The following is a 72,089-nucleotide window of genomic DNA, read 5'->3' as shown; positions in this document are numbered from 1 at the left end:
CGGATTTTAAACATGAATATATTTCAACTCTAACTTTATAAGAATTCTGAGGTGATGTTCAAGATAGTGAAAACACTATTGCATGAGCTTCTATCAAGTAAGACAGCCACTGAAAGTTGACATCAAGATAACTGCATGTTTTAAGATAAAATTTTATTTTCTGTAGTTAATAGTTTATTTTCTATCAGACATAGCTGTTAATCTTTTCCTCAGTTTGCTCATGGCATTCTTCACTTCCTTATTCCTGAATGTATAAATTATAGGATTCAGGAGAGGAGTTACCATAGTGTAGAAGATCTCCACCATTTTATCAAAGGAGAAAACAATTGGAGGTCGTGCATACTCATATATACATGGGACAAATAACATAACTACAACAGCAACATGTGATCCACAGGTGGAGAGGGCTTTCTTCTGTCCTTCACTGCTGTGACTTCTCAGAGAGAATAGGATGACCCCGTAAGACACAAGCAACATGGAAAAGATTAAGATGCAAAGGAATCCACTGTTGGTCACCACCAAAAGGCCCACGACATAAGTATCAGTGCAGGCAAGTCTCAGTAATGGGAACAAGTCACATGTGAAATGATCAATGACATTGGGACCACAGAAGGACAGCCTGGAAGTAAAGGCAATTTGGATAATGGAATGAAGAATTCCCCCCATCCAGGCTACACCAATCAAAGTGCAGCAGAGTCTTGAGTTCATGATGGTAGAATAGTGCAAGGGCTTGCAGATGGCCACATACCTGTCATAGGCCATGGCTGAGAGAATGATCATCTCTGTCCCAACAAAAACATGTCCAACAAAGACCTGTGTCAGACAGCCTGCAAAGGAGATGGTTTTCTTTTCACGGAGAAGGTCAAAAATCATCTTTGGGGCAATGGCAGAGGAGACACACACATCCATAAAGGATAGAAAAGCCAGGAAGAAGTACATGGGGCAGCCCAGGAGCGCTGGACTGCTCACGATGGTCACCACAATCAGCAGGTTCCCACTGACTGTTGCAAGGTAGATTATCAGAAATACAACAAATATTATTTTCTGAAGATTTGGATTCTGTGAAAGTCCCAGAAGGACAAATTCAGTTACAAAACTTTGGTTTTGCATGATTTCCGAGGAGCAGCTCAAAACCACCAGCACGTGCATGTAATATCTGCAACAGAACAATAAGATATGCAAAATTTGCTTTTTTATTAACACATGTATCAATAATACATTTTATTTATAGGATACATTATCCTCATGCTCTAATACTTGAGATACAAAATTAGACATTTCTTACATGTGGCAGTATAGAAAAGCAGTCAAAAGTGTGATGGAAATATGTCATTAAACACCATAAGACAGTCTTACCTTCCACGAATTTATAGGTGATAATGTTAACAAAATAATTTTACATCAATAGTCAATTTGAATTCTTAAGAGTAATTTACTTGAATGAATTGTAAAGAAGGATGCTATTAATTTTTAGATACTTGCGTTTATTTTTTAATGTGATTGTTGAATGGGTTTGTTTCTTTTTATTTCCTTATCGCTAACATTTTTGTTTACATATAAGCAAACAACTTATGTAAGCATTCATTGTATGGCCTGACACTGTATTGAATAAATTTTATACTTGTAGGGTTTTTTTTAATAAAACATTTCAATTTTCTGCCTATGATATTACATTCCTTCTGAATATCTATTTATAAAAATTTCACATTTTGAATTCATTTTATTTTTTTTCTTCTTCCTCTAGGTAAACTTGAATACAATCTTAAGTAATACTGCTAAATTGGACACATTTCTATTGTGCATGATCTTACAGAAAAGTCTTTATGTTTTTTTCCCGTTAAGTCTAATGTTGCTGTGGGTTTGTTGTATAAATCTACTACACTGAGGTATTCAATTGCACTTTGTTGAGAATTTTTATAAGATATGAATTTTTTAACCCTGTCAAAGGCTTTCTCTTCAAGGGCCTAAGGAAGAAGGTATAGTGGAACAGTCATGGAGGGTTATTAATACCATGATGGTGGGGGTGTAGAAGTAGCATTATCAAAAGAAAACACTAATATAGAAATTATTGAAACACTTACAAACTCAATAGATTATTTTTAATAAGAGATTTATAACCCACATACTGATTCTTGGTTTGAAGTATAACTATACTTTAGCTAGACATTAGTCTAGAGTATGAAAAGTCATTATTCTTATCACATCTCTGATAAGAATGACTGACCTACAAATAAAATGGAAAAAATCCAGTTTCTGTATTGCTTTAAAAAATTCATAGTTCTGCCTCATTAATTTTGTGAAAGTTGAGTTATGTAGAATTTTTAAGATGAATTGTTTATGTATTGTAACATAGCACATCGATGGAAAATGCCAAGCCAAGTATTTATATAATGAATATGAATGTGTTGATATTTATGATTTAAAATTAGAAATGAAATTAAAAAGCCTGTCATTGCAAAGCAAATTTTAAGTTCAATTATGACACTGAAAGTAATTATTCTAGCAATATAACCTTATAAACAACCACTGTTATATCTTTTATTATCCCCATCATACCTGTAGGAAACTCATTCTTTTTTTTTTTTTTTTGGTTTTTTTTTGGGTCACACCCGGTGATGCACAGGGGTTACTCCTGGCTCTTCACTCAGGAATTACCCCTGGCGGTGCTCAGGGGACCATATGGGGATGCTGGGATTAGAACCCGGGTCGGCCCGCATGCAAGGCAAACACCCTACCCGCTGTGCTATTGCTCCAGCCCCAGGAAACTCATTCTTTAAAAGAAAAGACTGGGGTCAGAGACATAGTGTAACAAGGTAGGGCACCTACACGGTAGCATGAAACTGAAGCCCTAAATTCCATCATATAAGAAACTAAAGAAAAAATGATAGGTAAATTAGAATGAAGTAAGAACTCTACCCAAATGCAGTCTGATGCCTGGTGTGGCAATTTACCACAACCAAGCACAACGGATTTGCACTTTCAACCTCCATCCAGTCTGGGTCATAGCAGAAAAGGAGACAAAAAAATACACAAAGCAACATAGGAGGAATGTCTAAGCTTTAAGGTCCTCTGGGTGGCTGTGAGTGAACTGACAGGAGCATTTTTGCAATACCACATTCCTCCCCACTCTGGCTCTCAAGTTCACAGAGACATTAAGGACAGTTTAAGCACATCCAAATTCAGTAAGAACATGAAGAGCAGAGTCTGTGGAATTTTATATAGCCAATCAGCTGGCATCCTCTGTTAGCTGGAGGCAGATTATGGATGGTTTTGGAACTCATTGTGCAGGAACTATTTAGGAATTCTGCATTCCTGGGAATCATAATGGATGTGACTAATCATGTTTTTCAAGACAATGAGAAGCAGTTATCATTGTCTTTGTCAGCATGGTTTATTTGACTCTTTCATTTGGTATGCATAGGGCTATCTTGACCTTGTTTTTGTTAGAGGGGTGATTTTCCACACTTGGTTTTGAGTTCTAGAACAGGAATGAGGTAGTAGTGGAAAAGTGAATTTTGGAAAAGATGCTCAGATTGAAGTATAGTTTTGGGGAATAAAATAGGATGTATTTTGAGTAAAAAAAATGTAAGGTTCATATCAGTTTAACAAATACACTGGAAGTAATATTAAAAGAAACTAATTAGGAATATACATAGATTTTCCATATGTTGTTAGTAACAATATTATTAATCAATAATACATTAAAGATAGTTAATTAAATCGATTCAATAATTGATCTTTTTTTTGGTATCAATCCTAGTTTATTTTGCTAACATTATCTGTCATGGAATAATAAACCACTTCAGCTCTGTGCATAACTTTTTGAACAACCTGGCCCACAAGAATAAGCTAACATAATTATTGACACAATGCATCTAAATTAAAGCTATTTTAATGTTAGCATTCATTAAAATCTACATTCAGAAGGTTCTGAGAAATTTGAATACCTTATAAGCATGGTATATTGTTAATCACATTATTAACTGATAATTTATATTTCTCACCACCCAGAAATTCAGGAGAAAGTGCATAGATTTAAGTACAACTTTTTTCTTTTTTTTTGGTTTTTGGGCCAAACCCAGTGGTGATCAGGACTTCCTGAGTGCACCCTTGCTGTGTGCAAGGACCATCCCTGGCAGGACTCAGGGGATCACATATAATGCTGTGGATCAAACCCAGATCTGAAAAGAACAAAAGAAACACCCTCCCTGCTATCCTACCACTCCAGCCCTATTCTAATTTTCTATACAGTATAATTAGGTTACAGACTCAGAACAAACATGATAACATACTGGACAATTTTAAACTAAAAACTTTATTAATTCTAAACTTCATAGAAGGCAATACATCTCTTGCCCATTTTCCTAGCCTCTAAACTAATATTTATATCAATTTAGCTCTACATACTCTTAAAGGAAGAAATACATTCTGCACATGTTGGCCCTAGAAAATTCCACAACCTTTCCTTCTAGACAGTCACACTCTTGAAAGCGCCGTGTTTGCCGAGAAGGCTCGGTGCTTCTCCTGGCCGTATCTCTATGCTCAGGCTTCTCTTGAGTCTCTACCTGATCACTGTCCACCCTGGTATCCCCATAGCCGAAAGTTTCTTTCCTATCTCTTTTGGCAACAAATTGCATTCTGATAGCATAATCATTCTGAAAATAAGAGAAAATCCAGTTTTCACCTTGAAGTGGGGACAATTTTCAAGATTATATGAAAATTTGAAGCAGATTACCTTTAAAATTAGTGTGGGTGGAGCAGAGAGACATCTCAACAGATTGGCTTACAGGTAGGAAACCGGGTTCGAGGCACCATGTGGCCCCAGCATTAGGAGTGATCCCTGTGCAGAGAAGCTCCTGAGAAACACCAGATATGATTAAAAAATAAAGTAATAAAGAGGCTTTATATAATTTTTTTAAATATATAAAAATCAGTCCTTCGGGGTAGTTTTACATGTATGGAATAACATTGGTTTGCCCTTTCTGCCTTGCCACAGGGAGTTTAGGTTTATTGGGTTACTCCCATCATAGTGCTCCCACTCCTCTGTATTTATGTGTAACCTCTTTGTGCTCTGTTTCCCCAACCAGTCAATCACCTTTATCTCCTAATCAGACTCTGTAAACTTATAAATATTGCTTTTCTCTTTTCCTTATGATCTTCGCATAGTTAATTCAGAGCAAAGTCCTTTTTTGTATAGACACAGGGAGACAGTTAATGCTATGCTTTTGTAACTTGGGAGTTAGTTGACTCCAAATAATATTCACTCCTGGGCATCTGTTCTCTTGACTTAAGCCTCAGTTGCCCTTACTTCCTAGATCTCCAAAAGCAGTTTCCTGACTAGGGACAGGATGGACCCTGGGCTAGCTGTGAACTACCCTGGCATCGAAATGGGTCAGATCTAAGTACTATAGTACTTAACTTCAAATTAAGAACATGATCATGGACAAATTCTGTCATGATCCTAACAAATAACAACTGGATTAGGATCCTCCTAGGTTTAGGAAAGATTAATCTGGCCTGAGCACTGTAGTCTGAGATCTGAAGCGAGATGCCCCCAGAAGAGCCACCCTACAAGCTTCATGTATCTCTACTGTGTCCATACAAAATAACTAATATTAAGGTGTTAATTCAGTTATTGGACTAAGGAAAAAAGAAAAACCCCTAGGTGGTATTATGCCCTTGAGCCTGATCAGTGATCAGGGAAGGCTTTGTTATGTTGATTGTGCTACCCCCAATGCTGGGAGTTGGTGAGCGACTAGAGAGAGACCAGGGCAAGTTGGAGTGTGGAGAGACAAGAGAGGGAGACAGAAGAAGACAGGAATGAGGGGCTTAGTGAGATTGGAACAGGTGCATGGGGAGAATGGAATAAATGGCAACTGATGACCAACCATCCTGGCCCTCGTTTCCTCCTTTATCTGTCCATGGCATTGGCTGTCCTAGGTGGGGAAGTGACCCAAGACCACCAAACACAGGCGGCAAGAGAGCCGAGGGGTTTCCCAGTTGCCTGGTGTCTACACACCCATGTAGGAACATCTCTATATTAGTCAGATTAGATCAGTCATTCTATAAGAATAGAATAAAACTCCATTATAATTCTCTTCCCCGTCAAATGCCTTAAATCCATTTTAAGTACCAGTACCACTTAAATACCTTTTAGATACCTTAAATCCAGTACCACTATTTAAAACAATGTTTTGTTTTGTTTTTTTTACTATCTATGCAACATATTCCTTTACATGATAATCTGGGAATTATATTTTATTCTCAACCACTTTTTTTCACTCAAATTAGAGTTCTGATGGCTTATGTAAGTATTTAGAATTTTATGTACTAATATGGATGGAATTTTTACAAATCTCTTCTATTATCTATATTTTTATGATGGCATTTTAAAATTTGATGAATTCATGCTGAGTTCATTTGAAGAGTGAGGCAATACTACTACAGCAAATATAAAAGCATCCCAGATTTCCTACATTTAAATGCATTTTATCTTTTTGAAGTAGAAGTAACAAAACTATTTGCAGTAACAATACAGTTATAAAAATTAAGTGGGGTGGTTTTTAATGAAGGACTCTGTTTTGTTAGGTATGTCACACTTTTAAGTCAATATGACAGTTAGTGAAATACTAAAAATGGTGTTTTATAACAATACTCTATAAACTTGACTCAATGCCCCTAAATTTGTATTCTTTATACAGCCTCTCTTATGTTAAAAACCTGAGTGAAAAGACTTTGATTCCTAATTTTTTTTTAAAAGGCATTATAAAGAATAAATGAAGTATTAATAGGAAGCTAAGACAAAATTAGTTATATATTTTATTTCTAACAATAGTAACTACAAACACAATCCCAAAATACTTGCTTTCATAAGCCAAATTTTGAGTGTTTATACTATAATAAATGCTATTCTAATGACATGACTATATTATTTAATCTGTGATTATAAATGTTCTGAACTTATAAATATAATATTAAATTTTTAAATATAATCTAGACAGAGAAGTTATATAGTCTTTGTGTACACAGTTAAATGATAGGCCAGTGATTCTATTTAATTTAGAAGCATGAAATACAACATATATAGACATAAGTGCTATATTACAACTTTTTAACCATTCCTAAAAACGAAAATATACAAATTATAGAGCTCACCATTTTCAGTGTCTGGGAAATTTAGTTGATTCAAAAATCCTGCTCTCTGTGGATAAATACCCATTCAGAGACTGATCAATGAGTGAAGTTTGTTCCCGAGTCCTACTGCTACTTCTATAAGGACAACAAAGAGCATCTCTGACTTGATAAAGTAGAGAGTGTTCCCTATTGCGTGTGCAGCACTGCCTTTAATGTAGGGTGAGTGGGATAAAGAAACCCAAATTAACTCCCATTTTTCTAAATGTAATTTAAAGAGGTTTCGCTGCAAAATTAGGAACCTATAGACTTGTCTCTTATTCCCCTGGGAATGTGGACATTTCCAAACAATAAGGTTTTCTAGTGCTGTTACCTTACTAAACTTTGATGTACTTGGCTAGCTAATTAGATTTTTTTTTCCTTTTGGACTTTTTTTTTTAATTGCTCCTAGATTTCTATTTGAAGTTTTTATTCTCATCAGGGATAAAACAAAGATGTTTATGAGTGAAATATATTGTAATTGCAGAATAAGACTAAAATTTCTAATATAATATTACTTTTGAGTCATTGCTCTGAATCTCACGATTTTTAACTTTGAAAGATCTTACTGTGAATTGTATCTCTGGTATTATTTATGTCTGTCATTGAGATATATATTTACCAAAAATTAACAATAAATAATAAGATATATTTGTAAAGATTTTACCATGTGCTTGCTGTTTTCCAAGCAGTTTTCTAAGCATTTAAGAAAATATTATTTTTATAGTACCTGTTTATGACAAAGAAAGCTAAGACTTTCAGAAACTGTATAACTAGGAAATGGGAAAATTAGAATTTAAGGTCAAAACACCTCTTTTCTGAAGTTTTATCTTGTGAACTATGCTTAGACTACTAATGGTATAAACTGACCATAATGTCAAGCACCCAGCTCCCTCATTTCTCAGACATGGCATTCTATATTCATACTTAACCATGATTGCCCTCTCCCACAAAATATTAATAGCTAAGCATATTTTAAATGTCAAGAGTAACATGAAAATTATATATGTGGGCATAAATTTACTCTTTCCAGTCATTGAACAATACAGGGAAGAACAATTACCTTACAGAATTTGCTTACAGAATTTAATAGGGTCGAATTTGACCAACAGTTCTTATTATCTCTACAAACTTAAGTGATCAAATATGAAACATTCTTCTCTTTTTAAGAGAAAATATGATGGTGAGAAAAGTCAGGATTTTCACACTGGCTATTAAATATATTTCTGTATTTATACTGTGACTAATAGCTCATAAAAATTTATGTGATATACTTTGATATTTCTAAGTTGCATATCTCACTTTTCAAAATTTCTGTTCCTGTTCACTTGAGACTTGTTCATGTGATTCCATGATCATGCCCTGGTGTTTCACATCTCACCTTGTCCTAAGGGTCCCTTTGTTTACCCTTCCTGAATCCCTACTTCCTTCACTTTAGTCTTCCCTACCTGAGGGTTTCCGCACAAGTTTTTTGAATAAGAACTTTTTTTTAAATGTTTCTTCACTACCTTTCATGTTTATTTACCTTTAATGTTTATTCCCCGGATTGGATCAGGATGTTTCTATCTTATTTTTCAGCTCTCTAGTTAGATGTCATCACTCTGCACAAAGTTTTTTATATTTCCCCATTGGTATTTCCAAAAGTGTACTTCAAAGGATTTCACATGGGTTTGAGAATGTTAAAGGACACAGTCAGGCGTCTCTGTGCAATTCAGAAATGCCCTGTCATCTCATTCCAGTTGTCATTTTCCTTCCACAATTCTTTTTCCTTCCTCCTAAATCTTCCTTCCTGCATCCCTTTAAAGTTGTTCCAAGTCAACTGGCTTACTGAGAGCTTGTTTGGAGGTTCTAGCAGGGGAGCACAGCTACTCGTATACCCTCGACCGAAGACCGGTCCGTCTCTATTCGGGGAAGGCCGTCCTCTTCCACCGAGCGCGCAGCTTCGGGAGGGACGCACATGGAGCTGTGAAGGAGGAAGGGGACACCCGCCTAGCCAGCCAGATCAGCCGAATCAACCCTGGCGATCAATGGGGTGACAGATGTCGCAGCCAGATCGCCCTCACATCCATCAACTGGCTTACTGAGATGTAAGACACAACCTGGATATTTTTGCTTCCTCATGTACTTTAGTAGACATTTTGTCAAGATTTATACTTTTGCCACACCCCCTCAAATGGGGTGTTGTATCAGGTTTTCTGAGTTTGGCAGCAGTTTTTAATATGGCAGAAAATGTTCATCATGTCAGTTTTTGATGTCGGTGGGCCCTACTGGTGGCTTATGGTGAGGTGGAGAGGGAAGAGATGGTCACTTTCTCCTAATCTACCTCTGCCACTCGAGACCCAGAGTTTTGTAGTTCTTATCTTGCCTGGCAAAAAAAAGAGAGAAGAATTTCAGGAGTATGCAAGCAGTGAAGTAGAACAGATTTTATTTGGAGGTTTTTGAAGGTGAGGAGATAGAGAAAGAGAGAGAGAGAGAGAGAGAGAGAGAGAGAGAGAGAGAGAGAGAGAGAGAGAGAGAGAGAGACAGAGACAGAGACAGAGACAGAGACAGAGACAGAGACAGAGAGAAAGAGAGAGAGAGAGAGTAGTTCACTCAAGGGAGAATTTGGTTTTCTCCAAGGGCAGAGACCCCCTACATACACGCAAGCATTAGATAGGAAAGTTCATGTCTCAGGAGAGGAGATATGGGTGCCAATTGTGCTCAGCCACGTGGGCACAAGCAGCACATGGGCTCCAGCAACATATATGCACCCTCCCTTTATTCAAGGTGGCGTTTATAAGGTTTCTCCAAGCTGCTCCCAGTTGGGGCTTTCTAGCTAGATAAGAGTCCATAGCCAGGGTTGTTTCCAAGTGGGTGGAGTTGGGAGCGGTCTTTGAAATTCCTTTTCTTGACCTTTGTTCCTGCTAGAGCTTCTCTCAAGGTGGGTCCAGTCTTCTCTAGTCTGGACTAACTGAGGATTAGTCAGATTAAAGGAAGAAAATGAGGGCTCTCCAGTAATTTCCTTCAGGCTCTTTCTGTATAGGAAGGGATCCAGTCTCCTCAGGGTCTGGGTCATCATATTCAGTATAGACTAAGATTTCTCTGCAAGAAGACTTTTTTTAATGGATATCTTTCAAGTAAATATGCCATCTGCCAGTTCCCAGATTGAAAAGCATTGCCATGTTCTATCTTATAGATACATTATTAAGTCTGTGGATATTACATATGCACCACAATTATTGAAAAATAGCAGCATCAAATAATTTTAAAAAGATATTGATCTTTTGGGGCTGGAGCGATAGCACAGCAGGTAGGGCATTTGCCTTGCACGCGGCTGACCCGGGTTCGATTCCCAGCATCCCATATGGTCCCCTGAGCATCACCAGGAGTAATTCCTGAGTGCAGAGCCAGGAGTAACACCTGTGCATCATCAGGTGTGACCCAAAAAGCAAAAAAAGAAAAGATATTGATCTTTTTTGAAGTAAAATAAGTTTGCTTTCAGAAATTTATTTGTAGATTAATTTAGGAAGGAAAATAGAGATATGTGCTCAAGAGAGAATATGAGCTTCTCGCAGGAGAAAAAAACAGACTAGAATGACTTTGGGGAGGAGGTTATATAGTTTTTTCCAAGTTGTCTTGCCCTGAGTTCTCTGCACATGTAAAAATCTAATCTGAGTATTGTCACAGGGTAAAAGTCTTGGACTCCTGATGGGGCTTTCAGATTCATATCATGATTTTTACATTTTCCTATAGCCACCCCCCCCCCCGCCCCAAGAAAAGAGCTCAGTGTTTTTTTGTATTTTTTTTTTAAATCAGTGAATCACTGTGAGGGTACAGTTACAGATTTGCACATTTTCATGCTTGTGTTTCCCTCACACAATGTTCGAGAACCCATCCCTCCACCAGTGTCCATTCTCCACTACCAATGAACCCAGTATCCCTTCCAACAACTGATCCCATCCCCCCAACCCCACTCTGTGCCGGGGTATTCCCTTTTGTTATCTTGCTCTCCTTTTGAGTGCTGTGATTTGCAATAGGGGTATTGAGTGGCCATCATGTTTAGTCTCTAGTCTACTTTCAGCACGCATCTCTCTTCCCGCGCGGAATCTCCATCCACATTTTACTTGGTGTTTTCTTCTCTATCTGAGCTGCCTTTTCCCCAGCATGTGAGGCCAGCTTCCCAGTCATGAAGCCAACATCCTGGTACTTATTTCTACTGTTCTTGGGTGTTAGTCTCCTACTCTGTTATTTTATATTCCACAGATGAATGCAATCTTTCTATGTCTGTCTCTCTTTTCTGACTCATTTCACTTAGCATGATGCTTTCCATGTTGATCCACTTATATGCAAAGTTCATGATTTCATCTTTTCTAACAGCTGCATAGTATTCCATTGTATAGATGTACCAAAGTTTCTTTAACCAGTCGTCTGTTTTCAAACACTCAGGTTTTTTCCAGATTCTGGCTATTGTAAACAGTGCTGCAATGAACATATAAGTGCAGATATCATTTCGACTATACTTTTTTGCTTCTCTAGGATATATTCCTAGCAGTGGTATTGCTGGGTCAAATGGGAGCTCAATTTCTAATTTTTTTGAGAAGAGTCCATATTGTTTTCCAAAAGGGCTGAACCAGTTGGCATTCTCACCAGCAATGCAGAAGGGTCCCTTTCCCCCGACATCCTCACCAACAGAGGTTGCTTTTGATCTTTTGAATGTGTGTCTGTGGTGTGAGGTGGTATGTCATGGTTGTTTTGATCTGCATCTCCCTGATGAAGAGCTCAGTGTTTGCAACTCAATGGGATGTGATCCTTAGGCCTTTGAGCTACTACAGGGCTAAGCAGTTTCTTCTTAATTTATTATTTCTCTATAGGGGCCCCTATTTTCCAGAAACTAGGCAGTCACACTCAGAAACTGCCCTTCCACCCCCCACGTCCTGTAATCCCATCAACGGCCAACATCCAGAAACTATAAAACCAAGCTCCCAGAAGCGCACGTTCTCACTCTTGGAGAACCTGGCAAGCTACCGAGAGTTTCCTGCCCACATGTGAGAGCCTGGCAAACTCCCCGTAGTATATTCATATGCCCAAACCAGTAACAATGATGGGTCTCATTCCCCTGACCCTGAAAGAGCCTCCAGTGCAGCACCGTTGGGAAGGACAAGTAAAGAGAAGGTGCTAAAATCTCAGGTCTAGGATGAAGATTTACTGAGACCGCTCGGGAAAATCAATGATCAATGGGATGATGATGGGATGATGATGATGATGATGATGATGATGATGATGATGATGATGATGATGATGATGAGATGACGGGCCCCTTATCTGCCTGCGGCATTCTTTCTTAGAGATCAAACCTTTATATCAGTTTTCTTTTGTCATGCATTTATTTATTCATTTAAATTGTGTTATATTACCATGATTTACAAAGTTGCTCCTAGATGAGTTTTAGACAGACTATGTTCCAGCTCTAATCTCACGACCAGGGTATTCCCTCCCCTAACTCTTCCCCCGAGCCTGCCCACTTGATAGGCACCTTTCTAAGTATGGACCTCTTGTTTTCAGTGTTGTTTTCTCTGCGGTTAAAATATTTAGCTATACTGACGTACTAAACTGAAGTCAGTTGGCTCCCACTGGTGGCTTACGTGAAGTGGGAAGAGGAGAAAGAGAGATGGTCAATTTCTCTCCTGCCCACCTCTGTCACCCCGGGACCCAGAATTACTGAGATTGGAGCCCTCCCTCCCGAAGGAAATTTCTCAAATACCCTCAGACCTCTCTCTTAATCCAATCATCTTTAGTGATTCAGCCCAGAGAAGACTCCAGAACATTCCAGACCACGACATCTAGAGAAGATACCCTATAAAAGCCATCTTGAACAAAGAAAGGGTACTCATATGCAGCCCAAGCCCATGTGCTGCTTGTGTCCACGTGGCTGAGCACGTGGTGCCTGAGCACATGTGGCACCTGCATCTCCCCTCTTGAGATGTGTACTTTCATGCTTTCCTATCTAACGCTGGGATGTGTGTAGGGGCTCTCTCCGCCCTTGGAGAAACCAGAGTTCTCCCTTGAGTGCGTTACTTCCTCTCTCTCTCTCTCTTTCTCTCCCCTCCACACCTTCAAAATACTCCAAATAAAATCTGTTCTGCTTCATTGCTTATCTACTCCTGAAATGCTTTTCATTGAGGTGAGACAAGAACCCAGTAACCATGGGTCCCGGTTGGCAGAGGCAGATCGGGACAAAGTGACTGTCTCTCTCTCTGCCTCACATAAGCCACCCATGGGCCCACCGGCATATAAAGGGCTTCTCCAACCCACCCCTCCTCACTCCCATTGGACTTTCTGGCTAGGTCATAGTCCTTTGCTAGAGTTGTTTCCAAGCAGCTAGAGTTGGAAGTGGTCTTCTCTGACACTCCTTTTCTTTTTTTTTTTCTTATCAATTTTTTAAAGTTTATTGAATGACCATGAGATAGTTACAAGCTTTCATGTTTGGGTTACAATTTCACAATGATCAAACACCCATCCCTCCACCAGTGCACATTCCCCACCACCAATATCCCGGATATACTGCTCCTTTTCCACCCTCTCCCTGCCTCCATGGTAGACAATATTCCCCACACTCTCTCTCTACTTTGGGTCATTATAGCTTGCAACACAGACACTGAGAGGTCATCATGTTTGGCCCATTATCTACTTTCAGCATGCATCTCCCATCCCAACTGGTTCCTCCAGCCATCATTTTCTTAATGATCCCTTCTTTATTCCATTTGCCTTCTCCCCTCTGCTCATGAAGCAGTCTTCCAGCTATGGGGCAATCCTCCTGGCACTTGTATCTACTGTCCTTGGGTGTCAGCCTCATGTGATGTTATTTTATACTCCACAAATGAGTCCAGTCCCTCTATGTCTGTCCCTCTCTTTCTGACTCATTTCACTTAACATGATACTCTCCATGTTTATCCATTTATAAGCAAATTTCATGACTTCATCTCTCCTAACAGCTGCATAGTATTCCATTGTGTAGATGTACCAAAGTTTCTTTAACCAGTCATCTGTTAAAGTTTCTTTAACCAGTCATCTGGCACTTGGTTTTTTTCTAGATTTTGGCTATTGAAAATAGTGCTACAATGGACATATAGATACAGATGTCATTTCTACTGTGCTTTTTTGCATCCTCAGGATATATTCCAGAAGTGGTATTGCGGGGTCATAGGGAAGCTCACTTTCTAGTTTTTGAAGGACTGTCCATATTGTTTTCCAGAAAGTCGGCATTCCCACCAGCAGAGAAGGAGCGTCCCTTTTTCCCCACATCCATGCCAACACTGGTTGCTTTTGTTCTTTTGAATGTGTGCCAGTCTCTGCGGTCTGACACTCCTTTTCTTGTGCTGGATTTTCCCTTGGATGGGTGTGTCCAGCCTCCTCTGGTCTGGGCCAGCTGAGTTAATCAGATTAAAGAAAGGAATTGAGAGTTCTTAAGTAAATACCTCCAGGCTCTTTCTGTAAGGAGGGATCCAGTTTCCCTGGGGTCAGATGCTGGAGAAGGTCTTATCAGGTCTTGCTTTCTGTATGCACAAGTGGGTCATACTTAGGACTGGTGACCCAGAAATTTCATTGCTATGATGTCTGGGGCGGGGGAGGCGGAGGAAGGGGGCAGCAGTTCACTAATCTGCTTGCCTGCCTACGTCAATAACACTTCTTTAGAGCACCCATGGACTAGGATTTCCTTGAACCCTGCTCCATGCTGCTTCCTGTCTATCACACTTATAAGGAACATTTTATTTATCTTGAACAATTTCAATCAAAAATTACTGGAATTACTTACAAAAAATAAGAATATTTCAAACAGTTTACAAATGTAGTCAAATACCTTCCAATTGCTTGGAAAAGATTTAATGCATAATGAATTTCATTAATTCTATAAATACCCAAAGTTTGTATAGATTTCAGGGTATAAAATATACCAATATTTGTTTTTAACTATCCCAAAGTGAGAGTGGACAATTCTGTCCACAATTGCTAGCTTTGCCATGTTTATGCATGTATAAAATGTATATGGGTATTATGTGATTTTATGTATACAGTAGCATTGTAGCACTGTCATCCCATTGTTCATCGATTTGCTCAAGCAGGCACCAGTAACATCTCTATTGTGAGACTTGTTGTTACTTTTTTTTGGCATATCGAATATGCCACGGGTAGCTTGCCAGGCTCTGCTGTGCAGGAGGGATACTCTTGGTAGCTTGCTGGGCTCTCCGAGAGGGACAGAGGAATTGAACTCAGGTTGGTCTCATGCAAGGCAAACGCCCTACACTCTGTGCCATTGGTCCAGCCCATAGTAATGATACAATAAAAATTATGTATTATTACTAATATAATTTAAATGCATACAATTAAGTAATTATAATTTTTATTTAATTATGTATATCCATTGTTTCAAAAATTATAGCATGATATTTATTTCTTATAAACTCCTATGTTGTAAAGTTATAGGTTTTTCATAATAGAATTAAAATTATGATATATATCATTTTGGTTACTGTTAAACTATATTTTTGTACAATTTTATATATTATTTTATATTCCAAAGTAAATATGTCAATTATTTTTTATGTAACGTTCAACAAATAAATCCCCCAAAATTTGAAGGTGACTCACTCTAAGTGTCTTTTAATTCGCTCACTTAAAGAGTGAAACAAATCTACTACAACTAATACAAAAGCATCTCAGGTATCCTGCATTGAAATAAATCTGATCAATTGGAGGTAGGGTAGAAATCTCAAACTATTTGCAATATCAATTAGAATTATAAAATTAAGTGGAGATTATTTTTTATGAAGGACTCTGTTTTGTAACACATGTCACGTTTTTCAGTCAATAAGACATTTAGTGAAATATTAAATGTAAGTTGTATACCAATATGCTATAACCTATGGAAGGCACTTGACTCTCAATGACCTTAAATTAGTATTATTTATAGAGCTTCTTTATCTAAAACATGTGAGAAGAAACTATGATTCCTGATAAATTAAAGCATTGTCACTGTCACTGTCATCCGGTTGCTAACCTATTTGCTCAAGCAGGCACCAGTAATGTCTCCACTTTGAGACTTGTTGTTACTGTTTTTGGCATATTGAATATGCCACAGGAAGCTTGCAAGGCTCTGCCGTGAGGGCGAGATACTGTCGGTAGCTTGCTGGGCTCTCCGAGAGGCGCAAGGGAATCAAACTCGGGTCGGCCACGTGCAAGGCAAACACCTTACCGCTGTGCTATCACTCCAGCTCCATTAGAAAGAATAAAGTGCTGGTGGAGAGCCAAGACAGAGGAAGACATAGATTTTATTTCTAACATCTCTTAACTCCAAGAGATGCCAGAGATCTCTTTTATTTCGTCTCCAATTAAGCAACTGCATATAAAGAGGGTGAGTGGTGCAGGGGGGCTCTGACCCTCAGGAACATGATGTTGGTGGGCCCCACGGGTGGCTCATGTGAAGTGGGGAGAAAAAAGACAGTCACCTACTCCCGATCCACCTCTGCCACCGGAGACCCAGGGTTACTGGGTTCTTGTCTTGCCTCGCCCAAAGGAATTTCAGGAGTAGATGAGCAGTGAAATGACACAGTTTTTATTCATTCAGAGGTTTTGAAGTGAAGAAGAGAGAGAAGGTGAGAGAGAGAGGGGAGTAGTGCTCAGGAGAGAACCCGGGCTTCTCCAAGGGCGGAGAGAACCCCTACACGCATCCCAGCATTAGACATGAAAGCATGAAAGTCCACGTCTCAAGAGGGGAGATGCGGGCGACACATGTGCTTGGGTGACACATGTGCTCAGGCACCACCTGTGCTCGGCCACTGGGTGCAAGCAGCACAGGGGCTGAGGCAGCATATGGGAGCCCTTCCTTTGTTCAAGGTGGCCTTGATAGGGTTTCTCCAACCTGCCCCCATGTGGGGCTTCTACTGAGGTCAAAGTCCGTTGTTAAGGAGGTTACCATTACCAGGCTTTAGTTCCTGTTTTCTCCAAGGTTGGCCTTTGCAACTTCAAAGCTATTAATTTCCCGGGAATTTATTGCCATGGCCTTGAGAGGGGCCTTTCCCATCGGCCTGCCAGCCTCCGTCAAACACACTGCCCCTAAAAAGTGGTAGCTGGGCTGGGATCCGAGGACGTCTAATGCCAACCCTGAAGGATGCAAAGGACACAGACCCCACGCAGAGGTGCCTTGGGCTGAGCTCTGGCCCAGGAAGGCCACAGCCCTGACCCTGCGCTGGCAGAGGCGGCAGTGAAAGGAGCAGCCAGAGGCCCCTTTCTCCTGTGCCCACACTGGGTGGGTGGGTTGGCTGGTTTCCAGGAGCTGGCCCCGTGTCCCCTCAGCACTGTCACAGGACTCGGGTTGGTGGGAAGGGATGATGGAAGATGCAGTGGCCACTCCTGCTGACCACAATCTCATGGGGGCTCCATCATGGCCCTTGAGCCCCGGTGTCCTTTTGCCTGTCTTGTCCAGGGCTCCCCGTGGCAGCGGCTTCATAGAGCTGACTGCGAGCTGCAGCGAGGTCAGGCAGCAAACTTCCTGTCTCATGAGATACCACTCAGGGATGAGCCCCTCCAGGGCCAGGGCGGGACACTCGGATACCCACTGGGGGAGGCCACTTCCCAGCCCCGCAAGGAGAGGATGGGGAGCAAGTTGTTGGCACCACACTCCCAAAGTACTCGTCTTCTTACACCAAGCAATCATGAGTGTGTATAATATCCAGATGCTATTATAGTGACATAGATATATTATTTAATTTGTGCTTACAGAGCCTCTGGACTTGCAAATATCATACACATTGTAAAAGTATAATCTAAAACCAGAAAAGTTATGTGAGCAGTTCCTTTACACAGTTGAATGACAGGCCTGTGATTCTATTCAATTCAGAAGCATGGAGTACAACATCTACAGTTTGAAGTGCTAGATCATAATGTTTAGTCCTTTCTGAACACATGCGCACACCACACAGACACACACACACACACACACATTCACACAATTATAGAACTCACCTGTTTGCCTTGCATGCGGCTGACCCGGGTTTGATTCCTCTGTTCCTCTCAGAGAGTCTGGCAAGCTACTGAGAGTGTCCTGCTCTCACGGAAGAGTCCGGCAAGCTACCATGGCATGTTTGATATACCAAAAACAGTAACAATAAGTCTCACGATGGAGACATTACTGGTGCCCACTCGAACAAATTGATAAACAATGAACAATGGAATAATAGTGACAGTGACAGTGATGATTTTCTAGTGCTCTTACCTTACTCAACTTAGATGTACCTAACTAGGTTTCATTTTTCTTTCTTCTTTAGATCTTTTATTTTTATTTTAATTGCTCCTAGATTTCTATTTGAAGTTGCTTTCATTCCCTTAAGGAATAAAACATTGGATATTTATGAGTGTAATATATGTATTTGCAGAGTAAGACTGAAATTTCTAATACATAACCACAGTTTTGTTTTTTTTTATTGCTCTGAATCTCACATTTTTCAGCATTGAAAGAATTTCCTCTGGCACTGTATCTCTAGAACTATTTTCTGTTTGTCACTGAAATGTATAGTTACCAAAACTTAATAATACATAACAGACTAAATTTATAAAGAAGTTACGAGCTTGATATTTTTATGCAGTACTTTATTTAATCTTAAGAAAAGTATTATTTTATAGTACCCATTTATAATTAGGAAAACTAAGACTTAAAGAAGCTTCCTGCTAGGAAATAGGAAAATTACAATTTAAGCTCTGAACATCTACTTCCTGAAGCTTTATCTCCTAAGCTATACATAAATCTTAGATTCCAAGAGGTTAGAAATTGACCATAATATCAAGCACACATGTTTCCTCTTTCTCAGACTTGGGTTTCTATATTAGTGAGAGAGCTTAGTTTACTTTCAAGTTAACAGTTGAAAGGAAAATGAGGTTCCTACATTCTAATTTATTTTCTTCCATTTGCACTGTATGATTTTCCATTCAGTTTAGCTGTACTTTCCCCTCCAATATCGAACAGAAGTGCTAATAGGAACATTTCTCAAAACAACTTCAGAAATTGGAAGGTTCTATGACTAGAGAGATAGAAAAGCAGGTAGGGAGCTTGCTTGCCTGAAGCAGACCCTGTTTCAATCCCCAACATCCTATATGGTCTCCAAGAGCAATTCCTCGATACAGAATCAGGAGTAAGCCCTGAGCATCACCAAGTGTGGCTCCAAAATAAAAACAAAACAAGCAAAAAGGTGTTCAAAATTTCTTTGTAGGCCAAATACCTGGCATGGTTAGTTGGCAAGTACTAGGCCCCCACAAAATAAGACTATTTTTTAGACTATTATTATTTTAGTATTTTTTTTGCTAAGATAATAATAGAGACTCTCTGCTTAGGAATTTTATACTTAAACCTCATTTGTTCTGTGATCATCTCTTTGATGCATGTTTAAGGTTTTGTTTTGTGTGTGTTTTCTTTTTAATTTTGACACTAATTTAGACTTGTGGACAATATGATATTCCTGACTCCAATTCCACCACCACACTCACATCTGTCCTTTCCAGTCTTAACATACCTATTGCTAGGCAATTATTTTTTTAATTTAACTTTTGTAGTTTGGGTCCCATTCTTAAAAGTAGTATTGGGTCTAGTAATTTGTATGTACAGATATATACATATCTATATGTATTGCTTTTTTTTTGGACCACACCTGGCAATGCACAGGGGTTACTCCCGGCTCATGCACTCAGGAATTACCCCTGGCAGTGCTCAGGGGAACATATGGGATGCTGGGAATCGAACCCAGGTCAGCTGCATGCAAGGAAAATGCCCTACCCACAGTGCTAACACTCCAGCCCCTTTTAATATATATTAATAGGGACTGAACCAGAAAACATTTCCACCAACAGTGCACAGATCTTTTCTCTCAGATCTATTCCAATTTAGGTTGTTTCTACCCTTTAGATGGTAGCCATTACAGTGACTGTGAGGGGATCTCTTAATGATGTTTTAGTTTGGATAACCCTGAGTAAAAGAGATCATGAATACTTTTTTATGTGACTATTGATTTTCTTCAGTGAAGTGTCTATTTATTTAATCTTTCCTGTGTTTATGGTATTGTTAGATTTATCATTGTTGATCTTTACAAGAATACTTGTAGCCTACTTCTTTGGTGTGTTGGTTTATGATTTCCAAACTTCTTAAAATGAATCCTTAGTAACCTCTTTTATCATATCACTTGTAAATAGAGCAATTTGACCTTCTTCCACAAATGGTCACACTGACTAATTTTTCTTGCCTGATTCCTGTATTTAGGAATTTCAGTATTATATTGAGCAATAGTGAAGGAAAAGAACATCATGGACATATGCCTTATCTCAAAGAGAAATAAATCCTTTAGTCTTTCATTGTTGAGTGTCATTGTATATATGTGTTTGTTGTAAGTGGCCATTTCTAACTCAACGTTTCCTTCTATTCATATTTTGTTGAGGATTTTTTCATGAGTGACTTAGATTTTATCAAAATATTTCTCTACATAGATTGATATAATCATATAATTTTATCTTTTATTTATGCATGTATTAATTTATTTATGTATAACTGTCTTTACCTTTCTGGTGAATCCTAATTGGTCACCATGTATAACCTTTTAATTTGCTATTTTTCATTTTGCTAAGATTTTTTGTTTAAGATTGTTTGATTCAATGTTCATTATTGAAAGTGGTCTAGCTTTCTTTTGGTAATGTTTCTATCTTCTTTGTGTATTTTTGGATGTTGGTTTTATAGAAGCTTTAGAGAAATTCCTGTTCTTTAACATTTTGGAAGACTTGAGAGGTATAACTAGTAAATATACTTAAAGATTTAATAGAACTCACCATTGAATCTCTCTAGACCAGGGCATTTGTTCTTGAAGAGATTTTTAATTAAGTTATGCAAATAGAAAAACCAAAGGTAAGAAAATAAAAGGAGACCAAAGCCATGCACTAATATATTAATGAAATAACACATAATCTCTCCATTCCATTTTATGGGATTTTGCTAAGAATTACGCTATTTAAAAATTAAAATAATCAGTAGCAGAGAAACTGTATAGCAGATAAGGCACTTGCCTTGCATGTGGCTGACCTAGGTTCTGACCCATGCACACCATATGGTTCCTTAAACCTGCCTGGGTTAAGCCCTGAGCACTGCTGGGTATGACCCCAACCCCCGAATAATTTTAAATTAAGTAAAATTAACATATCTTTATATATATAAAATAAACACTTGGATCCTGTTTTCCACATATTTTTGCATATTTCCTCACCATTCTTAATATTAATCACACAATTTTTTTAAATTATTTTATTCTTTTATTGAATCACCATGTGGAAAGTTACAAAGCTTTCAGGTTTAAGTCTCAGTTATACAATGCTCAAATACCCATCCCTTCACCAGTGCACATATTCCACCACCAAGAATCATGGTATACCTCCCCCCTTCCTCCCACCTCCCCAGCCCCCCAACCCGCATAATCACACAAAATTTTATGTGATAGCACTGCATGAATTTTGATTTTAGAAGTCAAGGATTTCTAGAAAATGAACTAGAGATTGGCCATGGAATTTCAAAAATGACAAAGAAATATGTTTATATATTTAACAGTTAAACAGGTCATTCTAACATGACTCTGTGAAAAAGAAGTCTTTAAAAAAACATATTGGATTTTTCCTATGGAGTAATATTGCAGAGATGGTTGTGCAAAATATTCATTTGCCTTAAAACAATTATACACAAAATGAATCCCTTAATTCTCTTTTTTTTTACTTCCTCTTCATCAATGCTGTGCCAAACCCAAATCCCTCTATATAGAAATGTCTCAGTAAAAATACCAGGTTTAGCAGCACGAAGCCAAGAAACCAACAGACACTGGATTTCTGTTGCACTGTCCTTGAACACCCAGAATCCCTTCATTTTCTTTAGAGACAGGATAAAATAGTATTTGTACAGAAAGAGTTAGAGATGCTCTAATAAATACAAACTTCAGTTAGCAACCCAAGTGACGCTAAAATTTGCAAAGATAAAATTATTTCATAATTATATACATTCAAGGCATTAGGTATTTATAGAGAAGTAAGACCAAATGGAAGAAATTCTGATCCTAGAGAAGAGAAGCAGCAGGGAATAAATGATCCTAAGAACTGACTTTCAGTAAGAAGCATACCACTTGGGGAAAAGGAGGGATAAGACAGCCAAGGGAATGCAACAATGGTACACAGCTATTTTATTGGGCCAGGAGGGGAAGCTGAAAGGCAGTCAAGTGTTGTGCATGAAACCTGATCAATAAGAATACTATAAACCACAGGGGCAAAAGTTGTAAAAAGCACCTCTCATAGAGGCAGACTGGTGAGTGTGAGCCCAAACTGAGGGTGGTGGGGAGGGGCATTGGTGGAGGGTAGTGCACACAAGTGAAGATATTGGTTGTGAAACATAATATACTTTAAACTAATCATGTGTATCTTTGTCATTCACTGCAACTAAATAAAATAAAAGTAAAGATGATCTAAAGCATCATTGTGTTCAATCTTTGTTGTACCTTGGTCAATTTACAGCCATGATGTCTTCCCGTGTTCTCAGCCCCCATCCCTCCAGCTGGCCCTCTAGCCTCAAGCTGTCACCCCCTTTACATGACTTTCCACTGTAGCCCCAGGAACTTCCTCAGAGCCTATAAGAGGCCTTTTCCCCATTTGAGAAACTCACCTAAACAATCTTTTTTTTTCTCACCTAAACAATCTTAAGAAGAGGAGTAGCATGCATCATTTCAGAAAAACAAAGTTGTGATCTCCATAAAAATCTACATTCATGTCAAAATACAAACTTCTGATTTGAATGTACAGGCAGACAATGGAAAACCATGAGTTGGATCCTGTGAACATAATTATTTACTAATCAAAGAGAAAGTTGAGGCCATAAACACAGGCAGGCAGCCCTTGAAAATAAATAATCAGATGCCATAAATCATAAATGATGTCTCAGCTCAGATGAATGCTGCCTTAGAGATCTATCTATAAATTCAGCCATTATTCTTTCATCCTTTTGGACTGGTCACTCCACACTGATTTGAGGATGGGTTATAATAATAATTATAATAATAATTTATATATGTACTTTCCACTATTATTTATATGTGTCATTTTATCTTTGAGTTTGTAGTTATTTTAAAGAAGTTAAAATTATATCTGATTATCAATAAAACTGAGCACCAAAGTCTTCACAAAACGTTTCCATTCCTTCTAGTTCTACAACTGCATCAGAACCTGCATACTCATAAAACCAAGACAGGCACTTCTTGCTTGAAAAACGTTCCTCTCCACTTATTAGTCTAGCAGGGGGTTGGGATCTGCAAAAATTGGAGATTTTACACTTTTTGAGAACCTGTCGTCTCTCTCTTCTTCTTCACCAGAATCTTCCACCCTCCCATGCCAGGAGGGTGGTGGCGCTGGCGCTGGGGCAAGGGCACTATCCTCAGGTGGCTCTGCAGGGCTGGTTCCTGCTGAACGCTGAGCAAGGGGGCAGAGAGGCCAGCACCCGTCCTCCTCTGGCCAGAGCTGTGGGCAGGAGCGACCTCCTGGTGGAAGGTGTGGTAGCCTCGATCATGCTGGTGTGGGGACGAGTACACTTCGAGGTGGGACTCCATTTCACAGGTGGCCCAGAGCAGGTGGGGGATGAGAGCACTCCCACCCCGAAGGGTCCCAGCCCCAGCAGCCGACCTCTACTACCCAACTGCCGCCACATACCAGGCCACTTTCCACACACTGAGGCTGAGTCTCACACATGAGTGAACATAATCCTGGACCACTCGCGGACATCCTCATAAAGGGAAATATATACATATATATGTATATGTATATATATACATATATATATATATATATGCCTCTCGGAGAGCATGGCAAGCTACCAAGAGTATCCTGCCCAAATGGAAGAGCCTGGCAAGCTCCCTGTGGCATATTCAATATGCCAAATACAGTAACAATAACAGGTCTCACTCCCCTGACCCTGAAAAGAGCCTCCAATTGTTGGGGAAAATGAGTAAGTAGAAGCTGTTAAAATCTCAGGGCTAGGACGAATGGAGATGTTACTGGCACCTGCTCGAGTAAATTGATGAATGGGATGACAGTGATACAGTGATCAATAAAACTGTTTTTGAACACTACTATATTAATACGTGATTTATAATAAATATACATTATATATACCACAGTTTCTGTATTTCTAAATTTTATTTATTGTTACTTAGGCAATAATTATAGAAATTGTAGGGCTGTCATGTACAAACTTGAGTTACTAAGGGTCTTAGTACCCTAGGATATGGAAAATAAATCCTATTTTATATATTCTTCAGAAATATCAAGGAACAACTTTTTCAAAAACACACCTCCAAGATGAAAATTTTTGCAAAGTGAACTTTATATCATAGTGCCTTACTTAATTCATTATATAAGAATAAATCCATTTTAGAGATAATTGAGATTTTTTTTGAGTCTAGGAAGATTTATCAATCTGACTCACCATAAATATTAGGTGAATGCTGTCCCCAATCATTTAAAAAACACATTGAGTGTAAAAGTCTTTGTAAAGTTGACATTGAGTGTAAACATCTTAAATAGCTTAATTTAAGAATTACAGTGTGAATTACACAAAATGTAAGCACTTTGAAGAGACAACATGAAGAAAAATTTCAGTCACACTGAAAAACTACCTAAAATATTATTTAAAAACATCTTCCTGGAAAAAGACAAAAGAAAATAAGGGGAGAAGAAAAGAATGAAATGTAATGGATTAAGATGAATTAGGCCTTCATTATATTGGTGATAGGAGAGAGTGGTATAGCCATATATCCAAAACACACTGTAGCACTGTCATTCCATCGTTCATCATTTTGCTTAAGTGGGCACCAGTAATGTCTCCATCATGAGACTTGTTGTTACTGATTCTGGTATATCAAATAAGCCACGGGTAGCTTGCTATGTTCTGCCGTGCGGGTGGGATACTTTTGGTAGCTTGCCGGGCTCTCTGAGAGGGACAGAGGAATTGAACCCGGGTCAGCCCTGTGCAAGGCAAATGCCCTACCTGCTGTGCTAGCGCTCCAGTTTTTAAATTCAAATTTTCACCTCCAACATCTTGAATGGATCTGTCATTATGTTTCTGGAGCCTCATTAAACCCAGGTGAAGTCCTTATTATTGTACAGAAAGGGCAGTTAATGGCCATTAAAAGATATTACCTGGCCAGAGACAAAGTGCAGGCCTCTGCTTGTCCTGCGGCTGACCCAGGTTCTAGTCCCAGAACCTCAGGTCCGCAAGAATTGCCAGAGGCTTGAGCCCTGAGCACCACTAGGCATGTCTCTGGAAGTCCCCTAACATCTCTGGGGTAACCTAGAGGCTATCCCCAGCACCACAGCCATCATATCCTTGGGCCCTCACATTGAACCACTGGCTTAGAGGGCCACAGCCTGCTGGGAATATCCCTGTGTCCCACCCTCATCTTCCCCTCCCCCAGGCAAATAAAGGAAAAGAAGTCAATGCTAAAACAGAGATGAAAATCCCTATGAATGTGAACGTGAACTAAGTCTCATTCTTGGCCCATTCTTGGCCAAGGCTCTCTCTCTCTCTCTCTCTTTTCTCTCTCTATCCCCTTTCCTCTCTCTCCTCTTCCCTCTCCCCTCCTCTTCTCTCTCTCTTTCTCTCTCTTCCTCCTTCTCTCTATTTCTCTGAAATCCCAGTGAACTGAAATCCCCCCCTTATAATGAATTCCCAGGAATGTGTCTGTAAATATCCAAAAGGACAAAGGGAGTTGCTGACCGAGCTGATAGAATTCCCCCAAACAGAGGGGCCCCGTCTTCCCAAACAGCTACTGGCAAAAGCATTGGCAGGGGAATGTCGGGGTCTAGGGTGACCTGGCATTCTGACACCGCCCTTGTGATGCAGTGCACAGGTACTTTTGATGTTGTGGGATTTCCTTCTTGCACCTGCTCATTCCCTGTCAAAAATTGTTCAATACCATCCACAAACACCCCTGAGTGTCTTTGGAAGGTGCTGCAGGGGCTCAAGACCAAGCCATGAACGTGAACTAAGTCTCCTCTTTCTTGGCCAAGGCTCTCTCTCTCTCTCGCTCTCTCTTTCCTCTCTCCTCCCCTCTTCTCTCTCTCCTCTTCCCCCTCTCCCAATCTCTCTCTCTCTCTCTCTCTCTCTCTCTCTCTCTCTCTCTCGCTCCCTCTCTCTCCTCTCCTTGCTTTCCTCTTCCCTCTTCCTACCCCCCTCTCTCTCTTCCTCTCTTTTCTCTCTTTATCTGAAATCCCATTGAACTGAAGTCCTTTAGCATTCATTGGCTGTGCCTTAGGCATTTTCTAGCATGAATGGTGAACAGGTTTAATATGCAGGGCTCCACTCTTGTTCCCTCAAGCCCTAATTTATCTGCTAGGAAGTGGGGAAATTCCAGAGTAACTAAAGACACAGCTTTCAAACAGTGCAACAGAACTCTGGAATTCCAATGATCTGAACTTGTGGGAAAGCTTCAACTATAACTCTGAGGCTGAACTTTCTATGTCTACCCAACATTAACCTGTTAGAGAAAGAACTGTGTAATTAGGGACATTCTCCCCAAAATGCCCAGAAATTTAACTCCCCTTTGAAGCCTCTAGACTTCGGAGGTGGATGGGGATGGAGCTGTTGGAGGCTGTGATGGTGTCATGTGCATTAATGTCACCCCGCCCCCTACCCCATTATATACTCCCTGGGATGATCACAGGACGCACTTTCTTTCATATTCTCAGTCCTTAGTTGAAGACGGGGTACACAAGGAACTACTGCTATTTATCATGTACAGGGGCAGCTACAGGCTCCGGGAGGCCAGCTGGGCATGTTCTCCATTCTGGGCTGTCCCTTGAGTCGCCCCTCGTCCCAGTGCTGCCCTCTGCATTAGTCTCCGGGTCTTCTAGCAGCACCCAGAACACTACCATGCTTTGATGGCTGCAGTTGCGGAAGTTGGCATCTCTGGCTCACCACACCCCATATCCGCTCACAGCCTTGGCATCCGCACAGACAGAGCTTTCAAGTTCTGCATCATGAAGCCTCAGACTGCTTCACATGGGCTCTGTCCAGCAGTTTGCACAGGTACTGTCCAGATTGGAAGCTTCAACCCCGGTATATCCCAAACGCAGACTCAACAAAACTACAAAAGTGAGATCTACAGTGTAACTACTGAAACTGTGTAATGTTGACCAACAGAGACGGGCTGGGGGCTGGGGGGGGCATGAGTATGGAAACACTGGTGGAGGGTTGTTGACAGTGGAAATTGGTACTGGTTTTCAAATATTTTATGCCTAAGATTCAACTATCAATAACTTTGTAAATAATAGTTCTTTAATAATAATTTTTTAAATATGAACTCTTCCTCTGGAAAAAGAGTTTAGCAGATTTGACTTACCTATTTGTAACAATTTTTACTTATCCTCATAATTCTGGAAAATTTAATTGAGTGAGAAGAATTTGTGCATTTTTTCAATTCACCATGTTCTTTTTGATATTGAATTCTAATTGTGGATCAAATTTAACTCAATTTACATGTAAGGATTTGAAGATGTATATTGGCTGGAGTGATAGCAGAGTGGAGGGCATTTGCCTTGCACACAGCCGACCTACATTTGAATCCTCAGCCCCTCTAAGAGAGCCTGGAAAGCTACTGAGAGTATCCGGCCCACACAGCAGAGAATGGCAAGCTACCTGTGGCGTATTCAATATGCCAAAAACAGCAACAACAAGTCTCAAATGGAGACATTACTGGTGCCTGCATGAGCAAATTGATGAACAATGGGATGACAGTGACAGTGATACAGAAGATGTTTATTAGGATACCTAAGTAATAGAGGAGTTAAAAAAAAATAACCAGGTCTCCTATATATGTTATTTAATGAATTTTCGTCTTCCTTCGAATAATCATTCAAAAATACTTTTAAGCCTTGAGGACCTGAAGTGTGTATACTTAAATGTTGAAATTGTAAACCTCAGTGTTCTACTTTGTACAAAGTTTTGCCATCGAGGCATTCCAAAATTTTCTTATGGCATTCTTGAATTCCTTATTTCTGAAGGTATAAATTACAGGATTCAGCAGAGGAGTTAGCACAGTGTAGAATATGCCCAGCATTTTGTCAAAGCTGAAGACAATTGGAGGCCGTGCATATTCAAATATACATGGACCAAAGAATAAAACCACCACAACAATGTGGGATCCACAGGTGGAGAGCGCTTTCCTCTTTCCTTCAGTGCTGTGTCCTCTTAGTGAGAACAGGATGATGCCATAGGACACAAGCAACATGGAGAAGATCAGGATGCAAAAGAGTCCACTGTTGGCTGCCACCATCATGCCAAATTCATAAGTGTCAGCACAGGAAAGCTCCATTAATGGGTACAAGTCACACATGAAATGATTGATGATGTTGGGGCCACACAGAGGTAGTTGGGAAGCAAAGGCATTTTGTATACTGGAATGCAGAAAGCCCCCTGCCCAGGCTACCCCAATCAGAATGTTACAGAGCCTTGAGTTCATGATTGTAGTATAATGCAGAGGCTTGCAGATGGCCACATACCTGTCAAAGGCCATGGCTGTGAGGATAATCACCTCTGCCACAGCAAGAAAATGAAAACAAAAGATCTGTATCATACAGCCTGCGAATGAGATGGTTTTCTTCTCAGAGACAAAGTCAACAATAATCTTAGGGGCAATGACAGAGGAGACACACACATCCAGGGAGGACAGGGAGGCCAGGAAGAAGTACATTGGGGAGCCCAGGAGTTGCGGGCTATTAAGAATGGTCGCCACAATTAGCAGGTTGCCACTGATCGTTGCAAGGTAGACGAATAGAAATAAAACAAATAATACTTTCTGAACATCAGGGTCTTGTGAAATCCCCAGGAGAACAAATTCACTTACAAAACTTTGGTTTTGCATGATTCCCCAGGAAAATCTCAGAGCTACCACAGTGGGTATATTGATCTGCAAATATAAGCATGCAAAGCTCATATCAGACAGTTTTATTACCACAGGGTTCATAAGATGACTCATCTATGTGAAGATTATCTTTGCTATTTTTGCAATAAACGTGATGCAAGATGAGATTGTTTTATACGTCATAGTGTATATTATCAAGTAAAAACGTAAAGAGAACTTATTATTAAACAGCAAAATTTAGCTATGATTTCTGAGTAGGTGCAAAGCCAGAAGTGAAAGGTTTGCAAGATAACTCTAATTGTATTGCAAGATCTGATCATTTAAATCATTTGGTAGAATCTTCTACAAAGGGATATCTGCTCATTTCTGGTTTGGTTCTTACATGGTTGTGAATGAAAATGTTCATTTTTATTTCTCCTCTACGTCATATTTTTCACACAAGAATGAAAAACCATATCTCTGTGTTTCTTTTGAATTTTAATGTTCTACTATATAGATTTTTTTTCTAAAAGGTTTAAATGATATCTGTGTGGTTTTTTATGTGTAGTATCACATTATTTGTGAATAGTGAGAGTTTAACATCTTTACCCATTTGAATGTTTCTAATTTCTCTGTATTACCGTATTGCTCTGGCTAAGACTTCTTCAATACAATGCCTAACAATAGTGTTAAGGGTAGACAATTTCCTGATGCATAGTCTCATAGGAAAGCATTGAAGTTTTTCTCCACTAAGTCTAATGTTCCCTGTGGATTTGTCAAATATAATCTTTACAATCTTGAATTAAGTTCCTTCAAACTTCATTTTGTTGAGCTTTTATCAAAAATTAGTTTCAAATTGTATCCTAAGACATTCTCTGCAAGACTGGGGGAAGGAGAGAGACATTGGTTTCATGGTTGGGTGTTACTGACACTGTGATGCTAGTCTAGTGAAGAATTTGCGAGTATCAGAAAATGACAGAAAATTTTAAACTACATTACCACAATAAAAGAAGTTAGAGAATCTACCTGCTGGCTCTCAGTATAGAAGGATAATTATTTATTTTTATGTCAATCATAATCTTAGAGTAAGAATAGGGATAACTTTCTCATCAAGACAATAACTTACCTACAAGTAAAATGAGGGAAAACAAAGGTTCAGTGGTGCTTAAAAATCATGTCTATCAGTAGAGTGTCTGAATTGTTATGACATTAGAGATGAATTATCCATTTACCATAAAAATGACTCTATACAAAAAACAAAACTCTAGACATATACACATCACATCATAAATATGCAGGTTTGGGTATCAATTTTTTCCTAGTATCTATCCATTCTATTATCAGAGCAGGTTGGGTTCCTGGACAATGCCTACACAAATGAACGCCACTGGCAACAATAAGCTTCCATCAGACAAGATTCTAAATAAATTCTGTCTGGGCATTGTATTAATCAAGAATATTAAATAGCACTGTAACACAGTCGCACTGTTGTCCTGTTGTTCATCAATCTGCTCGAGCGGGCACCAGTAATGTTTCCATTGTGAGATTACTTTTACTGTTTGTGGCATATAGAATATGCCAAGTTAGCTTGCCATGCTGTACAATGTGGGCGGGATACTGTCAGTAGCTTGCCAGTTTCTCCAAGACAGACAGAGGAATTCAACCCGGGTTGGCCGTATGCAAGTCAAATGCCCTACCTGCTGTGCTATTGCTCCAACCCAATAATATTAAATAGTAAAGAATATCAATGTATGGGTCATTGGTGATGAGATATCTTACTATTAGAACAGTTGGCATAAGTGTATTTATTCTCCTTCAATAAATGAGAATCAGATTCAGCACAACTAGTTTCTAAGCAGTCATGTGTCATTGGAAAAACCACTTAACCACTCTTCTTGGAGTAATTAAGTGGTAAGACTATACGGTAACTATATGAACTCCCTAAGCTACAAGAGTCAAGTAATATAATTACAGACACTCTCACTGTGTATAAATCAAGAGATATTATAAAATATTAATTCAAGCATTATATTTAAGCAGTGTTCACATGCAGAAGGTAGCTAGAAATATCAATACTTTCAGGAATAATATGCACTGAATTATATTATTAACCCATAATTTCAATTTCTCAACATGTAAAAGTTCAGAGAAAGTAAACCTGAAAGAAATTGAGTATAATCTTATTTCTATCCAGTATTGTGTAAAAACACACAAAAAAGAGAGGGTCCAGCAGGGCTCTATCTCTCCCGCTGCTCCTGTTTGGTAGTCTCACGCAGCTTCCCCACCCTGGGGGAGGTTGATGGCGATGATGAGGCAGGTGAAGGAAGGAAGAAGGCCAAACTGGTTGCTCGATCAGTTTATTTTGTTCTCTCTCCTAGAAGACCACTATGGTCTTTCCTTTCCAGACAGCCACCTTTTGGGGGTGCCCCAGATATCATTCAGGGTTCCTTGTGACTAAGCTCACTAAGCTCTGAACATCTTTGTAGCTTATTACCTTGGAATTGGCTGACCCTGTACCAACGTGATCTAAAATTTCTTTGTCTATTTTGGCAGAAAAATCATTTTAAGACCTTATTCCTTCTACAAATAGTAAGTTAACTTTTGAGTGTATACAATATTAGGACTTCTGTTAAAAAAAGTGCTAGGTTAACTTTAAGAGAGTTTTAAGAGTGGAGAGGAGGGTAGTTTCAAGGGCTGGAGTGCAAGCCCATTGTATGGTTCTCTGAGCTCTTATGGGAGTGACTCCCAAGCAGAAAATCAGAAAAAGTTCTGGGGCTGGAGTGATAGCACAGCGGATAGAGTGTTTGCCTTGCACGCGGCCGAGCAAGGTTCGAATCCCAGCATCCCATATGGTCCCCTGAGCACCGCCAGGAGTAATTCCTGAGTGCAGAGGCAGGAGTAACCCCTGTGCATTGCCAGGTGTGGCCCAAAAAGAAAAAAAAATCAGAAAAAGTTCCAGTTGTGGCCAAAAATGCAAAATGTCAGCTTTACTGTAATGATATCTAAAGCAGTAACTTTTAGGTGAATTTATATTGGCCTATATTAGTAATATATCATATTCAATCAGCCTTTAAAAGCATAGACAAAACATCCATTTCTAATTTTCTTTCCTGTGAATTGCCAGCAATCCATTGTAAATGAGATCCAGAATGATTATTTCCCACAATGAGTTATTAATTCCTTATCTGTCTTCCTAGACTGACAACATGGGTATTATAGTTTCCTCTGATATCAGATTCATTTCCTACTAACAATACAGCTCTGCTGGTATATTGAATATTTCAACTTTTAAAATCAGTGGAATATTATATTGAATGTTGGTGGAGTTTATATATTACTATAATTTTATTTATAAAAATATATAGCGTGTAGGATGTTTGCCTTGCATGTGACCGACCCGGGTTTGATTCCTTCGTCCCTCTCGGAGAGCCCAGCAAGCTACCGAGAGTATCCCGCCCACATGGCAGAGACTGGCAGGCTACTATAGCGTATTCCATATGCCAAAAACAGAAACAACAAGTCTCACAATGAGATGTTACTGGTGACTGCTTTGAGCAAATCGATGAACAATAGGACAATAGTGTTACAGTGCTACTATAATTTATATTTATATTACTTATAATTTATTATAATTATAATATAATATTAAATGTTAAATATTATTTTAAAATAAATAATTTTAAATTTTAAATATTATAAAATTTATATTATTTATATTTTATATTACTATAATATATCACTGTCACTGTCAACCCATTGCTCATCGATTGACTCGGGAGGGCACCAGTAACATATCCATTTTAAGACTTTTTGTTACTGCTTTTGGCATGTCAAATACGCCACGGGTAGCTTGGCAGGCTCTGCCGTGCAGGCGAGATACTGTCTGTAGCTTGCCAGCTTCTCCGGGAGAGGCAGATAATCGAACTCAGGTCGGCTGCATGCAAGGTAAATGCACTACCTGCTATGCTATGCTCCAGCCCACTATAATATATAGTACTATAATTTAACTATAATATAAATAATTTAGTATTTATATATTACTCGTCCAATATTAATGAAATATATCTACACCATTATCATTTTGATGAATTTCTTGCTTTTATTTGTTTTCTTGATGATTAGATTCATTTAAAGAAGGAGATAAAACTACAACTATGAACATGAAAACATTTCAGATTTTCTGCATTTTACTACATCTAACTAATGTGAGGAAAAAACATAAGGCTACTTGCAATATTAAGTGCACTGATATAATTAAGTGGGATTTTAAAATTGAATGATTCTGCCCAAGACTTGTATCAATTCTTTAAAACTAGATAGGACTTTTCATAAAATACTAAGTGATGTATTTTACATCAATGCTCAAAATTATGAAAGACAGCTGAATTACAATGCCCCTACATTATTATTATTTATACAGCCTATAAATCTAAAGCATCAGGATGAGAGACTTTGTGATGCCTCATAAATGAAACTCTTAGAAAACATAAATTAATTGCTAATGTAATGCTCAATTTATTCTTAAAACAAACAGGCATATGTTTCATTTCTTATAGTACTCCAATCATGATCCCAAGTTCTTTTACCAAGTACCTGAGTGTTTATTATATCAGAAGTGCTGTTCTATATACATGGATATATGAAAATACAATCTAATTTAAAAAGTGAAATCCAAGGCAAGAAGAGTGTGTTACTAGCTCAAGTCTATGCAGTTAAAGGGTTCTCTTAACCTCAGAAGCATGGACTGCATCATCCAAAGTTTTAAATGCAATACAATAATTTGAAATTATTCTTGAAAAAACAAAAAATACAAATTATAGATCTCACCAGTTGCTATGGTCTTGAAAATTCAGTGACGGCAACCTTAAACTGTTTGTGGACAAAACTCCTCCAGTGGCTGGCCATAAAGTGAATGTTGTTCTCAAGTTCTGTTTCTACATCTGAAAAGAATATGAAGCATATCTTAGGTTAGTGAGGTAGAGAATATTCTCTATTGCTTATGAAGCATTGCCCTTAACATGATGTGTGTATGTGAGGGGAATAAAGAATCAATATTTCTAATGTGACTTCCAAATATATATGTATATATTCCAAATATAATTGAAAGAGTTTTCTCTGAGAAACCATGAACCAATACACTTGTTCTCCGTTCCCTTGGTGAATTGGACTTTGTCCAGCAGTATGATTTGTTAATGCTGTTACCTGTGGTTTCTTGTGTTTGCAAATCCTTGATGTCCCTGACTAATTAGAACTTTTATCTTATTTATACTTTTAGTTACCTGCCCTCATTTGTACTTGAATATTATTTCATTCCCTTAAGGAATAGATCAATAAGTTTGTGGGATAAGGTGAGCTGAAATTTCAATTTACTTAGGAAAATGCTGAGTTCTGAGATAAGGTTCAATATCAGTGTGTAAAAAAAATATGGGAATCAGAGTTCTAACTTGTGTGTATTAAATTAATTTTATGAATACAATTGCAAAAGTGAATAGCTTAATCATACATACTCTAATATTCTCACCTCCAGATCTTGACATCTCTTGATTTTAAATCTTATATATGAATTCTAAAGATGGGATATTTTCTTTTTCTAATTCTTCAGAAGAAGAAAGCCAGATCTGATTTACTCTGATGGAGTTTGCAATGAGATTGAAGCAGTAAGGAAAACTCAGTTTCCTTCAGTAAATGGTAGTTATAAGGACTTTAATGACCTTTATATTTTTATATCACTATTTTATGTTATTCCCCATAAAGATAAAAAAAATCACAATGACTCATCAGAAAGTGGATGCGGAAACCACTTTATAGCCATGACCTATGCAAGAGGGAAAATTTATTTCAATTAAAATTTCTCATGTTTTAACATAGAAGAACCACCTGACATGGTCATTTTCCCGGGAGGGTGATATTTCACAAATATGTCTAAGCAACAGACTTCTGCCATGGTTCCTACTTGGATATACATCGTGCATTTTCTACATTTTCCAAATACCTGCATTGCAAGATACTTTACTTTTTTTTTCTTATAAAACTTTAATAGAATCATGTAATAATATTGATTGATAATTGTGCAAGGAAAATAATATAACAAGACTATTTTTCCACAAAAGAGAGGATTTTTTGTGATTTTTATACTTTTCATTTTCATAAAGTAGTTCATAATAGTTCATTACAATTATATTCTAACACTCACCCCACTACAGTAAGAGAGAAGTGTGTGAAGGTTGTTGTGTTTCATTCTGGAGTCATTTAAGCCCGTATATAAGCGAAGACAAGCAAGTATGTTAAAAACAAACAAATGTGTTCTACTTTAGGTAGACCAGTGGGCTAGAGTATAAGAGGTGGCAAGGCCACATGCTCCAGGAAATATTGCATCACTTTCTTCCATGAAATTTTCTTTATAGTCTTTGGATGTTGGCCATCGATGAAATTACATGGCACGGGGGAAGTTTGAGGTGTCACTGCCATGTTACTGGAAAATTGGAGATCTGAGTGGAGGAGATCCAATATGAGGAGGCCCAATCCCAATCCGAGCAGGTTTGGAGATCTCAGCCACAGGTCCTGCATACCTGGGTTCCTCTGCTGCTTCCTTCATGTGTGAGGTCCATCCGAGTGTGTGGAGAGTGGCCTTGAGCATGACTGTGGCTGGGTCTGGATGTTTTTGGCTGTCGGGGTTCTGCTTAGGGTGGGGAAGGACTCCCTTCAAGGTGGCCCATTGAAGACAGCCTGGGACTGGGGTCAGGACATTCTGCCAACAAAAGTGGTTTAAGAGATAAATATGGCAGTGGTGTTTAAGTATAGTGGTCAGGCATTATCCAGGCATGCAATAAACCATATTCAGACTTATGCAACCCATAGGATCTCCGGAGCACTCCCAGGAGTAACCCGTGAGCACCAAGTAAGGAGTAAGCCCTTAGGCACCACTGTATGTGACCCCAAAACAACAAGAAAAAAAAAGAGTTCAATGAAAGATTAAATACAAGGTTTTCCTATACTAAAATACTATAAGTTTTTAAGCTTCTAAAGAACTTGAATGGTTTATTATCCTAATTGAATTTAAAATTTGTTATCATTGTTCATTTGACACTTGAAAAAAAAACGTTCTGTGATCATGCATCTGAATTTCACATCACCTTGTCCTTGAGGTCCTATTGTTTACCCTTCTCTGGAACCTGACTTCCCTCACATAGGCTTTCGCTACATGTGGGTTTCTGCACAAGCTTTTTTTTTTTACTTATAATGTTCATCCCCAAATTGGTTCAGGATACTTCTGTCTCATCCATCAGCTCTCTCTTTAGATACCACCTCTCTAGAAGTTTTCTCCAATAACTTTCCCTTCTGCATTTTTAAAGCTGTACTTTAAAGCATTTCAAATGTGTTCAAGAATGTTAAATACACAACCAGGCCTACTCTATGCAACTCAGAAATCCCAGTGTCATTTGATGTCTGTTACCACTTCTTCCCACAATTCGTTCTTCCTCCCTGAATTGTGGATACAATTCAACTCGGCGTACATATGAGATTTTTTAGATGCTTATTAGAACACTGTAATAGAGCCACTGTCATCACTTCCTTTTGCTTGAGCCGGCACCAGTAACGTCTTCATTGTGAGACTTGTTGTTATTGTGTTTGGCATATTGAATACACCACTGGGAGCTTGCCAGGCTCTGCCTGCCATGCGGGCGAGATACTCTTGTTAGCTTGTCCGGTTCTCCCAGAGGGATGGAGGAATCAAACCCGGGTCGGCGGTGTGCAAGGTGAACGCCCTACCCACTGTGCTATCTCTCGAGTCCACACAAAAGAGGTTGCCAAGGAAAAATACGCACAGTCCATCTTAGCTGTATGAACATTTTCAAGCAAGGAAAGGGGCTTCAGAGAGGTAGCAAGCAGGTGCATTCCGTGCCGGCCCCTCGCGGGAAGGAGCAGCATGTCCTCCACAGCTCACTCTACCATGCGCTCGGCCAGTGTCCAGGCCCCTAGGCCACAGCACCTTCTGAAACTTGTCCACTCAGGACAGTTCCTTCCAGGACTACAGGTTGGAGCATTTTAAACTCGGCCTTCAGGGACTGGAGCGATAGCACAGCGGGTAGGGCGTTTGCCTTGCACACAACCAACCTGGGTTTGATTCCCAGCATCCCATATATTCCTCCGAGCACCGACAGGGTGATTCCTGAGTGCATGAGCCAGGAGTGACCCCTGTGCATCTCCGGATGTGACCCAAAAAGCAAAAAAAAAAAAAAAAACTAAATAAATTCGGCCTTCAGCTCTGAAAGGGAATATAAGCTCAAGGACTAATTGAGCAGCTCTTGTACCCAGACACCGTTTCCAGCTCAAGCGCCAAGCTCAAATCTGTTTCTCAGGAGTGAAGATAGATGACTGTGTTTCTTCTTTTTTTTCTTTTTCTTTTTAAATTTTATTGAATCACTGTGAGACAGTTACGAGCTTTCACGTTTGGGTTACAGTCTCACAATGATCAAACACTCATCCCTCCACCCGTGCATATTCCCCACCACCAGTATCCCCAGTATACCTTTCCCACCCTCCCCCTGCCTCCATGGCAGACAATATTCCCTATGCTTACTCTCTCTACTGGGGGTTCCTGGGGAGAGGGAACACCTGGATCTGAAGATCAGAAGGACTTGCCCTCGGTGTAACCATAGTGTTTCGTAGAGCTGGAGCTCAGAAACGCGGAATGGAGGACAAACAGGGGAACCGGCTCCAACACCAGCGTGAAGGAAGGGACGAGGGGCCACAGGAGCTGCTGGAAACCATAGCACACCCCTCAGGCCCTCTCTCCACAGCCCCCTCCATCCTGACCGTGCTCCCGGGCAGGGTGCCCTCCCAGGGGCCTGCTCCTCTCAGGCCAAACAGAGCCTCGCTGTCTGGCCGGCTTCGATGGATGCACTCCTCCAGGCAGCCCGGCTGGAGACCACCTCGGTGGCAGCCTCAGCTGTCCACCCAGAGGCCTGCTCACTCATCTCCCACCCTGAAAACGTCCCCTGTGCAGTGGGCTGCAGAGCATGCCCTGGGGGTAGCCTGAGGACACGCCAGGGAGCCCAATAGTCAAACAATCAAATCTGAAAATAAGTCAGAGGGGGAAGTAAACAGCAAATAAAGAAAGTGTAGATATTCAAGGTATTTTCCCCAAATGCCAGTGGGAATCAGCCAGTTCCTTGCTGTGGCTGGAGAGATGGGGACAGGGGCAGGGCTCTCTCCCTCCTTGCTGGCAGTCCTGGGGAAATCCCAGGCACGGAACACAGCCCCCCTCCCCCAATTCTGCCTTGAGTGACCTTTGAGCACAGAGGCAAGAGTCAGCCCTGAGCACTGCCGGGTGGTCCAAAAACAACAAAGAGGAAGTGCAAACAATCAGACCACAAGATAGGTGATTTGTCCGATTCTCTTGAAGACAGATTACATCCTTCCACAAAAAATTAAAAGAATTTCGTTTTTATTGGCTCATAAATACTGGCAAAAATACTATAAAGATTATTAACAGAAAGGAAGAAAGCAAATCCCGCATGTTTTTCTTTTCCCAAAAGAGAAAAAGAAAAAAAGGAATACTCCAATACAAAGCATGGGGGTAAAAACTCTATTTAATTTCATTTCACTGGCGGTTGTGTACATTTAAACACAGCGATTTACACAGTAATAGAGGAGTAAAAAACATTTTCCCCAGGTCTCGTATATATGTTACTAAATGAATTTTATTCTTCAATCAAATAGTCAATCAAAAAAAGTTTTACACCAGGAGAACTTGAAGTTTGTATACTTAAATGTTGAAATTTTAAAATTCAGAGATCTACTTTTTTACAAAGTTTTGCCATCGAGGTATTCCAGAATTTGCTTATGGCATTCTTGACTTCCTTATTTCTGAAGGTATAAATTACAGGATTCAGCAGAGGAGTTAGCATGCTGTAGAATATCTCCACAAATTTGTCAAAGCTGTAAACAAGTGGAGGCCGTGCATATTCAAATATACATGGACCAAAGAATAAAACCACCACAGCAATGTGGGATCCACAGGTGGAGAGCGCTTTCCTCTGACCTTCAGTGCTGTGTCCTCTTAGGGAGAACAGGATGACACCATAGGACACAAGTAACATGGAGAAGATCAGGATGCAAAAGAGTCCACTGCTGGCTGCCACCATCGGGCCAAAATCATAAGTGCTAACACAGGAAAGCATCATTAGTGGGTACAAGTCACACATGAAATGATTGATGATGTTGGGGCCACACAGAAGCAGTTGGGAAGCAAAGGCATTTTGTATACTGGAATGCAGAAAGCCCCCTGCCCAGGCTACCCCCATCAGAATGTTACAGAGCCTTGAGTTCATGATTGTAGTATAATGCAGAGGCTTGCAGATGGCCACATACCTGTCAAAGGCCATGGCTGTGAGGATAATCACCTCTGCACCAGCAAAGAGATGAAAACAAAAGATCTGTATCATACAGCCTGCGAATGAGATGGTTTTCTTCTCAGAGACAAGGTCAACAATAATCTTAGGGGCAACAACAGAGGAGACACACACATCCAGGGAGGACAGGAAAGCCAGGAAAAAGTACATTGGGGAGCCCACGAGTGCTGGACTATTAAAGATGGTCGCCACAATTAGCAGGTTGCCACTGACCGTTGCAAGGTAGACCAATAGAAATAAAACAAACAATACTTTCTGAACATCAGGGTTTTGTGAAATCCCCAGGAGAACAAATTCACTTACAAAACTTTGGTTTTGCATGATGCCCCAGGAAAATCTCAGAGCTACCACAACGGTTATATTGATCTGCAAATGTAAGCAAGAGAAACTCATATCAGACAGTTTTATTACCACAGGGTTCATAATATGACTCATCTATGTGAAGATTATCTTTGCTATTTCTGCAATCAATGTGATGCAAAATGAGATTGTTTCATAAGTGGTAGTGTGTATTCTCAAGTAAAAATGTAGACAGAACTTATTATTAAACAGCAAAACTTAGCTATAATTTCTGAGTGGGTGCAAAGCCACAAGTGAAAAGTTTGCAAGATAGCTCTCATTGTATTGCAAGATCTGATCATTTAAATCATTTGCTAAAATCTTCTACAAAGGGATATGTGCTCATTTCTGGTTTTGTTCTTACATGGTTGTGAATGAAATTGTTCATTTTTATTTCTCCTCTATATCATATTTTTCACACAAGAATGAAAAACCATATCTGTGTGTTTGTTTTGAACTTTAATGTTTTACTGTATAGATTTTTTCTTTCCAAAAGTTTTAAATGATATCTGCTTGGTTTTTTATGTGTAGTATCACGTTATCTGTGAATAATGAGAGTTGAGTATCTTTATCCATTTAAATGCTTCTAATTTCTCTGTATTGCCTTATTGCTCTGGCTAGGACTTCTTCAATACAATGCCTAACAATAGTGTTAAGGGTAGACAATTTCCTGATGCGTAGTCTCATAAGAAAGCATTGAAGTTTTTCTCCACTAAGTCTAATGTTCCCTGTGGATTTGTCAAGTGTAATCTTTACAATATTGAATTAAGTTCCTTCAAACTTCATTTTGTTGAGCTTTTATCAAAAATTAGTTTCGAATTGGATCCTAAGACATTCTCTGCTAGCTTGGGGGAAGAAGAGGGACATTGGTTCCATGGTGGGGAGTTATTGAGACTGTGATGGTAGCCTGGTGAAGAAGCTTTGCGAGTATCAGAAAAGGACAAGAAAATTTTAAACTACATTACCACAACAAAAGATGTTAGAGAATCTACCTGGTAGCTCTCAGTATAGCAGGATAATTATTTATTTTCATGTCAATCATAATCTTAGAGTAAGAATAGGGATAACTTTCTCATCAAGACAATAACTTACCTACAAGAAAAATGAGGGAAAAGAAAGGTTCAGTGGTGCTTAAAAATCATGTCTATCAGTAGAGTGTCTAAATTCTTATGACATTAGAGATGAATTATCCATTTACCATAAAAATGAATCTGTAGAAAAAACAAAACTCTAGACATATACACATCACATCACAAATATGCAGGTTTGGGTATCAATATTTTCCTAGTAACTATCTATTCTATTATCAGAGCATGTTGGGTTCCTGGACAATGCCTACACAAATGAATGCCACTGGCAACAATAAGCTTCCATCAGACAAGATTCTAAATAAATTCTGTCTGGGCATTGTATTAATCAACACTATTAAATAGCACTGTTACACAGTCGCACTGTAGTCCTATTGTTCATCGATCTGCTCGAGCGGGCAAAAGCAATGTTTCCATTGTGAGATCATTTTTCCTGTTTTTGGCATATAGAATATGCCACATTAGCTTGCTAATGTCTACCATGCTGGCAGGATACTCTCAGTAGCTTGCCAGGCTCTCCGAGATGAACAGAGGAATTGAACCTGGGTCGGCCATATGCAAGGCAAAGGCCCGACCTGCTGTGCTATTGCTCAAACCCAATAATATTAATAATGTAAAGAATATCAATGTATGAGTCATTGGTGATGAGATATCTTAGTATTAGAACAGTCGGCATAAGTGTATTTATTCTCCTTCAATAAATGAGAATCAGATTCAGGCACACCTAGTTTCAAAGCAGTCATGTGTCATTGGAAAAACCATTTAACCACTCTTCTTGGAGTGATTAAGTGGTAAGACTATATGGTAAGATTATATGAACTCCCTAAGCTACAAGAGTCAAGTAATATAATTACAGACACTCTTACTGTGTATAAATCAAGAGATATTATAAAATATTAATTCCAGCATTATTTTTAAGCAGTGTTCACATGCAGAAGGTAGCTAGAAATATTAATACTTTCAGGAATAATATGCTGCTTAAAAATCATGTCTATCAGTAGAGTATTTGTGCACCAGTAACATATCCATTTTAAGACTTGTTGCTACTGTTTTTGGCATATCAAATACGCCACGGGTAGCTTCGCAGGCTCTGCCGTGCGCAAGATACTCTCAGTAGCTTGCCGGACTTTCCAAGAGAGGTGGACAATTGAACTCACGTTGGGTGCAAGCAAGCCAAATGCCTTACCTGCTATGCTATCGCTTCAGCCCACTATAATATATTACTATAATTTAACTATAATATTAATATTTAATATTTATATATTAATAGTCTTATCATAATAAAATATATCTACACCATTATCATTTTGATGAATGTCTTGCTTTTATTTCTGTTTTCTTGATGATAAGATTTATTTAAAGAAGGAGATAAAACTACAACTGTGAACATGAAAACATTTCAGATTTTCTGCATTTAACTACATCTGATTAATGTGAGGAAAAAACATAAGGCTATTTGCAATATTAAGTGCACTGATATAATTAAGTGGGATTTTAAAATTGAATGATTCTGCTCAGTGACTTGTATCACATTTTTAAAACTAGATAGGACTTTTCATAAAATACTAAGTGATGTATTTTGCATCAATGCATAAAATTATGAAAGACACCTGAATTACAATGCCCCTACATTATTAGTATTTATACAGCCTATAAATCTAAAATATCAGGATGAGAGACTTTGTGATGCCTCATAAATGAAACCATTAGAAAACATAAATTAATTGCTAATGGAAAGCTCAATTTATTCTTAAAACAAACAAGCACATGTTTCATTTCTGAAAGCTACTCAAATCATGATCCCATGTTCTTTTACCAAGCATCTGAGTGTTTATTATATCAGAAGTGCTATTCTATATACATGGATATATGAAAATACAATCTAATTTAAAAAGTTAAATCTAAGGCAAGAAAGGTATGTTACTAGCTCAAGTCTACACAGCTAAAAGACTGTCTTAACCTCAGAAGCATGGACAGCATCCTCCAGAATTTTAAATGCTATACAATAATTTGAAATTATTCTTGAAAGCAAAAAAATACAAATTATAGATCTCACCAGATGCTATTCTCTTGAAAATTCAGTGATGGCAAACTTTAACTGTTTGTGGACAAAACTCCTCCAGTGGCTGGCCAAAAAGTGAATGTTGTTCTCAGGTCCTGTTTCTACATTTGAAAAGAATATGAAGCACATCTTTGGTTAGTGAGGTAGAGAATATTCTCTATTGCTTATGTAGCATTGCCCTCAACATGAAGTGTGTATGTGAGGGGAATAAAGAATCAATATTTCTAATGTGACTTCCAAATATATATATGTATGTATATATTCCAAATAAATTGAAAGAGTTTTCTCTGTGAAACCATGAACCAATACACTTGTTCTCAGTTCCCTTGGTGAATTGGACTTTTTCCAGCAGTATGATTTTCTAATTCTGTTACCTGTGGCTTGGTTTCTTGTGTTTGTAAACTTCTTTGATGTCCCTGACTAATTAGAGCTTTTATATTATTTATAACTTTTTGTTAATTGCCCTCATTTGTGCTTGAATATTATTTCATTCCCTTAAGGAATAGATCAATGAGTTTGTGAAATAAGGCTGAGCTGAAATTTCAGTTTACTTAGGAAAATGCTGAGTTCTGAGATAAGGTTCAATCTCAGTGTGTAAGAAAAAGTATGGGAATCATAGTTCTAACTTGTGCGTATTAAATTAATTTTATGAATACAATTGCAAAAGTGAATAGTTTAATCATACATACTCTAATATTGTCACCTTCAGATCTTGACATCTCTTGATTTTAAATCTAATATATGAATTCTAAAAATGGGAAATTTTCTTTTTCTAATTCTTCAGAAGAAGAAAGCCAGATCTGATTTACTCTGATGGAGTTTGCAATGAGAGTGAAGCAGTAGGGAAAACTCAATTTCCTTCAGTAAATTGTAGTATAAGGAGTTTAATGACCTTTATATTTTTATACCACCTATTTTATATTACTCCCCATAAAGATGAAAAAATCACAATGACTCATCCAAAAGTGGATGCAGAAACCACTTTACAGCCATGACCTATGCAAGAGGGAAAATTCATTTCAAATAAAATTTCTCATGCTTTGACATAGAAGAACCACGTGACATGGTCATTTTCCCAGGAGGGTGCTATTTCACAAATATGTCTATGCAACAGACTTCTGCCATGGTTTCTACTTGGACATATATCATGCGTTTTCTATATTTTCCAAATCCCTGCATTGCACGATAGTTTACTTTTTTGTTTCTTATAGGACTTTAATAGAATCATATAATAATATTGTTTGATAATTGTGCAAGAAAAATAATATAACAAGACTATTTTTCCACAAATGTGAGAATTTTTTGTAATTTATATAATTTTCATTTTCATAAAGTTGTTCTTAGTAGTTCATTTCAATTATCTTCTAACACCCACCCCACCACAATAAGAGAGAAGGTTGTGAAGGTTGTTGTGTTTCATTCTAGAGTCATTTAAGCCCATATATAAGCGAAGACAAGCAAGTATGTTAAAAACAAACAAATGTGTTCTACTTTAGGTATACCAGTGGGCTAGAGTATAAGAGGTGGCAAGGCCGCATACTCCAGGAAATATTGCATCACTTTCTTCCATGAAATTTTCTTTATATTCTTTGGATGTTGGCCATCGATGAAATTACATGGCATTGGGGGCAGTTTGAGGTGTCACTGCCAAGTTACTGGAAAACTGGGGATCTGGGTGGAGGAGGTCCAATAAGAGGAAGCCCAATCCCAATCCGAGCAGGTTTGGAGATCTCAGCCACAGGTCCTGCATACCTGGGTTCCTCTGCTGCTTCCTTCATGTGTAGGTCCATCCGAGTGTGTGGAGAGTGGCCTTGAGCATGACTGCGACTGAGTCTGGATGTTTTTGGTTGCCGGGGTTCTGCTTAGGGTGGGGAAGGACTTTCTTCAAGGTGCCCCATTGAAGACAGCCTGGCACTGGGGTCAGGACATTCTGCCCACAAAAGTGGTTTAAGAGATAAATATGGCAGTGGTGTTTAAGGATAGTGGTCAGGGCATTATCCAGGCATGCAATAAGCCACATTCAGTCTTATGCAACCCATAGCGTCTCCAGAGCACTGCCAGGAGTATCCCGTGAGCACCAAGTCAGGAGTAAGCCCTTAGGCACCACTGGATGTGACCCCAAAACAACAAGAAAAAAAAGAGTTCAATGAAAGATTAAATACAAGATTTTCCAATACTAAAATACTATAAGTTTTCAAGCTCCTAAAGACTTGAATTGTTTATTATCCTAATTGAATTTAAAATTTGTGTTCCTTGTTCATTTGACACTTGAAAAAAAAGTCTTCTATGATCATACATCTGAATTTCACATCACCTTGTCCTTGAGGTCCCATTGTTTACCCTTCTCTGGAACCTGACTTCCTTCACATTAGTCTTTCAGTACATGAGGGTTTCTGTACAAGCTTTTTCTTTTACTTTTTATGTTCATCCCCCAGATTGGTTTAGGATATTTCTGTCTATTTAACTCTCTATTTAGATATCACCTCTCTGAAAAGTTTTCTCCATTTTTTCTCTAATAACGTTCCCTTCTGCATTTGGAAGGCTGTACCTTAAAGGATTTCAAATGTGTTCAAGAATGTTAAATACACAACCAAGCCTACTCTATGCAACTCAGAAATCCCAGGGTCATTTGATGTCTGTTACCACTTCTTCCCACAATTCGTTCTTCCTCAGTCCTGACCCCCCTTCCGCAGCTCCACTGCATACAGTCACCTTTAAATTTGTTCCAAGTTAATGAGTAAACTGAGACATTGATGTAGGTGGCCCCCTTGGTGACTTACATGAGATGGAGAGGAGAGAGTCGGCCACTTTCTCCACATCCATCTCTGTCATCCAGGGACCAGCTGGGAAGGCGAGGACTGATAATGTCTGCAATGGGCAGACTTTTAGAGATAATTGATTTTTTTTTGAATTTTTTTTATTAGTTTATTTTTAATTAGAGAGTCATCGTGAGGGTACAGTTACAGATCCATACATCTTTGTGGTCATGTTTCCCCCATACAAAGTTCGATAACCCATCCCTTCACCAGTGCCCATTCTCCACCACCAGTAAACCCAACATCCCTCCCCCCCTCCCCAGTCCTGTCTCCCCCACCCTACCCTGCCACTATGGCAGGGAATTCCCTTTTGTTCTCTCTCTCTGATTAGGTGTTGTGGTTTGCAATAAAGGTGTTGAGTGGCCATTGTGTTCAGTCTCTAGTCTGTATTCGGCCCGCATCACCCTTCCCCCACATGACCTCCAACCACATTTTACTTGGTGGTCCCTTCCCTGAGTTACCCAGAATGAGAGACCAGCCTCCAACCCATGGAAACAATCTCCTGGTACTTATTTCTACTATTCTTGGGTGTTAGTCTTATAGTCTATTATTCTGTATTCCACAGATGAGTGTAATCTTTCTATGTCTGTCTCTCTCTTTCTGACTCATTTCACTTAGCATGATACTTTCCATGTTGATCCACTTATATGCAAACGTCATGACCTCATTTTTTCTAACAGCTGCATAGTATTCCATTGTATAGATGTACCAGAGTTTCTTCAACCAGTCATCTGTTCTAGGGCACTCGGGTTTTTTCCAGATTCTGGCTATTGTAAACAGTGGTGCGGTGAACATATAAGTGCATATGTCACTTCGACTATACTTTTAGTCTTTTCTGGGATATATTCCCAGCAGTGGTATTGCTGGGTCAAATGGGAGCTCAACCTCTAGTCTTTTGAGAATCGTCCATACTGTTTTCCAAAAGGGCTGAACTAGCCGGCATTCCCACCAGCAGTGTAGAAGGGTCCCTTTCTCCCCACATCCTCTCCAACAGCGGTTGCTTTTGTTCTTTTGGATGTGTGCTAGTCTCTGTGGTGTGAGGTGGTATCTCATGGTTGTTTTGATCTGCAATAATTGAGATATTTTTGAGTCTAGGAAATTTCATGAATCTGACTCACCATAACTATTAGGTGAATGCTTTCCACAATCATTTAAAAAACACATTGAGTGTAAAAATCTTTATAAAGTTGACATTGAGTGTAAACATCTTGAACAACTTAATTTAAGAATTACAGTGTGAATTACACAAAATGTAAGCACTTTGAAGAAACAAACTGAAGAAAAATTTCAGTTACACTGAAAAAATTCCTAAAATATTATTAAAAAAATAATCTTCCTGGAAGAAGACAAAAGAAAATAAGGGGAGAAGAAAAGAATGAAATATTATGGATTAAGATGAATTAGAGCTTTATTATATTGGTGATATGAGCGAGTGGTATAGCCATATATCCAAAACACACTGTAGCACTGTCATCCCATCGTTCATCGTTTTGCTCCAGTGGGCACCAGTCATGTCTCCATCATGAGACTTGTTTTTACTGTTTCTGGTATATCAAATATGCCACGGGTAGCTTGCTATGTTCTGCCGTGCAGGTGGGATACTTTTGGTAGCTTGCCGGACTCTCTGAGAGGGACAGAGGAATTGAAACCGGGTCAGCCCTGTGCAAGGCAAATGCCCTACCTGCTGTGCTATGGCTCCCGTTTTTAAATTTAAATTTTCACCTCCAGCATCTTGAATGGATCTGTCATTATGTTTCTGGAGGCCTCATTAAACCCTGTTGAAGTCCTTATTTTAGTATAGAAAGGGCAGTTAATGGCCATTAAAAGATATTACCTGGCCAGAGACAAAGTGCAGGCCTCTGTTTGTCCTGCGACTGACCCAGGTTCTAGTCCCAGAACCTCAGGTCCCCAAGAATTGCCAGAGGCTTGAGCCCTGAGCATACTAGGCATGTCTCTGGAAGTCCCCTAACATATCTGGGGTGACCTAGAGGCTATCCCTAGCACCACAGCCATCATATCCTTGGGCCCTCACATTGAACCACTGGCTTAGAGGGCCACAGCCTGCTGGGAATATCCCTGTGTCCCACCCTCATCTTCCCCTCCCCCAGGCAAATAAAGGAAAAGAAGTCAATGCTATAACAGAGATGAAAATCCCTATGAATGTGAACGTGAACTAAGTCTCATTCTTGGCCATGGCTCTCTCTCTCTCTTTTCTCTCTCTATCCCCTTTCCTCTCTCTCCTCTCCCCCCTCTCCTTCTCCCTCTCTCTCTCTTTTCTCTCTCTCCCCTTTCCTCTCTCTCCTCTTCCCTCTCCCACTCCTCTTATCTCTCTCTTTCTCTCTCTTCCTCCTTCTCTCTATTTCTCTGAAATCCCAGTGAACTGAAATCCCCCCCTTATAATAAATTCCCAGGAATGTGTCTGGAAATATCCAAAAGGACAAAGGGAGTTGCTGACCGAGCTGATAGAATTCCCCCAAACAGAGGGGCCCCCATCTTCCCAAACAGCTACTGGCAAAACCATTGGCAGGGGAATGTCGGGGTCTAGGGTGACCTGGTATTCTGACACCACCCTCGTGCTGCAGTGCACAGGTACTTTTGATGTTCTGGGATTTCCTTCTTGCACCTGCTCATTCCCTGTCAAAAATGGTTCAATACCATCCACAAACACCCCTGAGTGTCTTTGGAAGGTGCTGCAGGGGCTGAAGACCCAGCCATGAACTTGAACTAAGTCTCCTCATTCTTGGCCAAGGCTCTCTCTCTCTCTCTCTGTCTCTCTCTCTCTCTTTCTCGCTCTCTCTTTTATCTCTCTCCCTCTTCTCTCTCTCATCTTCCCGCTCTCCCTCTCTCTCTCACTCGCTCTCTCTCCTCTCCTTGCTCTCCTCTTCCCTCTTCCTACCCCTTTTCTCTCTCTTCCTCTCTCTTCCTCCTTCTCTCTCTTTCTGTGAATCCCAGTGAACTGAAGTCCTTTAGCATTCATTGGCTGTGCCTTAGGCATTTTCTAGGTTTAATATGCAGGGCTCCACTCTTGTTCTCTCAAGCCCTACATTTTCTGCTAGGAAGAGGGGAATTTCCAGAGTAACTAAAGACACAGCTATCAACCAGTTCAACAGAACCCTGGAATTCCAATGATCTGAATTTGTGGGAAAGCTTCAACTATAACTCTGAGGCTGAACTTTCTATGTCTACCCAACATTAACCTGTTAGAGAAAGAACTGTGTAATTAGGGACATTCTCCCCCAAATGCCCAGAAATTTAACTCCCCTATGAAGCCTCTAGACTTAGGAGGTGGATAGGGATGGAGCTGGTGGTGGCTGTGATGCTGTCATGTGCATTAATGTCACCCCACCCCCTACCCCATTATATACTCCCTGGGATGATCACAGCACGGACTTTCTTTCATTTTCTCAGTCCTTAGGTGAAGACGGGGTGCACAGGGAATGATGTTTAAGAGGAAACATCATTTCTAACTACTGCTACATATCATGTACAGGGGCAGCTACAGGCTCCGGGAGGCCAGCTGGGCATGTTCTCCATTCTCCGCTGTCCCTTGAGTCGCCCCTCGTCCCAGTGCTGCCCTCTGCGTTATTCTCCGGGTCTTCTAGCAGCACCCAGAACACTGCCATGCTTTGATGGCTGCAGTTCCGGAAGTTGGCATCTCTGGCACACCACACTCCATTTCCGCTCACAGCCTTGGCATCCGCACAGACAGAGCTTTCAAGTTCAGCATCACGAAGCCTCAGACTGCTTCACATGGCCTCTGTCCAGCTGTTTCCACAGGCACTGTCCAGATTGGAAGCGTCAACCCCGGTATATCCCAAACACAGAATCAACAAAAATACAAATGTGAGATCTAAACTGTAACTACTGAAACTGTGTAATGTTGACCAACAGAGATGGGCTGGGTACTGGGGGTGGCATGAGTATGGAAACACTGGTGGAGGGTAGTTGACCCTGGAAATTGGTACTGGTTTTGAAATATTTTATGCATAACATTCAACTATCAATAACTTGCAAATTTTAGTTCTTTAATAATAATTTTTTAAATATGAACTCTTCCTCTGGAAAAAGAGTTTAGCAGATTTGACTTACCTATTTGTAACAATTTTTAATTATCCTCATAATTCTGGAAAATTTAATTGAATGAGAAGGATTTGTGCATTATTTCAATTCACCATGTTGTTTTTGATATTGAATTCTAATTGTGGATCAAATTTAACTCAATTTACATGTAAGGATTTGAAGATGTATATTGGCTGGAGTGATAGCTCAGTGGGAGGGCATTTGCCTTGCACACAGTTGACCTAGGTTCGATTCCATTGCCCCTCCAAGACAGCCTGGAAAGCTACTGAAAGTATACCGCCCACACAGCAGAGACTGGCAAGCTACCCGTGGCGTATTGAATATGCCAAAAACAGTAAAAACAAGTCTCAAATGGAGACATTACTGGTGCCTACATGAGCAAATTGATGAAAAATGGGATGACAGTGACAGTGATACAGAAGATGTTTATTAAAATACCTAAGTAATAGAGGAGTAAAAAAAAATTTCCAGGTCTCCTATATATGTTATTTAATGAATTTTAGTCTTCCTTCAAATAATCAATCAAAAATAATTTTAAGCCTTGAGGACCTGAAGTGTGTATACTTAAATGTTGAAATTTTAAACCTCAGTGTTCTACTTTGTACAAAGTTTTGCCATCGAGGTATTCCAAAATTTTCTTATGGCATTCTTGAATTCCTTATTTCTGAAGGTATAAATTACAGGATTTAGCATAGGAGTTAGCACGGTGTAGAATATCTCCAAAATTTTGTCAAAGCTGAAAACAATTGGAGGCCGTGCATATTCAAATACACAAGGACCAAAGAATAAAACCACCACAGCAATGTGGGATCCACAGGTGGAGAGCGCTTTCCTCTTTCCTTCAGTGCTGTGTCCTCTTAGGGAAAACAGGATGACACCATAGGACACAAGCAACATGGAGAAGATCACGATGCAAAAAAGTCCACTGTTGGCTGCCACCATCATGCCAAATTCATAAGTGTCAGCACAGGAAAGCTTCATTAATGGGTACAAGTCACACATGAAATGATTGATGATGTTGGGGCCACACAGAGGTAGTTGGGAAGCAAAGGCATTTTGTATACTGGAATGCAGAAGGCCCCCTGCCCAGGCCACCCCCATCAGAATGTTACAGAGCCTTGAGTTCATGATTGTAGTATAATGCAGAGGCTTACAGATGGCCACATACCTGTCAAAGGCCATGGCTGTGAGGATAATCACCTCTGCCACAGCAAGAAGATGAAAACAAAAGATCTGTATCATACAGCCTGCGAATGAGATGGTTTTCTTCTCAGAGACAAGGTCAACAATAATCTTAGGGGCAATGACAGAGGAGACACACACATCCAGGGAGGACAGGGAGGCCAGGAAGAAGTACATTGGGGAGCCCAGGAGTTGCGGGCTATTAAGAATGGTCGCCACAATTAGCAGGTTGCCACTGATTGTTGCAAGGTAGACGAATAGAAATAAAACAAATAATACTTTCTGAACATCAGGGTTTTGTGAAATCCCCAGGAGAACAAATTCACTTACAAAACTTTGGTTTTGCATGATTCCCCAGGAAAATCTCAGAGCTACCACAGTGGGTATATTGATCTGCAAATATAAGCATGAAAAGCTCATATCAGACAGTTTTATTACCACAGGGTTCATAAGATGACTCATCTATGTGAAGATTATCTTTGCTATTTCTGCAATCAATGTGATGCAAAATGAGATTGTTTTATAGTGGTATTGTGTATTATCAAGTAAAAATATAGGGAGAACTTATTATTAAATAGAAAATTTAGCTCTGATTTCTGAGTAGGTGCAAAGCCAGAAGTGAAAAGTTTGCCAGATAACTCTCATTGTATTGCAAGATCTGATCATTTAAATCATTTGCTAGAATCTTCTACAAAGGGATATCTGCTCATTTCTGGTTTGGTTCTTACATGGTTGTGAATGAAATTGTTCATTTTTATTTCTGCTCTACATCATATTTTTCACAGAAGAATGAAAAACCATATCTGTGTGTTTGTTTTGAACTTTAATGTTTTACTGTGTAGATTTTTTTCTTTCTTTAAGTTTTAAATGATGTCTGTGTGGTTTTGTATGTGTAGTATCACCTTATCTGTGAATAGTGAGAGTTGAACATCTTTACCCATTTGAATGTTTCTAATTTCTCTGTATTGCCTGATTGCTCTGGCTAAGACTTCTTCAATACAATGCCTAACAATAGTGTTAAGGGCAGACAGTTTCCTGATGTGTAGTCTCATAGGAAAGGATTGAAGTTCTTCTCCACTAAGTCTAATGTTCCCTGTGGATTTGTCAAATATAATCTTTACAATCTTGAATTAAGTTCCTTCAAACGTGATTTTGTTGAGCTTTTTTCAAAAATTAGTTTCAAATTGTATCCTAAGACATTCTCTGCAAGCCTGGGGGAAGGAGAGTGACATTGGTTTCATGGTGGGGAGTTAATGACACTGTGATGGTAGCCTGGTGCAGAAGCTTTGCGAGTATCAGAATATGACAGGAAAATTTTAAACTACATTACCACAATAAAAGAAGCTAGAGAATCTACCTGGTAGCTCTCAGTATAGCAGGATAATTATTTATTTTCATGTCAATCATAATCTTAGAGTAAGAACAGGGATAACTTTGTCATCAAGACAATAATTTACCTACAAGTAAAATGAGGGAAAAGAAAGGTTCAGTTGTGTTTAAAAATCATGTCTATCAGTAGAGTGTCTGAATTGTTATGACATTAGAGATGAATTATCCATTTACCATAAAAATGAATCTATAGAAAAAACAAAACTCTAGACATATACACATCACATCACAAATATGCAGGTTTGGGTATCAATTTTTTCCTAATATCTATCCATTCTATTATCAGAGCAGGTTGGGTTCCTGAACAATGCCTACACAAATGAATGCCACTGGCAACAATAAGCTTCCATCAGACAACAAGATTCTAAATAAATTCTGTCTGGGCATTGTATTAATCAAGAATATTAAATAGCACTGTAACACTGTAGCACACTTGCCCTGTTGTTCATCGATCTTCTCGAGCGGGCACCAGTAATGTTTCCATTGTGAGACTAATTATTACTGTTTGTGGCATATAGAACATGCCACGTTTAGCTTGCCATGCTCTACCATGCGGACGGATTCTCTCAGTAGCTTTCCAGGCTCTCTGAGACGGACAGAGGAATTGAACTCGGGTCAGCCGTATACAAGGCAAACATTCTACCCGCTGTGCTATTGCTCCATCCCAATAATATTAATAATTTAAAGAATATCAATGTATGGATCATTGGTGATGAGATATCGTAGTATTAGAACAGTAGGCATAAGTGTATTCATTCTCCTTCAATAAATGAGAATCAGATTCAGGCACACCTAGTTTCAAAGCAGTCATGTGTCATTGAAAAAACCACTTAACCACTCTTCTTGGAGTGATTAAGTGGTAAGACTATATGGTAAGACTATATGTACTCCCTAAGCTACAAGAGTCAAGTAATTTAATTACAGACACACTTACTGTGTATAAATCAAGAGATATTATAAAATATTAATTCCAGCATTATTTTTAAGCAGTGTTCATATGCAGAAGGTAGGTAGAAATATTAACACTTTGAGGAATAATATGCACTTAATTATATTATTAACCCATAATTTCAATTTCTCAATATGTAAAAGTTCAGAGAAAGTAAACCTGAAAAAAATGAGTATAATCTTATTTCTATCCAGTATTGTGTAAAAATACACAAAAAAGAGAGGGACCAGCAGGGCGCTATCTCTCCTGCTGCTCACTTTTGATAGTCTCACGCAGCTTCCCCACCCTGGGGGAGGTTGATGGCAATCATGAGGCAGGTGAAGGAAGGAAGAAGGCCAAACTAGTTGCTACATCAGCTTATTTTGTTCTCTCTCTCTGCTTCTTCTGAGTCTCTCCTGGTTCTCGACCTCTCTCTGGATCTTCCTCTATTCCCCTTTCTGCCCCGCTCACTCTCACTTCTTTCACCTTGTGCTCTGCTTATGTGTGTGCCACTGTGCTCTCATCTGTCTGTCTCTCTGTGTCTGTCTCTCTGTGTCTGTCTCTCTCTGCCTGTCTCTCTGTGTCTGTCTCTCTGTGTCTGTCTCTCTGCATCTTCTGTCTTCTTCCTCTGTCTTCTTCTGCCTCCCCTCTCTCTGTCTCCCTCTGTCTTCTTTCTCTCCCCTCCAGTGCCCTACACTCTTAGTTTATATAGCAAACTACATAGGGTGGTGACACAAAGGTGGGTTTAACATCAACAAATCAACAAAGAAGGGTAAGACCATTTCTGGAGGAGATTAACAAAATCTCATCTAAGGAAATCTCATCTAAGGAGATCCTCTCAAGGGTGTGATTCCAAACAAGGGTGTATCAGGGTGTGAGCTAGCCATCTACTTAAATAGTTATACTAAATCTACTTCTAATATTTCTAGCAATGTCATTCTGTATGAGAACAGTAAGAAATATAAAGTTTGGTTCTTCCTTAGGACATCTCACTATATATTCCAGACCACAGTCCTCAGGCCAGGTTAATCTTCCTAACCCCAGCAGGGTCCTAATCTCTTCATTACTTTTGGATCATGCCAGCATTTGTCCATGACCATGCTCTCAACTTATAGTTGAGTATTGTGGTGCTTTGGCCAGGCCCATTTTGATGCCAGGGTAGGACATACCTCACCGCTTGCCCTGGATCCTTCCTGTCCCTCGTCGGGACCCTGCTTTTTGGGTGTTAGGAACTAAGGGCAACTTGAGTTAAGACAGCAGATGCCCAGGAGTAAATATTATTGGAATCAATCAACTCCCAAGTTACAAGCACAATATTGTCTTCCTGTGTCCATACAGAAAGGACATTGCTTTAAGGCAAACTATGTTCCCTAAGGCAAGGCTAAAAGGACAAACCCCATGTTATCCTACACAGTATGACTATTTCCAATGTGTGAAAATAACTTGAAAACATAATGCACAATCTTATACTAATTTCCTTTAGTTGGGGGTTGCTTTAGTCCTAGTAGCCCTAAGGACTTACTCTTGGGTCTGCACTAAGAGAACAGTTCTGATGGGACACCATAGACCATAGGGTGGCAAGATCTCTATCTCTGGTTCATTATCTTAAATTATTTTAATTTTTATATCTTTAAGTTAGTCACCATGAGATAAATAGTTACAAAGCTGTTCAAGATCAGACTTTAGCCCTACAATGATGCAACACCAATGACCATAACCCACCACCAATGACCCCCAGTTTCCCTCCTGCCACCTCCCCGTCTTAAAAGTTTTAATATTAAAAACTTTCTACAAAAGGTATGCCTGAGATTCAATATGCCAATTCTCTATTTTCACTTTGATATTACTTTTAGCTCTATGTGCCTCTATAGAAAGAGACGTATTTTACTTATGTTTGTCCTAGAAGACCACTATGGTCTTTCCTTTCCAGACAGCCACCATTTGGGGGTGCCCCAGAGATAGTTCAGGTTCCTTGTGACTACGCTCACTAAGCTCTGAGCATCTTTGTAGCTTATCACCTTGGGATTGGCTGACCCTGTACCACATGATCTAAAATTTCTTTGTCTATTTTGGCAGCAACATCATTTTAAGATATTATTCCTTCTACAAATAGTAAGTTAACTTTTGAGTGTATACAATATTAGGACTTCTGTTAAAAAAAGTGCTAGGTTAACTTTAAGATAGTTGTAAGAGTGGAGAGGAGGGTAGTTTCAAGGGCTGGAGTGCAAGCCCATTGTATGGTTCTCTGAGTTATGGGAGTGACTCCCAAGCAGAAAATCAGAAAACGTTCTGGGGCTGGAGTGATAGCACAGCGGATAGAGTGTTTGCCTTGCACGCGGCCGAGCAAGGTTCGAATCCCAGCATCCCATATGGTCCCCTGAGCACCGCCAGGAGTAATTCCTGAGTGCAGAGGCAGGAGTAACCCCTGTGCATCGCCGGCTGTGACCCAAAAGAACAATAATCAGAAAACGTTCCAGGTGTGGCCAAAAATGCAAAATGTCAGCTTTACTGTAAAGATATGTAAAGCAGTAACTTTTTGGTGAATTTATATTGGCCTATATTAGTAATATATCATATTCAATCAGCCTTTTAACAGCATAGACAAAACCTCCATTTCTAATTTTCTTTCCTGTGAATTGCCATCAATCTATTGTAAATGAGATCCAGAATGATTATTTCCCACAATGAGTTATTAATTCTTTATCTGTCTTCCTAGACTGACAACATGGGTATTATAGTTTCCTCTGATATCAGATTCATTTTCTACTAACAATACAGCTCTGCTGGTATATTGCATATTTCAACTTTTAATATCAGTGGAATATTATATTAAATGTTGGTGGAGTTTATATATTACTATAATTTTATTTATAATAATATATAGCATGTAGGGTGTTTTCCTTACTTGTGACCGACCCAGGTTTTATTCCTTCGTCCCACTCGGAGAGCCCAGCAAGCTACCGAGAGTATCCTGCCACATAGCAGAGCCTGGCACTCTACCGTAGCGTATTCCATATGCCAAAAACAGAAACAACAAGTCTCACAATGAGATGTTACTGGTAACTGCTTGAGCAAATCGATGAACAACAGGACAACAGTGTTACAGTGCTACTATAATTTATATTTATATTACTTATAATTTATTATAATTATAATACTATAATTTTAGATGTTAAATATTAATTTAAAATAAATAATTTTAAATTTTAAATATTATAAAAATATATTATTTATATTTTATATTACTATAATATATCACTGTCACTGTCAACCCATTGCTCATCGATTTGCTCGGGCGGGTACCAGTAACATATCCATTTAAGACTTGTTGTTACTGTTTTTGGCATGTCAAATACGCCACGGGTAGCTTGGCACGCTCTGCCGTGCAGGCAAGATACTGTCTGTAGCTTGCCGGCCTCTCCGGGAGAGGCAGATAATCGAACTCAGGTCGGCTGCATGCAAGGTAAATGCACTACCTGCTATGCTATGCTCCAGCCCACTATAATATGTAGTACTATAATTTAACTATAATATAAATATTTTAATATTTATATATTACTAGTCCAATATTAATGAAATATATCTACACCATTACCATTTTGATGAATGCCTTGCTTTTATTTGTTTTCTTGATGGTTAGAGTCATTTAAAGAAGGAGATAAAACTACAACTATGAACATGAAAACATTTCAGATTTTCTGCATTTAACTACATCTGATTAATGTGAGGAAAAAACATAAGGCTACCTGCAATATTAAGTGCACTGATATAATTAAGTGGGACTTTAAAATTGAATGATTCTGCTCAGTGACTTGTATCAATTTTTTAAAACTAGATAGGACTTTTCATAAAATACTAAGTGATGTATTTTAAATCAATGCTCAAAATTATGAAAGACAGCTGAATTACAATGCACCTACATTATTATTATTTATACAGCATATAAATCTAAAATATCAGGATGAGAGACTTTGTGATACCTCATAAATGAAACCATTAGAAAACATAAATTAATTGCTAATGGAACACTCAATTTATTCTTAAAACAAACAGGCATATGTTTCATTTCTTATAGCTACTCCAATCATGATCCCAAGTTCTTATACCAAGTACCTGAGTGTTTATTATATCAGAAGTGCTGTTCTATATACATGGATATATGAAATACAATCTAATTTAAAAAGTGAAATCTAGGGCAAGAAAGGTATGTTACTAGCTCAAGTCTATGCAGTTAAAAGGCTGCCTTAACCTCAGAAGCATGGACTGCATCATCCAGAGTTTTAAATGCTATACAATAATTTGAAATTATTCTTGAAAACACAAAAATAAAATTATAGATCTCACCAGATGCTATTCTCTTGAAAATTCAGTGATGGCAAACTTTAACTGTTTGTGAAAAAAACTCCTCCAGTGGCTGGCCAAAAAGTGAATGTTGTTCTCAAGTCCTGTTTCTACATCTGAAAATAATATTAAGCACATCTTAGGTTAGTGAGGTAGAGAATATTCTCTATTGCCTATGAAGCATTGCCCTCAACATGATGTGTGTATGTGAGGAGAATAAAGAATCAATATTTCTAATGTGACTTCAAATATATATATGTATGTATATATTCAAATATAATTGAAAGAGTTTTCTTTGAGAAACTATGAACCAATACACTTGTTCTCAGTTCCCTTGGTGAATTGGACTTTTTCCAGCAGTATGATTTTCTAATGCAGTATGATTACCTGTGATTACAGTATGATTACAGTATAATTACAAGTATGTTTCTTGTCTTTGCAAATCTTTGATGTCCCTGACTAATTAGAACTTTTATCTTATTTGTAACTTTTTGTTAACTGCCATCATTTGTACTTGAATATTATTTCATTTTCTTAAGGAATAGATCAATGAGTTTGTGAGATAAGGCTGAGCTGAAATTTCAGTTTACATAGGAAAATGCTGAGTTCTGAGATAAGGTTCAATCTCAGTGTGTAAGAAAAAATATGGGAATCAGAGTTCTAACTAATGTGTATTAAATTAATTTTATGAATACAATTTCAAAAGTGAATAGTTTAATCATACATACTCTAATATTCTCTCCTCCTGATCTTGACATCTCATGATTTTAAATCTAATATATGCATTCTAAAGATGGGAAATTTTCTTTTTCCAATTCTTCAGTGAAGAAAGCCAGATCTGATTTACTCTGATGGAGTTTGCAATGAGATTGAAGCCGTAGGGAAAACTCAATTTCCTTCAGTATTGGTAGTTATAAGGAGTTTAATGACCTTTATATTTTTATACCACCTATTTCATACTACTCCCCATAAAGATAAAAAAAGTCACAATGACTCATCCAAAAGTGGATGCAGAAACCACTTTACAACCATGACTTATGCAAGCGGGGAAACTTATTTCAATTAAAATTTCTCATGCTTTAACATAGAAGAACCACCTGTCATGGTCATTTTTCTGGAGGGTGATATTTCACAGATATGTCCATGCAACTGACTTCTGCCATGGTTCATACTTGAACATACATCATGCATTTTCTACATTATCCATATCACTGCATTGCCCGATACTTTATTTTTTTGTTTCTTGTAGGACTTTAATAGAATCATACAATAATTTTGTTTGATGATTGTGTGAGAAAAATGATATAACAATAATATTATTTACACAAAAGTGGGAATACTGTACAATTTTTATACAGTTCATTTTCATAAAATAGTTCATTACAATTATATTCTAATACCAACCCCACCACAGTAAGAGGGAAATGTGTGAAGGTTGTTGTGTTTCATTCTAGAGTCATTTAAGCCCGTATATATGAGAAGACAAGCAAGTATGTTAAAGCCAAACAAATATGTTCTACTTTAGGTACACCAGTGGGCTAGAATATAAGAGGTGGCGAGGCCGCGTGCTCCAGGAAATATTGCATCACTTCCTTCCAGGAGCTTTCTTTATAGTCTCTGAATCTGGACATCGATGAAATTACATGTTACTGGGGGCAGTTTGCGGGTGTGACTGCAAGCTACTGGAAAACTGGGGATCTCGGTGGAGGAGGCCCAATCTGAGGAGGCCCAATCCCAATCTGAGCAGGTTTGGAGATCTCAGCCACAGGTCCTGCATACCTGGGTTCCTCTGCTGTTTCATTCATGTGTGAGGTTCATCCGAGTGTGTGGAGAGTGGCCTTGAGCAAGACTGAGGCTGGGTTCTGGAGGTTTTTGGCTGCTGGGATGTGCTTAGGGTGGGGACGGACTCCCCTTCAAGGTGCCCCATTGAAGACAGCCTGGCACTGGGATCAGGACATTCTGCCAACAAAAGTAGTTTAAGAGATAAATATGGCAGTGGTGTTTAAATATAGTGGTCAGGCATTATCCAGGCATGGAAGAAACCACATTCAGTCTTATGTAACCCATAGGATCTCCAGAGCACTGCCAGGAGTAACCCATGAGCACAAAGTCAGGAATAAGCCCTTAGGCACCACTGGTTGTGACCCCAAAACAAGAAAAAAAAAAGAGTTCAATGAAAGATTAAATACAAGGTTTTCCAATACTAAAATACTATCAGTTTTCAATCTCCTAAAGAACTTGAATGGTTTATTATCCTAATTGAATTTAAAATTTGTGCTCCTTCTTCATTTGAAACTTGAAATAAAAGAATTCTCTGATCATGCATCTGAATTTCACATCACCTTGTCCTTGAGGTCCCATTGTTTACCCTTCTCTGGAACCTGACTTCCCTCACATTAGGCTTTCCCGACATGAGGGTTTCTGTACAAGCTTTTTCTTTTACTTTTAATGTTCATCCCCAGGATTGGTTCAGGATATTTCTGTCTCATCCATCAGCTCTCTATTTAGATACCATCTCTCTGAAAAGTTTCCTCCATGTCTTCTCCAATATCTTTCCCTTCTGCATTTCTAAGGTTGTACTTTCAAGGATTTCAAATGTGTTCAAGAATGTTAAATGCACAACCAGGCCTCCTCTACGCAACTCTGAATTCCTACTGTCATTTGATGTCTGTTAACACTTCTTCCCACAATTCCTTCTTCCTCAGCCCTGACCTACCCCTCCCAACCTCCACTGTATACCTTTAAATTTGTTCCAATTTAATGGGTTTACTGAGTCATTGAAGTAGGTGGCCCCCTTGGTGACTTACATGAGATGGAGAGGAGAGAGTCGGCCACTTTCTCCAGATCCATCTCTGTCATCCAAGGACCAGCTAGGAATTCGAGGCCTGATAAAGTCTGCAATGGGCCCCCTCACACAGACCTCCAATCCAGCTAGCCCCTCTATGTAGCTGTCAAACTACAACTGACATTCAATTGCTCTGCCCTACTCAGGAGTTAGTCTCTAGCACCCCTTCTGAGGGAACATTGAACTCAGGCTGGAGCAAGGAACTGCTCTTTGCAGAAAATGAAAGTCAATCCTAGTCCTTATCCAGGCAGGCCGTCCAGGTCCTTGTCTTTCCCATGGAAAAGAACTTTAGGAGTATATGAGTGAAGTAAAGAGAGGAATAGTGAAGTAAAAATGGATTTTATTTGGAGGCTTTGAGGAAGAGGAAGAAGAGAGTGATGAACGCAAGCAAGAACATGGGCTTCTCCAAAGCCAGAGAAAGCCACAGTGTTCATCTCAAGTGGGGAGATGCAGGCGACACATGTGCTTGGCCATGTGTCAGCTGTCCATAGAGCTGAGAATGCTCTGTCAGGCATTAACCTTCCTCTCTGACCAGATACCCCTCATGGATAAATTCCTCTAAGGCCAGACTGGTGCAGTCAGACTCCCGCTGGGGGAGGCCAATTTTCAGCCCCACTAGAGAAGATGGGGAGCAGGTCTTATGCAGCACTCTCTGAAAATACTTATATTCTTATAGCCAACACTAATGACTGTTTATAACACCCAAATTGTAATCTATTGTCATAGATATGCTATATAATTTGTGCTTAAAAAATCTCTGAACTGTTTTTTTTTTTTTTTGGCTTTTTGGGTCATGCCTGGTGATGCACAGTGGCTACTCCTGGCTTTGCACTCAGGAATCACCCCTGGCAGTGCTCAGGGGACCATATGAGATGCTGAGAATCGAACCTGAATCGGCCGCGTGCAAGGCAAATGCCCTACCCACTGTGCTATCACTCCAGTCCCAATCACAGAAATTTTTAAAACATAATCTAGAGTCAGAAAAGTTATGTGAGTAGTTCTCTTACACAGTTAAATGACAGGCCTGTGGTTCTATTCAATTCAGAAGCATGGAATACGACATGTATTCGTATTCAACTTTCAACTATAGTTCGTATTCAACACTTCAACTATAGTTTGAAGTGCTATATCACAATTTTTAGTCCTTCCTGAAAATACAAAAATTCAAATGATTTCACCACATGTATATCTCTGGAAGATTCTGATAATGACAAACTCCTATTCTCTGTGGATAAGTATGCATTGGTCAATCTAGAGTTTGGCCATTGAATTTCAAAAGTGGCAAAGAAATATAGTTATGGATTTAAACGGATGATTCTAGCATGACTCTGTGAAAAACAAGTCTTCAAAAAGACTGTACTGAATTTTTCTATGGAGTAATATTGCAGATATAGTCATGCAAATTATTCATTTGCTTCAAAATAATTGTACACAACATGAAGTCCTTAATAATCTTTAGAATGAAGATAAAATTGTATTTTTACAGAGAGAGTGAGAGATGCTCTAGTAATTACAAACTTCAATTAGCATCCCAGGTGATCCTAAAATTTGTAAAGATAAAGTTATTTCATAATTAGTTAAGTCACGGCATTAAGATTTTATAGCGAAGTAAGGCCAAACCGAAAAAGTTCTGCTCTCAGAGAGGACAAGCAGCAGGGAATAAAGATGATCCTGAGAACTGGCTTTCAGTAAGAAGCATCTTATCCCTCTATTAGGGAAATGGAGAGATAAGACAGTCAATGGGAATGCAACAATGGTAGACATAATTGGACAAGGAGGGGAAGCTGAAAGGTAGTCAACTGTCATGCATGATACCTGATCAGGAACAATACTATGAACCACAGGGCCCAAAGTTGTAAAAAGCACCTCCATAGGGGCAGACTGGTGGGTGGGAGCCCAAGCTGAGGGTGATGGGGAGGGGCATCGGTGGAGGAAAGTGGACACAAGTGAAGAGATTGGTGTTGAAACATCATATACTTGAAACTAATCATGTGTATCTTTGTCACTCATTGTAACTAAAAAATATAAAAATAAAGATGCCCTAAAGCATCATTGTGTTCAACCTAGTTCCACTATGGCCAATTTAGGACCATGATGTCTTCCCATGACTGCATCCTTCCAATTGGCCCTCTAGCCACAAGCTGTCACCCCATTTATACGATTTTCAGCTATAGTCCCAGGAATATACCAAGAGTATCTTGTCCGCATGGCAGAGCCTGGCAAGGTCCCCGTGGCGTATTCGATATGCCAAAAACAGTAACAAAAAGTCTCAGAATGAAACATTACTGATGCCCGCTCGAACAAATCGATGAGCAATGGGATGACTGTGACTGACTGATTGTATTGTTACTTAGGCAATAATTAAAGAAATTGTAGGGTTGTCATGTACAAACTTGAGTTACTAAGGATCTTACTACCCTAGGATATGAAAAACAAACCCTATTTTATATATTCTTCAGAAATATTAAAGAACATTTTTATCAAAAAAGAACCTCCAAGATGAAAGTTTTTGCAAAGTGAACTTTGTATCATGGCTCCTTAATTATTTTCATTGTATAAGAATATAGGCTTTTTAGAGATAATTAAGATTTTTTTGAGTCTAGGAAGGTTTATGAATCTGACTCACCATACTTATTAGGGGAATGCTTTCCAAAATCACTTAAAAAACATCTTGAGTGTAAAAGTTGTTATAAATTTGACACTGAATGTAAACATCTAGAACAGCTTAATTTGTAAATTACAGTTTAAATTACACATTGAGTGTAAGCACTTTGAAGAAACAACCTGAACAGAAATTTCAAACAAACTGAAAAACTATCTAGCATATTATTCAAAACAAAAAAATAAGCCTCCGTGGACCAAAAAAAGCAAATCAAGGGGAGAAGAAAGGAAGGAGAAATAATGGATGAATAAGAATTAGGGCCGAGGGCTGGAGCAATAGTCAGAGGGTAGGGCGTTGCCTTGCACGGAGCCAACCCAGCATCCCATATGGTCCCCCGAGCACTGCCAAGAGTAATTCCTGAGTGCAGAGCCAGGAGTAACTCCTGTGCATCGCCGGGTGTGACCCAAAAAGGGGCTTCGGAGAGGTAGTAAGCAGGTGCATTCCGTGCCGGCCCCTCGCGGGGAGGAGCAGCGTGTCTTCCACAGCTCACTCTACCATGCACTCGGCCAGTGTCCTGGCCCCTAGGCCAAGCACCTTCTGAAACTGTCCACCCAGGACAGTTCCTTCCAGGACTACAGGTTGGAGCATTTTAAACTCTGCCTTCAGGGGCTGGAGCCATAGCACAGTGGGTAGGGCGTTTGCCTTGCACACAACCAACCTGGGTTCGATTCCCAGCATCCCATATGGTCCTCCGAGCACCGACAGGGGTGATTCCTGAGTGCATGAGCCAGGAGTGACCCCTGTGCATCGCCGGATGTGACCCAAAAAGCAAAAAAAAAAAAAAACTAAATAAATTCGGCCTTCAGCTCTGAAAGGGAATATAAGCTCAAGGACTAATTGAGCAGCTCTTGCACCCAGACACCGTTTCCAGCTCAAGCGCCCAGCTCAAATCTGTTCCTCAGGAGTGAAGATAGATGACTGTGTTTCTTTTTTTTTTTCTTTTTCTTTTTAAATTTTATTGAATCACTGTGAGACAGTTACGAGCTTTCACATTTGGGTTACAGTCTCACAATGATCAAACATCCATTCCTCCACCCGTGCAATTCCCCACCACCAATATCCCGTGTATAACCCCCCTTTCCCACCCTCCCCCTGTCTCTATGGCAGACAATATTCCCCACGCTCACTCTCTCTATTGGGGGTTCCTGGGGAGTGGGAACACCTGGATCTGAAGACCAGAAGGACTTGCCCTCGGTGTAACCAGAGTGTTTCCTAGAGCTGGAGCTCAGAAACGCGGAGTGGAGGGACGCACAGGGGAGCCGGCTCCAACACCGGCGTGAAGGAAGCGACAAGGGCCACAGGAGCTGCTGGAAACCATAGCGCACCCCTCAGGCCCTCTCTCCACAGCCCCCGCCGTCCTTGCCGTGCTCCCGGGCAGGGTGCCCTCCCAGGGGCCTGCTCCTCTCAGGCCAAACAGAGCCCAGCTGTCTGGCCAGCTGTGATGGATGCGCTCCTCCAGGCAGCCCGGCTGGAGACCACCAAGGTGGCAGCCTCAGCTGTCCACACAGAGGCCTGCTCACTCATCTCCCACCCTGAAAATGTCCCCTGCGCCATGGGCTGCAGAGCATGCCCTGGGGGTTGCCCTGGAGGTTGCCCTGAGGACATGCCAGGGAGCACAACAGTCAAACAATGAAATCTGCAAAAGAGTCAGAGGGGGAAGTAAAAAGCAAATAAAGAAAGTGGAGATATTCAAGGTATTTTCCCCAAATGCCAGTGGGAATCAGCCATGTCCTTGCTGTGGCTGGAGAGACAGGGGCAGGAACAGGGCTCTCTCTCTCCTTGCTGGCAGCCCCAGGGCTTACCCAGGCACCAAACACAGCCCCCCTCCCCCAGTCCTGCCTGGAGTGACCCTTGAGCACAGAGGCAGGAGTGAGCCCTGAGCACTGCCAGGTGGTCCAAAAACAACAAAGAGGAAGTCCAAACAATCAGACCACAAGATAGGTGATTTGCCTGATTCTCTTGAAGAGAGATTACAACCTTCCGCAAAAAATTGAAAGAATTTGATTTTAATTGGCTCATAAATACTGGCAAAAATACTATAAAGATTATTAATAGAAAGGAAAAAAGCAAATCCCGCATGTTTTTTCTTTGCCCAAAAGAGAAAAAGAAGAAAAAGGAATACTTCAATGCCAAGCATGGGGGGAAAAACACTATTTAATTTCATTCCACTGGCGGTTGTCTACATTTAAACACAGCGATTTACACAGTAATAGAGAAGTAAAAAACATTTTCCCCAGGTCTCCTATGTATGTTATTAAATGAATTTTATTCTTCCTTCAAATAGTCACTCAAAAAAGTTTTATACCAGGAGAACTTAAAGTTTCTATACTTAAATGTTGAAATTTTAAAATTCAGAGATCTACTTTTTACAAAGTTTTGCCATCGACGTATTCCAGAATTTGCTTATGGCATTCTTGACTTCCTTATTTCTGAAGGTATAAATTACAGGATTCAGCAGAGGAGTTAGCATGCTATAGAATATCTCCACAATTTTGTCAAAGCTGTAAACAAGCGGAGGACGTGCATATTCAAATATACATGGACCAAAGAATAAAACCACCACAGCAATGTGGGATCCACAGGTAGAGAGTGCTTTCCTCTGTCCTTCAGTGCTGTGTCCTCTTAGGGAGAACAGGATGACACCATAGGACACAAGCAACATGGAGAAGATCAGGATGCATAAGAGTCCACTGCTGGCTGCCACCATTGGGCCAAAATCATAAGTGCTAACACACGAAAGCATCATTAATGGGTACAAGTCACACATGAAATGATTGATGATGTTGGGGCCACACAGAGGCAGTTGGGAAGCAAAGGCATTTTGTATACTGGAATGCAGAAAGCCCCCTGCCCAGGCTACCCCCATCAGAATGTTACAGAGCCTTGAGTTCATGATTGTAGTATAATGCAGAGGCTTACAGATGGCCACACACCTGTCAAAGGCCATGGCTGTGAGGACAATCACCTCTGCTCCAGCAAAAAGATGAAAACAAAAGATCTGTATCATACAGCCTGCGAATGAGATGGTTTACTTCTCAGAGACAAGGTCAACAATAATCTTAGGGGCAACAACAGAGGAGACACACACATCCAGGGAGGACAGGAAAGCCAGGAAGAAGTACATTGGGGAGCCCACGAGTGCAGGGCTATTAAAGATGGTCGCCACAATAAGCAGGTTGCCACTGACCGTTGCAAGGTAGACCAATAGAAATAAAACAAATAATACTTTCTGAACATTAGGGTTTTGTGAAATCCCCAGGAGAACAAATTCACTTACAAAACTTTGGTTTTGCATGATTTCCCAGGAAAATCTCAGAGCTACCACAGTGGGTATATTGATCTGCAAATGGAAGCATGAGAAACTATTATCAGACAGTTTTATTACCACAGGGTTCATAAGATGACTCATCTATATGAAGATTCTCTTTGCTATTTTTGCAATCAATGTGATGCAAAATGAGATTGTTTCATATGAAGTAGTGTGTATTATCAAGTAAAAATGTAGACAGAACTTATTATTAAACAGCAAAATTTAGCTATGATTTCTGAGTAGGTGCAAAGCCAGAAGTGAAAAGTTTGCCAGATAACTCTCATTGTATTGCAAGATCTGATCATTTAAATCATTTGCTAGAATCTTCTACAAAGGGATATCGGCTCATTTCTGGTTTGGTTCTTACATGGTTGTGAATGAAATCGTTCATTTTTATTTCTCCTCTACATCATATTTTTCACACAAGAATGAAATACCATATCTGTATGTTTGTTTTGAACTTTAATGTTTTACTGTATAGATTTTTTCTTTCCAAAAGTTTTAAATGATGTCTGTGTGGTTTTGTATGTGTAGTATCACCTTATCTGTGAATAGTGAGAGTTGAATATCTTTACCCATTTGAATGTTTCTAATTTCTCTGTATTGCCTTATTGCTCTGGTTAAGACTTCTTCAATACAATGCCTAACAATAGTGTTAAGGGTAGACAATTTCCTGATATGTAGTATCATAGGAAAGCATTGAAGTTTTTCTCCACTAAGTCTAATGTTCCCTGTGGATTTGTCAAATGTAATCTTTACAACATTGAATTAAGTTCCTTCAAACTTCATTTTGTTGAGCTTTTATCAAAAATTAGCTTCGAATTGCATGCTAAAACATTCTCTGCAAGCGTGGGGGAAGGAGAGAGACATTGGTTTCATGGTTGGGTGTTACTGACACTGTGATGGTAGCCTGGTGAAGAATTTGCGAGTATCAGAAAATGACAGGAAAATTTTAAACTGCATTACCACAATAGAAGAAGTTAGAGAATCTACCTGATAGCTCTCAGTATAGCAGGATAATTATTTATTTTCATGTCAATCATAATCTTAGAGTAAGAATAGGGATAACTTTCTCATCAAGACAATAATTTACCTACAAGTAAAATGAGGGAAAAGAAAGGTTCAGTCGTGCTTAAAAATCATGTCTATCAGTAGGCAGTCTGAATGGTTATGACATTTTAGATGAATTGTCCATTTACCATAAAAATGAATCTATAGAAAAAACAAAACTCTATACATATACACATCACATCACAAATATGCAGGTTTGGGTATCAATTTTTTCCTAGTATCTATCCATTCTATTATCAGAGCAGGTTGGGTTCCTGGACAATGCCTATACAAATGAATGCCACTGGCAACAATAAGCTTCCATCAGACAACAAGATTCTAGATAAATTCTGTCTGGCATTGTATTAATCAACAGTATTAAATAGCACTGTAACACTGTCGCACTGTTGTCCTGTTGTTCATCGATCTGCTCGAGCGGGCACCAGTAATGTTTCCATTGTGAGATTATTTTTACTGTTTGTGGCATATAGAATATGCCACATTAGCTTGCCATGCTCTACCATGCGGGCGGGATACTCTCAGTAGCTTGCCAGGCTCTCCAAGACGAACAGAGGAATTGAACCTGGGTCGGCCATATGGAAGGCAAATGCCCTACCTGCTGTGCTATTGCTCCAACCCAATAATATTAAATAGTAAAGAATATCAATGTATGGGTCATTGGTGATGAGATATCTTAATATTAGAACACTAGGCTTAAGTATATTCATTCTCCTTCAATAAATGAGAATCAGATTCAGGCACACCTAGTTTCTAAGCAGTCATGTGTCATTGGAAAAACCACTTAACCACTCTTCTTGGAGTGATTAAGTGGTAAGACTATATGGTAAGACTATATGAACTCCCTAAGCTACAAGAGTCAAGTAATATAATTACAGACACTCTTACTGTGTATAAATCAAGAGATATTATAAAATATTAATTCCAGCATTATTTTTAAGCAGTGTTCACATGCAGAAGGTAGCTAGAAATATTAATACTTCCAGGAATAATATGCACTGAATTATATTATTAACCCATAATTTCAATTTCTCAACATGTAAAAGTTCAGAGAAAGGAAACCTGAAAGAAATTGAGTATAATCTTATTTCTAGCCAGTGTGAACATTTCCCATGTGTTAAACTAACTTGGGTACATAATGCACAATCTTATACTAATTTTCTTTAGTTGGGGGTTTCTTTAGTCCTAGTAATCCTAAGGACTTACTCCTTGCTTTGCACTAAGAGATCAATTCTGATGGGACACCATGGAGCATAAGTGCCCTATCTCTCGTTCCATTACCTTAAATTATTTTAATTTTTATATCTTTAAGTTAGTTACCATGAGATACATAGTTACAAAGCTGTTCAGGATCAGGCTTTAGTCCTACAATGATCCAACACCCGTCCCTGCACTAATGACCATAACCGACCACCAATGACCCCCAGTTTCCCTCCTGGCAGCTCCCCATCTTAAAATTTTTAATATTAAAAACTTTCTACAAGAAGGCATGCCTGAGATTCAATATGCCAATTCTCCACTTTCACTTTGATATTAGTTTTAGCTCTATGTGCCTCTATAGAAAGAGACGTATTTTATTTATGTTTGACCTAGAAGACCACTCTGGTCTTTCCTTTCCAGACAGCCACCTTTTGGGGGTGCCCCAGAGATAGTTCAGGGTTCCTTGTGACTACGCTCACTAAGCTCTGAGCATCTTTGTAGCTTATCACCTTGGAATTGGCTGACCCTGTACCAACGTGATCTAAAAAATCTGTATCTATTTTGGCAGCAACATCATTTTAAGATCTTATTCCTGCTACAAATTTTCCTATGATATCAGATTGATTTCCTACTCACAATATAGCACTGCTGGTACATTGAATATTTCAACTTTTAATACCATTGTAATATTATATTAAATGTTGGTGGAATTTGTATATTACTATAATTTTATTTATAATAATATACAGCGTGTAGGGTGTTTGCCTTGCATGTGACCGACACGGTTTGATTCCTTTGTCCCTCTTGGAGAGCCCAGAAAGCTGCCGAGACTATCCCGACCGCAGGGCAGAGCCTGGCATGCTACCATAGCGTATTCCATATGCCAAAAACAGTAACAACAAGTCTCACAGTGGAGATGTTACTGGTGACTGCTTGAGCAATTCGATGAACAACAGGACAACAGTGCTACAATAACATATATTTATATTACTTATAATTTATTATAATTATAAGATTATATTTTTAAATGTTAAATATTATTTTAAAATAAATAATTTTAAATTTTAAATGTTATAAAAATTATATTACTTATAATTTATATTACTATAATATATCACTGTCACTGTCAACCCATTGCTCATTGATTTGCTCGGGCGGTCACCAGTAACATATCCATTTTAAGACTTGTTGCTACTGTTTTTGGCATGTCAAATACGCCACGGGTAGCTTGGCAGGCTCTGCCATGCGGTCAAGATACTCTCGGTAGCTTGCCTGGGTTTCCAAGTGAGGTGGACAATTGAACTCAGTTTGGCTGCAAGCAAGGCAAATGCCCTACCTGCTATGCTATCGCTCTAGACCACTATAATATATATTACTATAATTTAACTATAATATTCATATTTTAATATTTATATATTAATAGTCTGATATTAATAAAATATATCTACACCATTATCATTTTGATGAATGTCTTGCTTTTATTTCTGTTTTCTTGATGATAAGATTTATTTAAAGAAGGAGATAAAACTACAACTGTGAACATGAAAACATTTCAGATTTTCTGCATTTAACTACATCTGATTAATGTGAGGAAAAACATAAGGCTATTTGCAATATTAAGTGCACTGATATAATTAAGTGGGATTTTAAAATTGAATGGTTCTGCTCAGTGACTTGTATCACATTTTTAAAACTAGATAGGACTTTTAATAAAATACTAAGTGATGTATTTTGCATCAACGCATAAAATTGTGAAAGACACCTGAATTACAATGCCCCTACATTATTATTATATATACAGCCTATAAATCTAAAATATCAGGATGAGAGACTTTGTGATGCCTAATAAATGAAACCATTAGAAAACATAAATTAATTGCTAGTGGAAAGCTCAATTTATTCTTAAAACAAACAGGCCTATGTTTCATTTCTGAAAGCTACTCCAATCATGATCCCAAGTTCTTATACCAAGTACCTGAGTGTTTATTATATCAGAAGTGCTGTTCTATATACATGGATATATGAAAATACAATCTAATTTAAAAAGTTAAATCTAAGGCAAGAAAGGTATGTTACTAGCTCAAGTCTATACAGCTAAAAAAAAGACTGTCTTAACCTCAGAATCATGGACAGCATCATCCAGAGTTTTAAATGCTATACAATAATTTGAAATTATTCTTGAAAACACAAAAATACAAATTATAGATCTCACCAGTTGCTATTCTCTTGAAAATTCAGTGATGGCAAACTTTAACTGTTTGTGGACAAACCTCCTCCAGTGGCTGGCCGAAAAGTGAATGTTGTTCTCAAGTCCTGTTTCTACATCTGAAAAGAATATGAAGCACAGCTTAGGTTAGTGAGGTAGAGAATATTCTCTATTACTTATGTAGCATTGCCCTCAACATGATGTGTGTATGTGAGGGGAATAAAGAATCAATATTTCTAATGTGACTTCCAAATATATATATGTATGTATATATTCCAAATATAATTGAAAGAGTTTTCTCTGAGAAACCATGAACCAATACTCTTCTTCTCAGTTCCCTTGGTGAATTGGACTGTTTCCAGCAGTATGATTTTCTAATGCTGTTACCTGTGGCTTGGTTTCTTGTGTTTGTAAACTTCTTTGATGTCCCTGACTAATTAGAACTTTTATCTTATTTTTAACTTTTTGTTAACTGCCCTTATTTGTACTTGAATATTATTTCATTCCTTTAAGGAATAGATCAATGAGTGTTTGGGATTAGGCTGAGCTGAAATTTCAGTTTACTTAGGAAAATGCTGAGGTCTGAGATAAGGTTAAATCTCAGTGTGTAAGAAAAAATATGGGAATCAGTGTATTAAATTAATTTTATGAATACAATTGCAAAAGTGAATAGTTTAATCATACATACTCTAATATTCTCACCTCCTGATCTTGACATATGTTGATTTTAAATCTAATATATGAATTCTAAAGATAGGAAATGTTTTTTTTCTAATTTTTAAGAAGAAGAAAGGCATATCTGATTTACTCTGATGGAGTTTGCAATGAGATTGAAGCCGTAGGAAAACTCAATTTCCTTCAGTATATGGTAGTTATAAGGACTTTAATGACCTTTATATTTTTATATCACCTATTTTATGTTACTCCCCATAAAGATAAAAAAAATCACAATGACTCATCCAAAAGTGGATGCAGAAACCACTTTACAGCTATGACCTATGCAAGAGGGAAAATTTATTTCAATTAAAATTTCTCATGTTGTAACATACAAGAACCACC

The 72,089-nt window shown here is 39.1% G+C and overlaps 4 protein-coding genes, 1 non-coding gene and 1 pseudogene across 5 annotated transcripts; all 6 read right to left on the bottom strand.

Moving 5' to 3' along the window:
• Positions 1-174: 174 nt before the first annotated feature.
• On the bottom strand, positions 175-1,110 carry LOC101555615 (olfactory receptor 4C15-like). Its single transcript, XM_004622134.2, has one exon. The coding sequence runs from the start codon at positions 1,108-1,110 to the stop codon at positions 175-177; it is 936 nt and encodes a 311-aa protein (XP_004622191.1).
• Positions 1,111-21,985: 20,875 nt separating this feature from the next.
• LOC129406332 (small nucleolar RNA SNORA8) lies at positions 21,986-22,091 on the bottom strand. Its single transcript, XR_008630939.1, has one exon. It is a non-coding gene; the product is annotated as a small nucleolar RNA SNORA8 (small nucleolar RNA).
• A 6,093-nt stretch (positions 22,092-28,184) lies between these two features.
• LOC129405979 (olfactory receptor 4C15-like) lies at positions 28,185-29,120 on the bottom strand. Its single transcript, XM_055143704.1, has one exon. It carries the CDS (start codon positions 29,118-29,120, stop codon positions 28,185-28,187), a length of 936 nt encoding a protein of 311 aa, XP_054999679.1.
• A 9,770-nt stretch (positions 29,121-38,890) lies between these two features.
• Positions 38,891-49,442, bottom strand: LOC129405978 (olfactory receptor 4C15-like). The gene is made up of 2 exons (XM_055143703.1): positions 49,308-49,442; positions 38,891-39,880 (listed from the first exon to the last, which is right to left on the bottom strand). Exons 1-2 carry the CDS (start codon positions 49,440-49,442, stop codon positions 38,891-38,893), a joined length of 1,125 nt encoding a protein of 374 aa, XP_054999678.1.
• A 1,051-nt stretch (positions 49,443-50,493) lies between these two features.
• On the bottom strand, positions 50,494-64,564 carry LOC129405977 (olfactory receptor 4C15-like). The gene is made up of 2 exons (XM_055143702.1): positions 64,499-64,564; positions 50,494-51,474 (listed from the first exon to the last, which is right to left on the bottom strand). The coding sequence occupies exons 1-2, from the start codon at positions 64,562-64,564 to the stop codon at positions 50,494-50,496; spliced, it is 1,047 nt and encodes a 348-aa protein (XP_054999677.1).
• Positions 64,565-65,605: 1,041 nt separating this feature from the next.
• Positions 65,606-66,541, bottom strand: LOC101536906 (olfactory receptor 4C15-like; annotated as a pseudogene).
• Positions 66,542-72,089: the final 5,548 nt, after the last annotated feature.

This window comes from Sorex araneus, chromosome 6, assembly GCF_027595985.1.
Source record: "Sorex araneus isolate mSorAra2 chromosome 6, mSorAra2.pri, whole genome shotgun sequence".
NCBI lineage: Eukaryota > Metazoa > Chordata > Mammalia > Eulipotyphla > Soricidae > Sorex > Sorex araneus.
This window is presented reverse-complemented; position numbering and strand designations above follow the sequence as displayed.

Coding starts and splice junctions, on each gene's coding strand:
- LOC129405978 (XM_055143703.1), bottom strand. CDS start 49,442: ATGGCAGTGTTCTGGGTGCTGCTAGAAGACCCGGAGAATAACGCAGAG. Junction 39,881..49,307: donor CGGAGCCTGTAGCTGCCCCT/GTACATGATATG, acceptor TTACATTTGCAG/ATCAATATAACCGTTGTGGT.
- LOC101555615 (XM_004622134.2), bottom strand. CDS start 1,110: ATGCAAAACCAAAGTTTTGTAACTGAATTTGTCCTTCTGGGACTTTCA.
- LOC129405979 (XM_055143704.1), bottom strand. CDS start 29,120: ATGCAAAACCAAAGTTTTGTAAGTGAATTTGTTCTCCTGGGGATTTCA.
- LOC129405977 (XM_055143702.1), bottom strand. CDS start 64,564: ATGGTTTCCAGCAGCTCCTGTGGCCCTTGTCGCTTCCTTCACGCCGGT. Junction 51,475..64,498: donor GTGTTGGAGCCGGCTCCCCT/GTGCGTCCCTCC, acceptor TTATATTTGCAG/ATCAATATACCCACTGTGGT.